The sequence below is a fragment of the Zeugodacus cucurbitae genome, chromosome 2 (genome assembly GCF_028554725.1).
Source record: "Zeugodacus cucurbitae isolate PBARC_wt_2022May chromosome 2, idZeuCucr1.2, whole genome shotgun sequence".
Classification (NCBI taxonomy): Eukaryota; Metazoa; Arthropoda; class Insecta; order Diptera; family Tephritidae; genus Zeugodacus; species Zeugodacus cucurbitae.
The window spans coordinates 10,809,392-10,881,480 of NC_071667.1; the positions used below are offsets into that span (position 1 = coordinate 10,809,392).

Consider the following 72,089-nt stretch of genomic DNA (forward strand, 5'->3'; position numbering starts at 1 on the left):
TTGGTAATAAAATTCAATGATTTGCAAGCGTTGCTCGTTAGTAAGTCTATTCATGATGAAATGTCAAAGCATACTGAGCATCTTTCTCTTTGACACCATGTCTGAAATCCCACGTGATCTGTCAAATACTAATGCATGAAAATCCTAACCTCAAAAAAATCACCCGTTATATAATTCTATATTTTATTAATTAATATTTTAACAGTTATTATATATTATTTAGTTTTTACACACTAAATACCTGCATAAGTTCTGTGTTCTTCTTCCATATTCATACCCGAAAGATTTGTTAAAATTGTATAAAAATAGGTGAGAATGAGAGTCTAGTCAACTGTTGATATTTTAAAGTACATTGACTATTTTTTTTCTCAAATTACTTAACTGTATACATTTACAAAGACTAAATGAACGCTGTTCGTAGTGCGGTAGGACCGACATTCTAGTACACCTCTGCAATTGTGCAGCAAATAACTCGCACTTACAACACAACACAAACTAATCAAATTAAATATTTAATAAGCTCGGTCAATAAATTCCGCTTTAAATACAAGAGCCAACGGGCAGAAAGCAATAGAATAGTTGTTGTTAAAATCAGCGTATCAATTCCAAATACGACACTAATTTTCGCACTGATAATAAGCTAAACACGGCACGATTGAGATGAACTGAGTCAAAAGCTGTTCAAATATCATTGAACCTGCTTACGTTTTAGCCACAACAATGTATATGATTAGCCTCAACAGTATAAAACAAAAAACATAAACAAACACATATGTACATACACAAAATGTATGCATTTTTATGTAACATGCAACGGCATACGACTCAACTATTAATAATGCAAACATATTTACTGAGGTGAAGAACTTGTACTTATTTTTATAAATGTACATATGTATATACATGATAACCTATTGATTTAAAAAGTACATTTAGGCAATTAAAATACATTGTACATTTGAAATTAACCCCTTATCGCACAACATTTAAAATATACATACACACACCTAAACATATAATTAGTTAGTTAGGAAGGATTCAAAAATTGTATATAAGAGGTGACAATGTGACAATTAAATCAGAATGAAATAATTCTCACTCGATGAAAGTTTATAGTTACCCCCCACCAGTGGTAAGGAATTATAAATACTCCATTGAGTTTAAACGAAAGCCGTTAGCTGCGCTAACTTTTATATGAAGAACATTATTCGAATAAATATATACCTAAATAAGATATTCGAGAGATTTACCGATATTTTCGGGCGTTCGATATCTGGGGCTTTGAAACGTTCTAATCCGATTTTGGCGATTATTAAAAGCGCAATGCCACACCCAATTTCCCAACAAAATTATATTCAAATATGTTCCTCCCTAGTGAGATCTTCGGTAACATATTTGGCTTTTATAACTTTATTTATGGCTTAGTTATAGCACTTTATAACTTTTCTGTTAACGCTATTTTGTGGGCGTGGGAATAATCTGATTTCGCCAATTTGCACTCAAGTTATCAGTTGCACAAACAGACAGACATTCGGATTTTGACTCGTCTCGTCATCATGATCATTTTGATATACATATTTAACCATATATATAATTCGTATAGTTTTAGGTGTTACAAACAATCGTTATGTGAAACTGTTATACTCTCAGTGCAACATGTTGCGAGAGTATCCCGTCAGTTCGGCACATCAGTGAAACACTAGTGAGTTCACTAGCTACTTGTTACCACCGGCTACCAGCCAGATTACAAGCAATAGTGTTCATTCATGAATTGGCGATAACCAATTAACACTAGTCACTAGTGATCTCACTACGTATACTTCACTAGCTACTTCTCAACATATTACTCACTATATTTTACTAGCTACTACACTACTTACAGTCTACTACTCTTTGCACCACCTATCAACTAGTATATGCCATTCAAAATAAAAAAAAAAAAACATTTTTTTAATTTAAATATCAAGAGACTTTACACACTTTACGATATTTCGGTAGTATTCTACTGAGAGTACATATTGAAAAAATATCGTGCAGTAGATCACACTCTCCTCTCTCTCAATACCGCTCATGTACTGCAGTTTCACTGCATTACCTTGGTGTTGTGAGTTCACTAGTGCAATTCACTAAATCATATCAGCCGTACTGGCGGGATTAGAAACAAATACGCACAAATATAGACACGTATTTACTCATGCGAAAATATAATGCCTAACAATTTTCCGATTCGGATTTCTTTTCGAATTCAAGCGCATAGTAATTAAAATTGCGAACAAAATGCATTTAAAGCTCATATAAAAGTTACTCTAGCCAACAGCTTTGAACTCAGTTCGACTCATATTAGTATATTATACTGAATCGTATTGTATTTAGTTTATCAGTACGAAAATGAGCGCCTTCATTGGATTAGACACGCTGATTCTAACGCTTATTATTTTGCTACTCTCTGCCAGTTGGCGTTTGTATCAAAAACGAAAATTCTATCGGAATGTGACATCGAAGCTGCCAACGCTTTACGGTATTCCTTTTATTGGACTAGCTTATAAATTTCTGGATGTGAAAAGTAAGTGTCAGAACAACGGTTTGTTGCTATAAAGGGGCTGAGAAACTAAAAATGGATTTATTTACTCTGTAACTACAGATGTCTTCCACAAAATTGGTGTAGGCTTTGATACTCTCAAAAAATCAACCGGTTGCGCGTGGGTTGGCACAACGCCGTATATCATGACCGTCGATCCTGAGGTCATCAAACATGTCTACTCATCGCCTGAATTCCTCGAGAAAGCCGAAGATGTGTATACACAATTTCAGAACGGTTTAATCAGTGGACTCATCGTTAGTCCAGGTGATGGTTCATAAACTTTATAAGTATACATTTTTCACAGTTTACATACATATTTCTTGCATGAGCAGGAAAGAAATGGAAAGCGGATCGCAAGGCTATAAGCCCCTTCCTAGCACATAAGAATTTAATTCAATTAATCCCATACTTTAATGAAAATGCTAATAATGTAAAGAATGAACTAGCAGGCCTGGCTGAACGAGGTGAACAGGATATTTTTACAATTATCAAAAAATGCGGTTTACAATTGAGCCTTTGTAAGTAATATACAGATAAAACAAAAAGAGAAATAGATACTTAGGATACAGAAATTTACTTACACCAAACCACACGTTTTCATGGATTTTCAGTAACTATTATGGGTATAGAAGTGGAGGAAGGCAGTGAAAAGTATAGCAACATTTTGAAGGCATTCAATGAGTAAGTATAACATTACCAACATATTTACTTATTATAAAAAAATTATATAAAGGTGAATTAATGAAAAATGTCATAATAATTAAGTTACACATTTAACTGTTCTAAAGCTATCTCGATCACATGACAGTGGACCTTTTGCTTGGTTGGGTGGGCCTACGTTTTCTAGCCCATACACCGCATTATAAAAGGGTTATAAAATACCTACATAACCTGGTACGATCAGTAAGTATAAAATATTTAACTTATAAGGTATGTATATCTCTAACTTTCTACATGTTAATTCTTGCAGCTGATTAAAAAAAGCCTTGCACGAAAAGTTGAGCCAGAGGACATGAACAATTTCGTAGAGGACAAACAAATGTTGATTGAATTAGCGCTGAAGGCTATGCGTCAAGGGGTATTTACTGAAAAGGATGTGGAAATCGAGTGTTTCACAATGATTGCTGCGGTAAAATTATTACATTTTTATTATACCATAAATTACCATTGTCGGTGTAACAAATGCTGGATATTATACATAGTACTTCCTCACTTATTATGACAACTTTCTGTATTTTTACTTTAAACCTTTTTTATAATTTTATCTCTGAATTACTGTTTTTAGTTTTACTAAAAACCTTGATGAAATAAAATCTATTGTCCTTTTTCCAGTCTTACGACACTTCCGTTACTGCAACATACACAGCCATAGTGGCGTTGGCAATGCATCCCGATATACAGGAACGTGTTTTCCAAGAGATTCGATCCGTATTTCCGGACGGAATTACATCCATAGAATATGACGATCTCAAGAAACTTCCCTATTTTGATATGTTTATAGCGGAAACATTGCGTTTAACACCGCCAGTACCCTATATCGGACGACAAGCTTCACAAGACACCGAACTTTGTCCAGGCGTAACAATACCCAAAGGTATGCAAGTGGTTCTATCAATTTACGAATTACACAGACGTAAGGAAATTTGGGGCCCGGACTCAACTCGCTTCAATCCGGATAACTTTTTGCCCGAAAACATTGCAAAGCGTCATCCGTATTCGTACATGCCCTTCTCGAAAGGCCCACGGAACTGTATAGGTAAAACCAGAAATTTCTTTACCCTTTTTGTATTTACTGTCTTTTAGTAACTAATTTTTTTGATAGGCTTTCGTTATGCGGAAATCTCATTACGTATTATATTGATACATGCGGTGCGCAGTTTAAAATTTTCTACCAATTTTAAATATGAAGATATCGTTTATATGCCAAACGTAACATTGGGTTATCATATCCAACCACGAGTAAGCATAGAGGTCAGATCAAACTAAATTACTTGTATTTATAATGTATAGGGGGAGGGGGGGAATAAATTGTTTATAAAAAGGAAATGTGACTTTTGTGGGAGTAGAATTCTCTGTAAGCTACATTATATGTATAAAAAACAAGTATGTGCTTAAGTACACAATAAATATTCTTGATGATTCTTAGTTCAGATACAAAAATTTAAAACCTTAAAAAGTATCTCAATTAAACGATATATATGAAAATAAGATGAACTCCTTGGTTAAGTTTTTAAAATTTATGTTTTTATATTAAAACGTGTTGGTTTGATATGGAACAGAAGAAAATTTAAAACATATGTATTCTTTAGTCATGCTCTGTTTTAAATAGTAATATGTATTTTTGAATGAGACAGAGCTTAAGCCTTCAGTAAGCTTTAGGTTTTATTCTTCTTCTTCTTAACTGGCGTAGAAACCGCTTACGAGGTTATAGCCGAGTCCACAACAGTGCGAACTGCATCGAAAACTTTCAGAGCTGGGGCACTTTCATCCATTCGAACAACATGACCCAGCCAGCGTAGCCGCTGTCTTTTTATTCGCTGGACTATGTCTATGTCGTCGAACAACACATACAGCTCATCATTCCATCTTCTGCGGTATTCGCCGTTGCCAATGTTTAAGGGACCGTAAATCTTCCGCAAAACCTTTCTCTCGAAAACTCCTAGTGCCGTCTCATCGGATGTTGACACCGTCCATGCTTCTGCACCATAAAGTAGGACGGGAATGATGAGGGACTTGTAAAGTTTAGTTTTTGTTCGTCGAGAGAGGACTTTACTTTTCAATTGCCTACTCAGTCCATAGTAGCACCTGTTGGCAAGAGTGATTCTGCGTTGGATTTCAAGGCTGACATTATTATCGGTGTTAATGTTGGTTCCTAGGTATACGAAATTATCTACAACTTCAAAGTTATGACTGTCAACAGTGACGTGGGAGCCAAGACGCGAATGCGCTGACTGTTTGTTTGATGACAGGAGATATTTCGTCTTGTCCTCGTTCACCTCCAGACCCATTCGCTTCGCCTCCTCATAGGTGCGGGAAAAGGCAGAACAAACGGCGCGGGTGTTGTTTCCAATGATATCGATATCATCGGCGTACGCCAGTAGCTGTACACTCATGTAGAAGATTGTACCTTCTCTATTTAGCTCTGCAGCTCTTACAATTTTCTCCAGCATCAAGTTAAAGAAGTCGCACGATAGCGAGTCACCTTGTCTGAAACCTCGTTTGGTATCGAACGGCTCGGAGAGGTCCTTCCCGATCCTGACGGAGCTTTTGGTGTTGCTCAACGTCAACTTACATAGCCGTATTAGTTTTGCGGGGATACCAAATTCAGACATCGAGGCATAAAGGCAGCTCCTTTTCGTGCTGTCGAAAGCAGCTTTAAAGTCGACAAATAGATGGTGTGTGTCGATCCTTTTTTCACGGGTCTTCTCCAAGATTTGGCGCATGGTGAATATTTGGTCAGTTGTTGATTTTCCAGGTCTAAAGCCACACTGATAAGGTCCAATCAGTTTGTTGACGGTGGGCTTTAGTCTTTCACACAGTACGCTCGATAGAACCTTATAACCGATGTTAAGGAGGCTTATCCCACGATAGTTGGCGCAGATTGTGGGGTCTCCCTTTTTGTGGATTGGGCAGAGTACACTGAGATTCCAATCGTCGGGCATGCTTTCTTCCGACCATATTTCGCAAAGAAGCTGATGCATGCACCTTATCAGCTCTTCGCCGCCGTATTTGAATAGCTCGGCCGGCAATCCATCGGCCCCCGCCGCCTTGTTGTTCTTCAAGCGGGTAATTGCTATTCTAATTTCTTCACGGTCGGGCAATGAAACATCTGTTCCATCGTCGTCGATTGGGGAATCGGGTTCGCCATCTCCTGGTGTTGTACTTTCACTGCCATTCAGCAGGCTGGAGAAGTGTTCCCTCCATAAACACAGTATATTCTGGTCATCAACCACTAGATCACCGCTGGGGGTCCTACAGGAGTGTGCTCCGGTCTTGAAACCTTCAGTTAGTCGCCGGATCTTTTCGTAAAATTTTCGAGCATTACCCCTGTCGGCCAGCTTGTCAAGCTCTTCATACTCACGCATTTCTGCCTCTTTCTTTCTTTTTCTGCAAATGCGTCTCGCTTCCCTCTTCAGCTCTCGGTATCTTTCCCATCCCGCTCGTGTTGCGGTCGATCGCAACATTGCGAGGTAGGCAGTCTGTTTTCTCTCCGCTGTGAGACGACAATCCTCATCATACCAGCTGTTTTTTTGGCTTTTCCGAAAGCCAATGGTTTCGGTTGCAGCTGTACGTAAGGAGTTTGATATGCCGTCCCACAGCTCCCTTATACCGAGATGCTGATGAGTGCTCTCAGAGAGCAGGAGTGCAAGTCGAGTAGAAAATCGTTCGGCTGTCGGTTGTGATTGCAGCTTCTCGATGTCGAACCTTCCTTGTGTTTGTTGACGTGTGCGCTTTTATACACAGAGGCGGGTGCGTATCTTAGCTGCTACAAGATAGTGGTCCGAGTCGATGTTGGGACCACGAAGCGTACGCACATCAAAAACACTGGAGACATGTCGTCCATCTATCACAACATGATCGATCTGGTTGCGATTGATTCGATCCGGGGACAGCCAAGTAGCTTGATGGATTTTCTTATGCTGGAATCTAGTACTACAGATGACCATATTTCGTGCCCCGGCGAAGTCGATCAGCCTCAGACCGTTTGGTGATGTTTCGTCATGGAGGCTGAATTTTAGGTTTTATTGCTTCGGTTCTAATGTCCGAATTTCGACATTATCGCATGTCTATGTCAATACTCATTATCTTAATTTGTGATTTGTCATTTCCAAATACGCAATCGCATACAAAATCAGTACCTCATGAACATCGAATGCATTTGTTATCGAGACAGATGATATTATCAATCGATGTCCAATTGATAGAAATAGGTGTATTTAAACAAAATGTAATGACACGTGTCGCCTTCCTTTCTTTGACGTGTGATTAGCTTTAAAAGCTGCAATTTGAAGATATTATGTGAATTTAGATGCCAAATTACATATATTAAATTGAGGCTGTGATGAGAGGATTTTAAAATCATCTTTTGTTCAAGAAATTGCTTGACAGTTAAGAAATCATTTGTTAAACAAGCATCGTAATTATGGTAACAAACGTAGTCGCTTAAAAATGCTTCCAATCGTTTAGGGTGCCTGCAGAGTGGACGCTCAAAGCCTAGCCGAGCGCAACACTGAATATTAGCAGAAAGCTTTCAGGCTTTCTGGATAGCTGGATATAGATCCGAATTGCAAAGCGCCTGAAAATAGTAGTAGAAAGTATTAGCCTCAGTGCGATACAATTTTCAGACTTATACTAATCATATAGTACCGACAGAGCATTTGAACCATCACCTGGACTAAAGATGATCCCATTTAATACACCGTTATGGAAGTGTGCATAAAATTCTTTGGATTTGTTCAAAATAAGGCACTCGTTTTCGTTTTGATAAGCTAAATACACTACGATTTAGGAGAATATATTATTATATTTGAGAAGAACTGAATTGGGTTGCTTTAACTTGTATATGCATTTTGTTCCCCAACAACATAGTTTAACATTAATTACTATGTGCTAAAATCAGTTTGGAAAACAATCAACCGCAAAAAAACGTGATCGGAAAAAATTGGTCGTTGAGTATTTATGAGTTTTTGTGCAATACTAATAGTGTATATTTTTATATACTCTAACGTCTAAGAAATTTAAATAGAAACCTATTGTTGTGACTGGAGATATACGAACATTAGTTCATATACAAATGTAGTACTTTTGCTAATAAGCCTTTGCCTTAAAAATTTTGAATATAATAGTTAAGAAAGTCCTAGGTAACAACAACATTTTACATTCCCACAACTTATTTACGAATAATCATATATATATAGTATATGAGGGCTGTGATAATTCCTGAGCCGCTTTGACTTATTTTCCCACCAAGCTATATCATTTCCAAAACTAAACACTCACTTAATATCTCAAGATATCTGACATATTAACCGATATGTACGGTATATATCCCACTGAATGTTTGTAAATTCCAATATTAGGAAAATGGGAGCTAAGGTAAGTAATGACCCGACTTTACCCAGTATTGGCATAAAAGCCTAAGAAATTTAATTGACTCTGACGCCCTCATGCTCGATACCTGCGGAATTGAGTTGACATTATATACATAGGTAAGCGATGTAACACCCCTAATGTAATGTTAGTGGGAGTTTAAAATTGTATTATATGGGAAGTAGGTGTGGTTGTGAACCAATTTCGCCTGTTTTCAAGATATAACATCTAGATTTTAAGGTAATATTATCTACGTTGAAATTGGTCGATAAGTTCTAAGGATATGGTTTTTGACCCAAAAGTGGGCGACGTCACGTCCTTTGTCCATTTTTTATACCAACCTACATAAGTGCAGCCCTTCTGTATGTTTTTTTTAATTTTATTCTTTTGACGTCTTTCGTTAGTGAGTTAAATCACTTAAAGTATTTTCAACATATCCCTTTTATGAAGCGTAGTCGTCTTTATTCTCAAATTGTCTACTAAAAGGGGAAACGTGTCCATTAATTTTTTATATAACTCTAAATCGAACTCATTTAGTTTTATGTGTTAAAATGTATGTGAACAAAACTATTATACTCTGTGCAACATGTTGCGACAGTATAAAAATTATGCACCTATATATATAAATATATTTTTTTAATTAACCTAAAATGCTCACGTATCTAATCGACCGTAAACGTAACTCCCAATTTTTTCCGATCACGCTTGCGGTTAATTGTTAAAAATTAAACCTTATAGTTCGAATACAAAATGCATATAAAAGTTAATGTAGCTAACAGCTTTTGACTCAGTTCATCTCAAAAAATATATTCCACTGAATCGTGTTGTGTTAAGCTTATCAGTACAAAAATGGGTGTATTAATTGGATTAGATATCCTGATATTGACGGCACTTATACTGTTGCTCACTGCCAGTTGTCGCTTGTATCAAAAGCGAAAATTATATCGGAATGTAACCTCGAAGCTGCCAACGCTTTACGGTATTCCTTTTATTGGGGTTACATATAAAATTCTTGATGTGAATAGTAAGTGCCGGAACAAGGGTTTGTTGCTATAACGGGGCTGCGAAACTAAAGAAAGATGTATTTGATTTACAATTACAGACTTTTACCAGAAGGTTAGTTTGGGCTTTGATAGTATCAAAAAATTAACTGGTTGCGTGTGGGTGGGTACAACGCCGTATATTTTTACCGTCGATCCTGAAGTAATCAAACATGTTGTTTCATCGCCAGAATTCCTCGACAAAGCCAAAGATTTGTATAAACACTTTCAAAACGGTATAATCAATGGACTCATCCTCAGTCCAGGTGTGAATCATAAACTCTATAGTTATACATTTTCCTGAAGTTTATATTTATATCTATTACATGAGCAGTAAAGAAATGGAAATCGGATCGCAAGGCTTTAAGACCCTTTCTCGCACATAAAAATTTAACTCAATTAATTTCATACTTCAATGACAACGCAAATAATGTGAATAATAAACTAGCAGGCCTGGCAGAACGTGGTGAACAGGATATTTTTACAATTATCAAAAAATGCGGTTTACAATTGAGCCTTTGTAAGTACTGTACATATAAGTTTTTAGTCTTCTTAAGTTTTATTGCATTTACTAATTTTAACATTTAATAAAATCAATAACTAAACCACTTATTATTCCTCAACCTCAAATCAAACGCAAATAGAGAACCTTGGACATTTCTAAATTTGCTGGATATCTTATTACGAGAGTTCCAAAGAAATAGTTGTCAATATATTAGTTCGACGAGTATTACAATTATTGATAGTACTAGATTTATCTAATCTTGCTTTCCAACAATGCCTCAGGTCAACCCCATTTCGGATTCGGTAAAACATTTCTATACTCTCGCAGCATGTTGCACAGAGTTTAATAGTTTTGTTCACTTAACGATTGTATGTAGGTCCTAAAACTAAACGAATTTTTTTATACTCTCGCAACAAAGTTGCTAAGAGAGTATTATAGTTTTGTTCAACGATTGTTTGTAACACCCAAAACTAAACGATTTAGATATAGGGTTATATATACCAAAGTGATCAGGGCGACGAGGCGAGTCAAAATCCAAATATCTGTCTGTCCGTCCGTCCGTCCATCTGTGCAAGCTGTAACTTGACTAAAAATTAATGATCTTCATGAAACTTGGCACACTTGTTTCTTGGCACTATAGAAAGGTTGCTTTCGAAAATGGGCAAAATCAAAGTAAAGCTATGGAAATAAAATTTGGTACAAAGGATCGCACCGTGAAGGGGCACATTTGGATGTAATTTTTTTGGGGAAGTAGGCTTGACCCCGTCCTCAAATAGGTTTTCTGTACATATCTCGCAAACCAATAAAGCTATAAAAACCAAACTTTCTGCAGTCGTTTTTTTTAGCCACTTCCACCTCCCATACAAAGGTTATGTTGAAAATTACTAAAAGTAACACGTTATAAACGCTAAATTTTACAGAATAGATACCAGAAAAAAGCTGCACTCAGATTTTTTTTTTTACAAAATGGAAAATGGGCGTGGCATCGCCCACTTATGGGTCAAAAACCATATCTCAGGAGCTACTCCATAGATTTCAATGAAATTCGGTATATAATATTTTCTTGACACCCTGATGACACGTGTGGAAAATGTATGAAATCGGTTTACAACTACGACAACTTCCCGAATAACTCCATTTTGAAACTCATCTCATTCCTTCACTTTATAATATATACATAAGAACCCAATGAAGATAGCGGAATAAAACTTTACACAAATACTATATATGATCTGACTATAACTTTTCAATATGGAGAACTCAGTGCCTAATGGTAATTTTTCACCGAAAATATCGGTAAATCTCTCAGATATCTTAATTTAATTCAGAGGAAATCTTTTTCTTCTAATAGTGTGTTTCTGTACCAGAAATAGTTAAAATCAGCTCATTACTTCCTCTAGCTCTCATATAGCTATTTATAGGATTTTCAAAAATACGATGGGTAATATATGAAATTTCTTAGCCAAATTAAATGAACATATAATCTTAGATATAATGTATGTTGGTGATGAAAATGAGTTTAATCGGTTCAGGCCGCCTGTATACCACATATGATGATTTTCATTTTTCTACTGGACTTTATACCGTATATATGTGTCAAATTGTGTGTTATCTTAATAAAAATATAGCAATAAATTGCGAGAGTATAAAATGTTTGGTTGCACCCGAACTTAGCCTTTCCTTAATTGTTATTATATAGGGTTATATATATACAAATGATCAGGATGACGAGTCGGGTTGAAATCCGGATGTCTGTCCGTCTGTTCCTTGGCACTGTGGACTGATTGCCAACCGTTATACAACAAATTTGCAAATTAGCGTAATCGCACCATTGGCACATCCACAAATTCGGTCCCCAAAGGGATGCCAGAAAAGAACTGCACTCAAACTTGTATAAAAAATTATAAATAGGTGTGGCTTCGCACTGCGCTGATCACTTTTGGACTTTCGTTAAGTCACAAAGCGTATAGCGAAATTGCGAAGCAGCTTGAGTTTTCCAAAAAAAAAGTCTTCCAAAAAGACCCAAAAAAGATTTCCACTCACATTTGACTAACAATTCGTTTGTATTTGAGGTGTACCATAATTTTCATAAAAATTGGCGCCCAATTTCGAATTTTTTACCGAAAATATCTGTAGATTTCTCGGAGAGAATTTCAGAGGGACTCGTTTTCTTCTATCAAAAATCAGGTCATAACTTCCCTATATCTATTATTAGTATAGTCTATGGGTAAATATGTAAGATATCTCAGCAAAATTAAGCGAGCGCATAGGGTTGGATATTTACTCCAGATGTCATATACCATATATAATGGGTTTCGTGATTCTAGTGGGTTTATATTCAATATGAGTGTCAAATTGTGAGTTATGTCTTAATGAAATTACATAAATAAATTGCGAGAGTATAAAATCCAGTTACACCCGAACTTAGCCCTTTCATAAATTTTCAGTAACTATTATGGGTATAAAGGTGGACGAAAGCAGTGAAAAATATTGTAACATGATGCAAACATTTAATGAGTAAGTATAATTTGTTCACCCTTTTGACTTAAATAAATAATGACTATAAAAGTTAATTAATTAATAAACAAATTCAATAATATTTAATTACACATTCAACTGTTCTAAAGCTATTTCGATCACATGGCAGTAGACATGTTTTTGGGTTTGTTGGGTCTACGTTGTCTATCCCGTACACCAAATTATAAAAGGGTCCTGAAATACCTTCAAAACCTGGTACGATCTGTAAGTGAAATTTATTCTCTATTTACTTTGTATTAACATTTAACATATAAGCTATGTATATATCTAACTCTATATATATGTAAATTCTTGCAGCTGATTAAAGAAAACCTTTCACAAAAACTTGAGTCAGAGGACGTAAACAATTTCCTAGACGACAAACAATGGATGATTGAGTTAGCGCTGAAGGCGGTGCGACGAGGAGTATTTAGTGAAAAGGATGTGGAAATCGAGTGTTTCACAATGATTGCTGCGGTAAAATAATTTACTTTTTCATTGTACCCTCACAACATGTTGCACAGAATTTTATTATAGTTTTGTTCATTCAACGGCAGTTTGTAACACCTAAATAGATAATAGAGCTGTATATATTAGGATTGATCAGGATGACGAGACAAAATGAGTTCCTGACGTCTGTGCGTTTGTCCATCCGAAAAAAAAATAAAGTGCTATAACTAAACACAATCTGAGTAACCGAACGTAGGATCATGTGCCATATATCACAAACTACTAAATCCATTTCAATCAAACTGGGTGGGTGCATTTATTTCGACCGTGAAAATGGGTAAAAGCGTCTTAGGTTGTATGGAAGACTGAGTAAAAGTATGTTAACTCGCTCCGAAAAATGGCAAAAGTTAAAATTTTATAGAACACATGGTCGGAAGCGCTGTACTTTCACTTTAAGACCTTTTTTTATACTCTCGCAACATGTTGCACAGAGTATTATAGTTTTGTTCACATAATTGTTGTTTGTGTCACCAAGAAATAAAAGAGTTAGATATGGGGTTATATATATATAAATGATCAGGATGACGAGTGGAGTTGAAATCCGGATGTCTGTCCGTCCGTCCGTGCAAGCGATAACTTGAGTAAAAATTGAGATATCGTAATGAAACTTGGAACACATGTTCCTTGGGACCGTGAGAGAGTTGCTTTCGCAAATGGTCAACTCGGTCCACAGCCACGCCCACAAAATGGCAAAAACCAAAAACAAATAAAGTGTCATAACTAAGCCATAAATAAAGTTATAACAGTAAAATTTGGAATAAAGGATCGCACTAGGAAGGGGCATATTTGGATGTAATTTTTTTGTGAAAGTGGGCGTGGCCCCGCCCCGCAAATCAGTTATTTGTATATATCTCGCAAACCATTGAAGCTATATAAACCAAACTTTCTGCAGTCGTTTTTCTTACGTACCCCACCACACACGATTAAAATAGTTGAAATCGGATAATAACCACGCCCACCTCCCATACAAAGGTTAGGTTGAAAATTACTAAAAGTGGGTTAACTCACTAACGAAAAACGTCAGAAACACTAAATTTCAAATAAGAAATGGCAGATGGAAGCTGCACTCAGATATTTTTACAAAATAAAAAATGGGCGTGGCATCGCCCACTTATGGGTCAAAAACCATATCTCAGGAACTACTCGACTGATTTCAATGAAACTTGGTTTGTAATAGTTTCGTTACCTCCCAATGATATATTGTGAAAATAGGCCAAATCTCTTCACAACCACGCCTACTTCCTATATACCAGAACTTTGAAGACGATCTGAATCGTTTACATTACAATATATAAAGTAAGCACTAGTGAAGATATCGGTGCAGAACTTTGCACAAATGCTACGTTTATGGTGTGGCAGCCCCATTCTAAAAATCTCCAAAATCAGACCATAGGTTTTTAAGGCCCCATATATCGAACGTGAGGACCTCGGTGCTTCTAACCTAATATTAGATTTTTCAACTTTCAATGGACTTTATACAATATATATGACGAATATGTGGGTCAAATTGTGTATTATATAATATTAATTAAGTTAAATAAATAAATTGCAAGAGTATAAAATGTTCGGTTACACCCGAACTTAGCCCTTCCTTACCTGTTATAATTGTATTCTTAAACTTAAAAGAATTAACCCTAAACTTTGAAAAAATAATATCTATTGTGCTTTTTCAAGTCTTACGATACTTCGGTTACAGCAGCATACACAGCCCTAGTGACGTTGGCAATGCATCCTGAGATGCAGGAACGTGTTTTTCAAGAGATTCAATCCGTATTTCCGGACGGGGTTACATCCGTAGAATATGACGATATGAAGAAACTTCCCTATTTAGATATGTTTATAGCGGAGGTAATGCGTTTGTCTCCGCCAATACCCTATATCGGACGTCAAGCTGCACAAGACACCGAACTTTGTCCAGGCGTAACAATACCCAAAGGTATGCAAGTGGCAATACCAATTTACGAATTACATAGACGTAAGGAAATTTGGGGTCCGAATGCAAATCGTTTCAATCCGGATAACTTTTTACCCGAGAACATTGCAAAGCGTCATCCATTTTCTTACATGCCCTTTTCGAAAGGCCCACGGAACTGTATAGGTAAAATATAAAGTATTTCAAAGCATCTGTAAATATTTATATACACATATTAACTTATTTATTCGACAGGCTTTCGTTATGCTGAAATCTCATTACGTATCATATTGATACATGCCGTGCGCAATTTAAAATTTTCCACCAATTTTAAATATGAAGACGTCGTTCATGTGCCAAACATAACATTGGGTTTTAGAAGGCAGCCGCGAGTGAGCATAAAGGTCAGGTCAAATTAAATTGCTTGAACAAAGTACAGGGAGAAAATAAATGGTATATTGATTCGATTTGTAAATATATAATTTCAAATATTTCAAATTAAAAAAAAAAATTACGAAAGAATTATTAAAAGGAGTACAAAAAATAATTTTAAACAAAATAAATTTAAAATTTAGCCATCATTGGTTGCATGTCCAATTTGCAGAACCATATGGGTTTTCACTCAATTAACCAGTTCTCCTCCACCGCGAATTTCTAATACTATAAAAGTAAGTTATGAATGTATGTGTATATATCGGTAAATAATTTATTGTTGCCATACGTTGCGCAAAGGAAGTAAAGAGTTACAAGACAAGTAAACAAATATTTCGCACAGCGGGTGTTATGTTAACCCGGTCAAAACAAATGAACTGCATGAAAGATGAGTGGCCTGTTCTACACTTAGTGGCCCCAGCTGAATTTGCACGCACTTTAACTTTTCTAAACACTTGCCACACTCAATGCATGGCAGAGAATGTACTCGTGGTTTAGCGGCTAACAATCTTTATATAACAAATTGCGTACCAGCATGCGGCTGGCGGCCGGCTTCAATGTGGCCGTGGTTGGGAAGAAATATTGCTGATTTAAATGCAAATCGATGAGTTACATAACATGCTTTGGCGGTGTGCGTTTGTGAGTGAGCTTCATTGAAAAATCACGGAGAAAATGTCGAGTGAACCAAGTCTGTATGAAAAAATTGGCTCATATAGAACAGAGTACTCCAAATTGGATCATATATGCTTCAAATAAAATTGCGAAGTCATAGAAAAGGATCTCATACTCTAACTCTACATCGGAGTAGTACCCGTGTCGGTACTTAGTTTTGTAACTTCTCTCATATCATTACTCCAGGGACTCCCTGCGAAAGATTACTTTTGAATTGTGATTAGATTCGTTAAAATGCTAACAATGATCTTATGTAGATACATAAATTGATCCATTGTCATATTACTGAAGATCATTTGCTCCGATATTATATAAATGAACCATTAGGTTCAATCAATTTTCTAGGTATGGATGTATGTATGTATTTGAAAACGCAAAAAAATTTATAATGACTCAATACCTAGGGTATACCTTTTCATCAAATTCTTTAATAATATGAAGTGCTATGCGACGGAAGTCAGTATAAATTTTCGAAATATTTTATTTTAAAAATTTTTCCAAATTTTCAGTTAACGGTTATTGCCTTTTATGTGCCTTTCAATTATTGCCACTCAATAGACACACGCGCTGAGAATGCTTATTTCCGGTCTTAAACCCATATCCATCATGCAAAGTAGTATTCCATACTGGCATACATACATACATATGTATATTCTCTTATTTCTTCATTTGGTTGCACATAACTCAATATTTTGTGAATGAAAAAAGACTATATTAGGCGCAAACAATGTGGTCTAAGCGAGATCGGACATTGATATGGCACCCAACCATCGCCATAGCCAAGACATAAAACAAGATAAATAAATGGCGAAAGCAAATGACGGCTGCGCACTCAATGGAACTGTTGGAGCTGTCAGTGATTATGTTGAACTGATTGATTTATTTTGTGCTCGCTCAAACTCAATCAAAAAGGGGAAAATATTTAAACAAAAAAGGTGAAATAATCAAGTTTGTAGTAATGTATATACATCTATATATCTATGGCTGCATCTATGTATTTCTCAATATATGTTTTCTTAATAAGCTTAAGTTCTTAAATACACCCTTTAGGCAAAAGCTTCAAGCTGACTTCAACGATTTTCACTGTCAGTATAATGCAATCGGAAATAGCTGGATACTTTGGTATTTACACTTTAACATAATGTTACAGTATTTCTATAATATTTATCTATACTCAACTATTAATAAAAATAGTTAATTATTGTAGTGGCAAAGTCTATAAGCTTTCTCTACTCTTAGCACTATTTCGAAATGCACTGAATCATCACTGGCTCGTGCTTTAATTCGCTTCTTTCTACGAAGATTTTTAAAAATTTAAGATATTCCTTATGCTCCAGTTTGAACTATAAAATCGTTCTTTGATTTCATCGAAGTCGGAATCTCTTACAGCGTCACTTAAAACAATGAACGAGAACAGTTTCGTGAAAAAGCAATGAAAAGGCAATTAATCTTTTTATTTACTCTTCGTATTACCTTATAATTTACTTGGACCTACGTTTTTTATAATGGATACAGTGTTTTTATACTCTCGCAACATGTTGCACAGAGTATTATAGTTTTGTTCACATAACGGTTGTTTGTATCACCCAGAAATAAAAGAGTTAGATATGGGGTTATATATATATAAATGATCAGGATGACGAGTGTAGTTGAAATCCGGATGTCTGCCCGAGCTAGCGATAACTTGAGTAAAAATTGAGATATCTTAATGAAACTTGGCACACATATTCTTTGGCACTCTGAGGGTCCTGCTTTCGAAGATGGGCAAAAACGACTTACACGCCCACAAAATGGCGAAAACCGAAAACACGTAAAGTGTCATAACTAAGCCATAAATAAAGTTATGAAAGTAAAATTTGGTACAAAGGATCGCATTCGGGAGGGGTACATTTGGATGTAAATTTTTTTAAGTGGGCGTGGCTCCGCCATCAAATCTGTTTTTTGTATATATCTTGCAAACCAATAAAGCTATATAAACTAAACTTTTTGCAGTCGGTTCTCTTACGTACCCCACCACACAACATAAGAATTGTTGAAATGGGATAATAACCACGCCCACCTCCCATACAAAGGTTTGGTTGAAAATTACAGTGCGTTAACTCACTAACGAAAAACATCAGAAATACTAAATTTTACAGAAGATATAGCAGAAATAAGCTGCACTCAGATTTTTTTACAAAATGGAAAATGGGCGTGGCATCGCCCATTTATGGGTCAAAAACCATATCTCGACCGATTTCAATGAAATTCGGCATATTATATTTTCTTGACACCCTGATGACTCGTGTGGAAAATGGATGAAATCGGTTCACAAACACGCCAACTTTCCATATAACTCCATTTTGAATTCCATCTGACTCGTTCACTTTAAAATATATACATAAGGAACCGATGAAGATAGCGGAATAAAACTTAACGCAAATACTGTACTGTGGCTTAACGTATGGAAAACATTTTCGAAATCGGACTATAACTTTTCAAGGCCCCGGATATCTACATGAAAACTCAGTGCCTAAGGGTAATATTTACCCGAAAATAACGGCAAATCTTTCAGATATTTTAATTTAATTTAGAGAAATTTTTTTTCCCAATTGCGTGTTTCTGTTCCAAAAATTATTAAAATCGGATCAGAACTTCCCCTAGCTCCCGCATACCTAATTATTGCGGGCTTTATTTCGCATATTTCAGTTAATATGTGAGAGATCTTAGCAAAATTAAGTGAGCATATAGTCTTGTATATAGAGTAGCTTGGTGGGGAAAATGAGTGAAATCTCTTTAGGAATTACATCAACCCTCATACACCATACATGATGATTTTCGTTATTCTATTGGACTTTATGCCGAATATATGGGTCAAATTGTGTGTTATCTTAATAAAATTGCATCAATAAATTGCGGGAGTATAAAATGTTCGGTCGCACCCGAACTTAGCCTTTCCTTACTTGTTATAATTATTATATATATATTTGTTAATCTTGGTTTCCTCACTTTTGTTGAACAAAATGCACTCCTGTCAATAAGTGAGTTGACTTGATTTGTTGACTTTCTATGGAGTCACGCGAGTGACAGTCGAATATAAAAAAATAAGCATGAAAGATGGATGTTGAAATACAGCACATCAACCGTATTACGATGTGAATATTTTTCGCTTTGTGGACAAAAAAATGAAGACACCAAGTAATATTCAGCTTTTGAATTTATATAAAAATGTTCAACGAGAGATATTTTAGTTTAAAACAATTGTTTATAAGTGTGTAAAAACTTATAACTTTTGAAATGTTTCTTTAAACCCGTGCGAAGCCGGAGCGGTCTGCTAGTATGGTATAAACTCCATTGAACTATTTTCACAACATATCATTGGCATGCAAGGAAAATATTAAAAACTTTCACAAATTTCACTGAAATTGGTCGAGTAGTTTCGGAGATATGGTTTTTGACCCATAAGTGGGCGGAGCCACGCCCTTTTTTGAATGTAGCCCTTCTGTACCTTCTTTATGATGAAATTTAAAGTTTCTGGTGTTTTGCCTTGCTGAATTAAAGCATTCTTAGTGGTTTTAAACATAACTTTTGCATGGGAGGGGGGCGTGGTTATTTTCCGATTTCCTCCATTTTTGGACTGTATAAGGTAGTACCTAAAAGAAACGACTGTGGCGAGTTTAGTTTATATAGCTTTAGTGGTTTACAAGATATGTACAAAAAACCTTTTTGGATGAGGAGCCACGCCCACTTCCCAAAACAAATTACATCCGGATATGCCCCTTCCTAGTGCGATCCTTTGTACGAAATTTGACTTTCATAACTTTATTTATGGCTTAGTTATGGCACTTTATGTATTTTCGGTTTTCGCCATTTTGTGGGCGTGGCAATTGGCCGATTTCGCCCATTTTCAATACCAACCTCCACAAAGTGCTAAGGAATATGTGTCCCAAGTTTCATTAATATTTCTCAATTTTTACTCAAGTTCTCGGATCAAGACGGACAGACATCCGGATTTCAACTAAACTCGTCATGCTGATCATTTATATATATATAACCCCATATCTAACTCTTTTCGCACACTCACACACTCTTTAGCAACTTTGTTGCGAGAGTATACTGAAATGAAAAGCATTATTAGGTTACCTAAAGGCTATATGTGGATGATGAAAAAACAATCGCGAGTTCCTAATTATTGAGAGAAGCTCAAAAGAGATCTAGTTTATGAATTCTTAACCTCAAAACACCAGCTTAATATAGTAATTAAGTCTCTATAGACTATTTTGTATCATTTACAATTGAAATATGCATGGAACTTCTCCAAGTACTATAAAAAAATTAAAATGGCGGAGAGAGAGTTTCAATATCGTTCCGATATTGTGTAGTCCTATCCTCAACCTACTACACAGTGGTCTCAAACTAGTTCGAAAGAGTTCCGGTTGATCTTTCCTCAACTTATGTCACTTACTTGCACTATGAGTTCCTATAAAATAATTTTTTGTGAAATCCTCTAGGCATTCATACCTAACCCATGAATGCGTTGCATTTAAAAATAGTGACCATACATTCCACAAATGTTTACCGACAATATTTACCATTCGATTACAATCGCAAGACAATCAAATACGCATCCCAACTAAGCATACATAATCGATGTTTTAATTCAACCTGTCGGCATATAAAACGGACTGATTAAGAGTAACGTTAGACTTTCAGACTCAGTTAGTCTACAACATTCGACCGCGCAGAATGCAACACTGCAAGTTTCTAATATGTCTCGCCACATTAGTGAACAACTATAGTCTCGTCATTGATTTTGTGGCATATAGGAATAGTGTGAAACCCTTGGATGGCATTATAATCTTTCAAGCAAATACATTCTCCAGCGACGGTGTAGAACGTGAACTGCAGCATCATTTCCGTATACCGCAGATTATTGTGAATAATGTGGAAACATTAAATGTACAGAATTTTATAAATATCAGAAGCATCGCTTTGGTGTTCATGGAAAGGCTCGACAAGCAGCGTACTTGGATGTTAGTCTCAAAGACTTTACGCAAGCGTCCCTTTATACCGATGATATTTGTAAGTCTAGCTGTGCCACCGATGAATGTACAGTTGAACTTCTTCAACTATTTTAGACAACAGAATATGCTCAACACGGTTGTGTTGTTTCGTGAGAATTACACAATGATGGTACGTACGTATCTACCTTACCCCAAAGTGCAGATAATCGCTGTGGAGCCAAGGAATTTTAGCGGTTTTGTCTGGTCAAAATATCGGAATCTGTTCGGTTATAATTTTCGTTTTAGTCTCTTCGAAGATCCGCCGATAGCTTACAAACAAGTGGTGAGTACATCCAATATATTCTTCAGCTGAGCACATACTGTGAGCGAACTGTAGCGTGGTGATTAGAGAGTAGAACGGAATATCGGAGATTACAAAAAATGGATGAGTCAAGTACATATGTATATTCAGTAAGCTACTGGAGCTTACTCAAACACAATTCGAATCAGAATTACTTTTGCAAGTTCGAATTTCCAATATGTTTTTGTACTGTCGCTGAAGCCAGAGATTCACAGACGCAGTGGCTTACGAAAAGCTCCTCGTCAATCTATGTTGTTCCTATGAAGAGCAGTTATTGGTGCCAGATTTGTCAAACTTCGCTTTGGATCAGGATTTTAGCTCTGGTATTATTGTCCCACACTTATTTGCGCTCGCTGTATCTTTTCTTTATTCTTTTTCGGTACACTCTCCAATATGTGCTTAGCTTTAGAGTACAGACATCGAAATAATTCAACTTTATTTTATTTCGCCCATAGACGAACAATCGCACAGAAATCGGTGGTCTTACAAGACAATTGCTATCCGTCTTTTTGAAACGTATTAATGGCACATCCACAATTTCAGTTTATCCGTTGAATGAGACGACGAAGCGAGCAATCGATATGACCGCCAATCTAGTCTTACGTGCCGATGTAATGCATGCTACCATGGAGGCTAGTTATCCGATGTTCCAAACAAAGACTTGCTTGTTGCTACCCATTGAGCATGACATACCGTTGAGTTGGTATCTCTTGTACGCTTTCGAAATTTCCACATGGCAAGCGGTGGGTTTTACCTTTCTTGTAATCGCTTTATTGAAAATCGTCATTAATTGCAATCACAGTAATAGGCGTGATCTCGTACTACACGGGTTGTCCGTGTTGCAACTGTTTCTTGCACAACCCATTCTTCTACCCGGTAATAGAAGTGTGACAAGAGGTCTATTTCTGTTTTATTTCGGAGTGCTTTTTGTTGTAATCGTGAGCGTTTATGTGGGTAGTTTGACCTCGCTGTTTAGTACACGAGTTCGCATGCCTGCGGTGCGCACCCCCGAAGATTTCCTGAAAACCGGTTTGAGGATAATGGCAACAGACTTCGATATAAAGCTTTATTTCGACGCTAAGCTTTTACCGTCTTCACTAGTACCGCGTATATATGATATTGGGAAGAGCATTGCAGCAATTGAACGCACGAATGGGAGTACCTCGTTTGCATATTTAATGGATACATACAAGTGGTTATGGTATAAGAAGCGACAAAAGCATTTAGGAAACCCGGTGTTTCGTATGGCCACGGAAGAATTGTGTACGCCCAGTTTGCTTCCAGTTTTCGCGCTGCAAAAGCAATCGCCTTTCAGAGAGATGATAAAATTACTTAGCCTTGAAGTGCAAGAATTAGGATTTGTCGATCATTGGCTGGCCCAGGTGCCGTCTGAGGGGAAACTTCAACCAAGCATCGAAACTGGCTTGACTGAAGTGCCTTTGAGTTTGGCACATTTTACATTCGCATTTCATGTCCTGGGCGTGGGTTGGATTATAGCGTTGGTAACTTTTGTGGGCGAGTTTATTATTTTGAGACGACAAAAGATCTCCGCTGCGAGAGTTATTATGCGACTCGAAAATGCTTTAGGTCGGAAGTAAACAAAAAGCGAAGCTAAAAAACCGTTTTAAAAACGAGAGAGGATATTTAAAGAAGAGAAATAAATAGATATTGAAAAGTGAACTACGAAAATTAGTTAAAGGAAAGGTATGAACATAAGATATTGGAGAGAAAAATTTAAATCAACGCACGGTATAAAATTGATGTTCAAAAATAATATTCTTTCTTAATTAAAAATCTTGATGTTGTAATAAGTAAAATTATCTAAGTGTATTTATGCATATATTGGTGTATGAAAGAATTATAAATAAAGTATTCGAATATTGTCTCGCATGAAAGTATTTGTAAAATTTCTGAAAATATCAAATTCCCATAATCAATTACCCAAGATATAAGATTATAAAAATATTTGGTAGACTTGTAAAACCTTTGCACTAAAGCAATACATGAAGATTCGACTTATACAAACCGATTCTATGTAATTCAAAAAAGAAATGGAAAAACAATTATTTTTACTCACTACTTCAATTGACAATATTTCGTATTCATTTTCGATCCTATTTGGGGAGCTACTAGATTCTGCTTTAGGTGTTATTTTTAGAACACCTATAATAGCATAACAGAAGAAACACTTTCGGGATTGTCCATTTTTTCACGCAACTGTAAATCCGTCATATTTATTGGTAGGTTTTTGATTTTTCTAAATTTTGTTCTGCTACTATCCTCTTCCATATAGTTCTCTCATTTTTAGATTTCTATGCGTCGCCTTCTAAAAAGTGAAATGAGCTCTAAAACAGCTGAAACTGTGAATAAAAGGGTAAGAACTCTTGGCTTAGATAGAAATCGGTGTACCCATAGCTAAAGCAGATAAATTTTTAGCACATATTGGCAAATATGTATGTCTGAAGAGACCAAGAACTTATGGACGGAGTATCACAAACGATATAAAACTGGAACGCTTGGATTAAGAACTCATCAGATCAGATAGGACACTTTTATACTCTCGCAACAAAGTTGCTACGAGAGTATAATAGTTTTGTTCACATAACGGTTGTTTGTAACACCTAAAACTAAACAAGTTAGATATAGAGTCATATATACCGAAGTGATCAGGGTGACGAGTAGATTTGAAATCCGGATGTCTGTCCGTCCGTCCGTCTGTCCGTCTGTCCGCCTGTGCAAGCTGTAACTTGGTAAAAATTTAGATATCTTAATGAAACTTGGAATACATATTCCTTGGGGCAGTGAGAGGGTTGCTTGGGCGAAATCGGACCAATGCCACACCCACCAAATGGCGAAAACCGAAAACACACAAAGTGTCATAACTACGCCATAAATAAAGTTATAAAAGTAAAATTTGGAATAAGGGATCGCACTAGGAAGGGGCATATTTGGGTGTAGGTTTTTTGGGGAAGTGGGCGTGGCTCCGCCCACAAATCGGTTATTTAAATATAACTCGCAAACCAATAATGCTATATAAACAAAACTTTCTGCAGTCGGTTCTCTTACGTACCCCACCACACACCACGAAATTTGTTGAAATCGTATTATAACCACGCCCACTTCCCATACAAAGGTTAGGTTGAAAATTACTAAAAATGGGTTAACTCACTAACGAAAAACGACAGAAACACAAAATTCCACAGAAATAATAGTAGAAGGAAGCTGTACTCAGATTTTTTTACAAAATGAAAAATGGGCGTGGCATCGCTCACTTATGGGTCAAAAACCATATCTCAGGAACTATTCCACAGATTTCAATGAAATTCGGTATATAACAGATTTCAATGAAATTCGGTATATAACAGATTTCAATGAAATTCGGTATATAACATTTTCTTTACACCCTGATAACACGGATAAAAAATGGGCGAAATCGGTTCACAACCACGACTACTTACCGTATAACTCAATTTTGAATTCCATCTGATTCCTTCACTTTATCATGTATACATAATGAACCAATGAAGATAGTGGAATAAAACTTTACACAAATAGTACATATCATCTCTGCCTTCACTTGTGAAAAAATTGTCGAGAACGGACTATACCTTTTCAAGGCCCCAGATATCGAACATGTGGAACTCAGCGCCTAAATGTAAATTTTAACCGAAAATTTGGGTAAATCTCTCAGATAATTTAATGTTATTCAGAGGAAATTGTTTTCTTCTAATAGTGTTCTGTTAAAAAAAAGTTATTAAAATTGGGTCAAAACATCTCCTAGCTCCCATCTGCCTAATTATAGGTTTTTCAAAAATACGGTGGGATTTATTCCGCATATATATATTGGATAATATGTGAGATATTTAGCAAAATTAAGTGAGCGTATAGTCTTGGATATAGTGTACCCTGCTCGTGAAAATGAAAGAATTACCTCAGCCCTCATATAGTATTCTTATATGACTATTTTCGTAATTCTATTAAACTTTAGGCCGAATTTATGGGTAAATTTTGTATGTTTGTAAGATTCTTCAATAAATTGCGAGAGTATAAAATGTTCGGTTGCTCCCGAACTTGGCCTTTCCTTACTTGTTAATTTTTTATTTTTAAGCAAAATGAGTCCATCTATTAAGCAACGCTATAAGTGATCTAATTCTATGTAGGGAATACATATTAAAATCTCAGTTACAGTTATAGTTTGAGAATATTGCTAATAAGTTTTTCAGTCAACCATTAATGAACACCCTTATATTCACAGTTTTTTTAATTTTCCTTAAATTATTTTATAATTTTATATAATTTTGTCATTATTTTTGTTCTCTTCGCATTTGTTGAATAAAATGTCCTGTTGCCAATAAGCAATTTCCAATTGTTGATTTGCTTTATTGATTTTCTATGGAGTCATGTGGGTACCAATGACATATCATAGCACCCAAAGATGTCGAAGTCACTATAAAAATTATCAAAATATAATCAATAATAAAAAAAATTCAATCATGATTGATGAATGTTGAAATACACAACATCAACGTATTACGGTTGGAATATGTGCAAAGACAAATTTGTACTCGTCAGAAGTAATTGACCAAAAGTACGTACCAACAACTCCAACAACCCGAACTACCATTAAAGAATAAAATTGGGTGAATAAGTGCCATTGCTATACCGGATACATTAGCTCATTCAACTAAGGCTAAGATAAACCTTCGTACAAATCCGTTAGGATAGGCGCGAAAACAGTTTCAGCTTCGACACTACGCTGCTGTTTCCAGACGATGCTAGTAGACTTATCGAAATATGTGCGGCCTTAGATCAATATAAATCGCGATCGTTTCATTAATGTAATCCCAAATAACTTTTGAATGGGATTCTTAACTTCACAAGCGGTTTCAAACAAACTAGTTCGAAAAACCCATTTACTTGCACTATATGCAGGTTCCTATAGAAGAGTTACAATCATCTAAATACTTATACTAAATTCACTTATATTTATAATTATGTGATCCATGAATATTTAATAGTATTATGAGTTGAAATTAACAGCTGTATATATTAAAATGGAATCTAGATGGAAATTTTCTGCTAATTCAAAATTATGGCCAAGGCAGACCAAACCGCTTCATTTAATATTAGCCCCAGTATTTCACTTAAAAATAACGACCATTCAATCAATAAATATTGACCAATATTATTTACGCTTTGAATTCAATAGCTCGACAAACAAATACGCTGTCCCGTTAAGCACATATAATTTGTCTTTTAATTCAACATGTCGCCATATAAAACGTGAACAGCACTTCGAATTTCGGAATCAGTTAGTCTACAACATTTGCACAGTCAAAATGCAACACAGCAAGTTTCTAATATGTCTCGCCACATTAGTGACCAACTATAGTCTCGTCATTGATTTTGTGGGTGGCATTATAATTTTTCAAGCAATTACATTCTCCAGCGATGGTATCGAGCGTGAACTTTTACCAACGATTATTGTTAACAAATATACAATATTATGTGAATAGCAAAGCATCGCTTTAGTTTTCATGGAAAAACTCGACCAGCCGCATACATGAAAGTTAGTCTCACAAGGTTTACGCAAACGTTCCTTTATACCGATGATTTTTGTTAGTCAAGCTGTGCCACCGATGAATGTACAGTTGAAATTCTTCAACTACTTTAGACAACTGAATATATACAACGCGGTTGTGTTGTTTCGAGAGCATGGGACAATGATGGTGCGAACATCTTAGCTTACCCTAAAATGCAGATAATTACTGTGGATCCAAGGAACTTTAGCGGTTTTGTCTGGTCAAAATGTCAGAATGTGTTCGGTTATAATTTTTATTTTAGTCTCTTTGATGATCCTCCGTTAGCTTACCGACTGGTGAGTACGTCCAAAATACATATATATAGATTTATAAGCTAAGCGTATATATACATAAATTCGAATTGTTTATATGTTGTTATGCTGTAAGATTGAAATCAGATATTGTTGGGGATCACCTCCACCTATCCACATAACAGTTTTCTAAATTTCGTGTATCCGTTAAAATTCTATTCGGTTTGTCACATGCCCCACTATGTGCTTAGCCTTAAAGTAAGGACAATGCAATATTAACATTCTCTTACTTTTCTTCGCTCATAGCCGAACAATTTCACTGAAATCGGCGATCTTTCCTGATTCCTTCACTTTATCCATATAAATATTATAAATGCGAAAGTAACTCTGTCCGTCTGTTACTCTTTCACGCCTAAACGGATTTTGATGAAATTTGGTATGGTGATGGATGATAACCTAGAAATGGTCATAGGCTATACATAATCACGCCATCGTTCTTAAGTGGTAAGCAGTAGGCAGATAACTAAATTGAGTTAGTGATTTTTAGTCGTTTTTGTTGGGACTTTTGCTTTTTCACGTCGAAAAGGCTGAACGGATTTTGATGAAATTTAGCAAGGTAATAGATGGTTACCTAAAAACGGATATAAGATCAAAACTATCACGTCATCGTACTTAGGGGGTAGGAAGTAGGCAGAAAACTGAATTGAGTTAGTGATTTTTTATGGTTTTTGCAGGGAGTTTTGCTCTATCATGCATAAACGGCTGAACGGATTTTGATGAAATTTAGTTAGGAGATAGATAGTACTTAGTTACATTTTTATTATTAGGTTAGATGTTGCTATTTTCTTAACCAATCATTCATATCTCTAGATTTACTGAGATACGTATTATTCTTTATTTTTGCAGTCGCTTTCATTTGTTAATTCTCAATTCATGTGCATGTTCATATGTATGTAGTATATTGTTTATGCTACATGGTATGGTATTGTTTTCAAGTGCGATTTTAGACAGACTTTGCCGGTTATCACTAAATGCACCCCTGCAGAAGAAATAAATGCGTATTTAAAAGCGTCAACGTTATGGGTGCACGTAAAAACGTTTAGTCTGTCTACAAATATGAGAGGCCAACTACACTGTGATGTACAATCTGGACAATATGCTGCTGCTCTTCTTAAAATTGGAGAAGATCGTATGGCAAAGGATGGCAATGGCATGATGAATTCTGCAATGTTGTGCATTATCCAGATGATCTAAGTAACTTCGTCTATAGCGAAATGCTAACTAATATGACGAATAGAGAATGGTTATGTGAAAAAGCAATTTTAGCGCCGACGAATGAAATAGTGGGACAGATAAACGAGCAAATTATGTCACGCGTGGGAGGTGATATTGTTGAGTTTTTCTCTGTAGACACTGTAATGGATACTGAACAAGTAACATCATACCCTGTAGAATTTCTTAATTCTTTAGAACTGTCGGAAGTACCTTCACACAAACTGAGGCTGAGGATGGCGTTCCTGTCCTTTTGATGCGAAATTTAGATGTCGCAAAACTGTGTATTGGCACACGTTGCAAGTAACACACCTCGGTCGCAATATTGTAAAAGAATGATTGCTTTTGGAATGATTGGACTGGAATGACAAAACGAGAGAATGTTTTAATCCCCCGTATACCCATAATTCTGACAGATTTGCCTTTCAAGTTTAAGAGATTACAGTTTCCGCTGAAAATCGCATTCGCTATGACGATAAATAAAGCTCAGGGGCAAACATTAAAAGTAGTAGGCATTAATTTAGAACAGAGTGGTTTTACTCACGGACAATTATACGTGGCTTGCTCACGTATTTCAAGTTCACAGAATCGGGGGTTGGCAGATAGTTAGTAGTATTTTAAACCGATTTATATTATTTACTTTTTATATTTATTAAGGAAACATTCGGAGCCATCCATTATGTACTTAGGTTGCTTTTGAAGAGATTTTGATGTGAAGTTGAGGACCGGAACACGATAGTTGGACATTGTTGCAAGGGGACTTACAGCCGGGAGAAAATGAAAAAACGTATGCGGACGAAGCCGCGGGTAAAAGCTAGTAATATATAAATAAGGAACCAATGAAGATAGCGGAATAAAACTTTACACAAATAGTGTATGTCATCCTTAACTTCACTTGTGAAAAAATTGTCGAAAACAGACTATAACTTTTCAAGGCCCCAGATATCGAACATGTTGAACTAAGCGCCTAAGGGTATATTTTAACCGAAATATGGGTAAATCTCTCAGATAATTTAATGTAATTCAGAGGAAATTGTTTTCTTCTTATAGTGTATCTCTGTTCCAAAAATTATTAAAATCGGATCATAACATCTCCTAGCTCCCACATACCTAATTATAGGATTTTCAAAAATATCATCTCCTATCTCCCGTATACCTAATTATAGGTTAAAAAAATACGGAAAAAACCGCATATATGTATTAGTTAATGTGTGAGATATCTTAGCAAAATTAAGTGAGCGTATAGCCTTGGATATAGTGTGAAAATTAATGAAATAGGTTCAGGAATTACCTCAGCCCTCATATACTATATATGACGATTTTCTATTATTCATTAAACTTTATGCCGAATTTATGGGTACATTTGTGTGTTATCTTAATAAAATTTCTGCAATAAATTGCGAGAATATAAAATGTTCGGTTGCACCCGAACTTAGCCTTTCCTTACTTGTTCGATATAATTATTATTGTAGTTTTGTTCACATAACGGTTGTTTGTAACACCCAAAACTAAACGAGTTAGATATAGGGTTATATATACCAAAGTGATCAGGGTGAAGAGTGGAGTTAAAATCCGAATGTCTGTCTGTACGTCCGTCCGTCCGTCCGTCTGTGCAAGCTGTAACTTGAGTAAAAATTAAGATATCTTGATGCAACTTGGCACACTTATTTCTTGGCACCATAGGAAGGTTGCTTTCGAAAATGAGCAAAATCGGTCCACTGTCACGCCCTCAAAATGGCGTAAACCGAAAACACATAAAGTGCCATAACTAAGCCATAAATAAAGCTATGGAAATAAAATGTAATTTTTTTTGGGGAGATGGGCGTGGCCCCGCCCCCAAATAGGTTTTTTGTACATATCTCGGAAACCAATAAAGCTATATAATATCTGCAGTCGTTTTTTTAGCCACTTCTTAATACAGTTCAAAAATGAAAGAAATCGGATAATAACCACGCCCACTTCCCATACAAAAGTTAGGTTGAAATTACTAAAAGTGGGTTAACTCACTAACGAAAAACGTCACAAACACTAAATTTCACATAAGAAATGGCAGATGGAAGCTGCACTCAGATTTTTTTTACAAAATGGAAAATGGGCGTGGCGTCGCCCATTATGGGTCAAAAACCATATCTCAGGAACTACTCGACCGATTTCCATGAAACTTGGTTTGTAATAGTTTCCTTACATCCCAATGGTATGTTGTGAAAATAGGCCAAATCGGTTCACAACCACGCCTACTTCCTATATACCAGAACTTTGAAGACGATCTGAATCGTTTACATTACAATATATAAAGTAAGCACTAGTGAAGATATCGGTGCAGAACTTTGCACAAATGCTACGTTTATGGTGTGGCAGTCCCATTCTAAAAATCGCCGAAATCGGACCATAGGTTTTTAAGGCCCCATATATCGAACACGAGGACCTCGGTGCTTCTAACCTAATTTGGTTTCCAACTTTCAATGGACTTTATACAATATATATGACGAATATGTGGGTCAAATTATGTATTATATAATATAGATAAAGTTAAATAATAAAAATGTTCGGTTACACCCGAACTTAGCCCTTCCTTACTTGTTTTATATTTCTTTCGAAAATCTCACTTTGACCCTTCATAACATCTGTCATATAGATATGCTTGACAAAAAAGTTTTATACACAATTGAATTAAGAGGAATATGTAGATTATATCCATGTTTTGTTTCTTAGTAGCCATATCCTTTAATTAATAATAACATTTTTAAAAAGTTCATTTTTCGAACTTCGAATCCAAATATTTCGATTTTAGAGGCTAACTTCGAAAACCTGAAAATACAAATTTTTTACTTATGCCTCCATCTCCTGGAAAAAAGTAGTTTGGTTCGTTCGATAGCCGGAAAATACACGATTTTGCCTTGCAGTGTTATTTAGAAAGATCTTTTACATGTATACGATTGCCGTAGGATTATACCCAGAGTGGAGAAAACATGAGTTTATCTAGTCAATGTCCCTGAAAGTATCTTTTTAACAACCTGTACCTATTAGCTTCTTGGCGGTTGTTGTTGCGCTTAGTAAAAGTATAACTAATATTAATTAATTAAAAATCTCAAATATGTTGCCGTTACACATGGGAACCGCGCATACTTAACACTTAATCCCAGCACAATAGTTGACACATCAACAATTCGCGCACCATCAATTTCTCCATTCAATGCGCGCCACACAGGTGGCGGCCACCCAACATGCGCATAATCTACTAATATCGCATATCAATTTCTTAATATTAATACCCATCAACCACTCAATATACAGCAACAATCGTTTCTTTATCGATCCACTAGTAATTTATATTGATTTATGTAAGAAGTTGCCACTGCACCGCAACAGCTGGAGTGCACTTAGCCGCACACACTTATGCAAAGAGCTTTGGTAAAAATCAATTTTCGGTTTGTCTCAAATGCAACACGACACACACATACCCAGATAAAATAACACATACACAGTAACTTAGCGTCAAAGCAACATTCTTGTGCTAATCAGCAGCGGAGTTTATATGACAGTTTTAATGTCGAAAAAAAAGTGGGAACATGCGCCACACACAACGTGCAACGGCACGGCAATGATGAAGATAACAAGCAAGGCGCGCAGCTTTGCGCAGGCAATGACACCTCGATGCTTCATAAATATCACACTTTCGTTATGTGGCATATTGATTATTTAATTTCATGTCTTTATAGCGGTATTCCAACGCCTTTTCATTGTTATCGCCGATTAAATAGCTCGCGGACCACCAACATCTAATCGCTGGAACAGTGTGTTTCGGGATGAGCGTTGCACTTAGGCTTGTTGTTGTTAACCCTTCGGTGTGCACAGCGCGCATGCGTGTGGTCAGCATTCGCTATTGTGTTGTTTGATTGTTAATTGAAATTTATCTAGTTTAGTGTGCCGCTGCAGTGTGTTGTTGTGACACACCTTTGTCTGCGAGCGTGTGTTCTGCGCAGCCGTTGCCGCTGCTCGTCCATCTACAGCGTTTTTATTAGCTTTGTTTACAATTTATGAAATAAAATGACAGTAAATCACTTCTTTATGCGCCTCTTTGTTTTGTATAATTTTTCATGTCTTTCTATTGGGGTTTTTCAATAAGATTTTTTTAAATGATATTGATTTATCATTTTAACACTAAATTCCGGTAGTTGAATTATTTTATAGCGAAATGATGTATTTGGTGTATGTTAATACTGGTCTATGTGTGTTTCAATAATTATTTTGGATTTGTCTTTTGCCATTGTATTATGCTAAGCCATATGGTGTATATGCTACGTGGGAGGGCTGCAGACATTTAGGAAATTTCCATTTATACAAAACTTAAACATTTTTATTAACGTTACAGAAATTAAGTATACATAAAGCTTAAACTAGTAGCTGACTCTAAAGTTTTTGATAAACCTATCAATCGATAAAAATAATCTCACATATAGAAGTTTGGGAACAAATTTCTTAAGTTCAAAAACGACCCGCGAATAATATTCGTGGGATCATGTGTGGACGAATTCAAAACATTTTCATATAAAGTGGTCAAATTTCCGCCCTCCCTTCCGCCTTTTTGTCTTTTCAATTTCGCGGCTACGTATAAAGCGCTACAGAGCTCGTATCTGGCAATACTATACATCTTTGAAAGGTCTTGACATAACCTACAAAAAGACGCTATGCACGCTTAGTTTGGATATTGCGTTCAACAGTTATAGACGTGAACAGTTATGGAGTTCACTAACGCCGAAATTCGCGCTATTTTAAAGTTTCCGCTAGAGAAACGTTCCGTGCGATTAATGGTGTTTTGGGGGATGGTACTCTAAAATGATTACCACCTGTTTCTGTCCGTGGAGAACGCCCTTCGTTGTGTAAAGTTCTTCGCAAGGAGGGGGGCTTCTCGAGGGGGGTATTATAAAGGTTCCATCTAGATGGAAATAGATTATCGAACGAAACGGCGCATATTTGAACTAAATCCGATCACTGTAACACTTTTTAAAAAGCGCATTGAATAAAGAGCAAAATGAAAAATTGAAAAGAAAGAAAGCAAAAAAGAAATTCGACAACCTAACAGAAAACAGATATAGAGATTATAGAAAACCATATATATATTTGGAGTAGAAACCGCGCTTTAAGCGATTATAGCCGAATCCACCAGAGCGCGCCACTCGTTCCTCCTTTTTGCTTTATGGCGCCGACTGGAAACACCAAGTGAAGCCAGGTCACTTTGCACTTGGTCTTTTCACAGGAGTGGAGGTCGCCCTCTTCCGCGCCGTCCTCCAGCGGGTACTGCATTGAAGACTTTCAGAGCTGGAGTGTTTTCATCCATTCGTACAACATGACCTAGCCAGCGTAGCCGCTGTTTTTTTTATTCGCTGAACTATGTCAATGTCGTCGTATAACTCGTATAGCTCATCGTTCCATCGTCTGCGGTATTCGCCGTTGCCAATGTTCAGAGGACAATAAATCTTACGCAAAACCTTTCTCTCGAAAACCCCAAGAGTCGTCTCATCGGATGTTGTCATCGTCCACGCTTCGGCGCCATACATCAGGACGGGATTTTTGTTCGTCGAGAGAGGAATTTACTTTGCAATTGCCTACTCTGTCCAAAGTAACACCTGTTGGCAAGAGTGATTCTGCGTTGGATTTCAAGGCTGACATTGTTGGTGTTGTTAACGCTGGTTCCAAGTAGACGAAACTATCTACTACTTCAAAGGTATGACTGTCAACAGTGACGTGGGAGCCAAGATGCGAGTGCGCTGACTGTTTGTTTGATGACAGGAGATATTTCGTCTTGTCCTCATTCACCACCAGACCCATACGCTTCGCTTCCTTATCCAGTCTGGAAAAAGCAGATTGGCGCGGTTGTTGTTTCCGATGATATTAATATCATCGGCATACGCTAGCAGCTGTACACTCTTGTAGAAGATTGTACCTTCTCTATTTAGTTCTGCAGCTCGTATTATTTTTTCCAGTAATAGATTGAAGAAGTCGCACGATAGTGAGTCACCCTGTCTGAAGCCTCGTTTGGTATCGAACGGCTCTCCTTCCCGATCCTGTCGGGGCTTTTTTACCTTATTTGGATGAAATATAAATTTAACCAAAAATTCTGAAGTTCTAATTTTATTCGAACGTAGTATTTCCATAATTAAACCAGCTATTAGTTATAATTCTCAATAAAATTGTTCATTATACTTAATAAAATTACCAATCCATATTTCGATGATATTACTCCAAGATATTCGCGATTATCTCGTGTACATATTGACTTTTCCTGGTAAATAATTTAATTGATCAATTATCCGAAGCAGCAATTTAACAACTAAAAAGTTGTAACATTAAAATTAACACGAATAAAACAAGATCTGCCGTTTGCATGCTGTTGGCCACAGATGGACTATTAAGTTAAGCTCATCCAGTTTACAAGCGCCAAACACTCCTCCTTAACCTTGCGTTAATACACTGGCCGTTGTCGTCTTTTTTGCTTACGGATTTTCGATTACATTTTATGTCCACACATCGAGCGTGAAGAAAGGTGCTGAAAGAGTGTGAAAATATTTGTATGGTTGCAGACTACCATGAGGCTGGCAACATGGATTAAATCTAAGAAAATGAATTATAACAACATGCTGATGTGCTACACACATACAAAAATGTATACGTACGACTATATTTAAGGCCGAGATTTGTGGGCATTTGAGGAGGAGCTTGTAATTTAATTAAAAAGTTTTATAGCGAGTCTATTTATAAGGAAAGCGGTGAGATAAATGTATGAGTTTAGTTAAAGAACACATACAAACGTGTAAAGGGTCCAATCAGAGTCAAATCCAAGTGTTTAAAGATCGAAATGTTTTAAAATCTCAATCTTCTCACACTTTAGCCATTATTAGCAACGATGATCTTTATATGGTTCAAATATCGATCTAAATACGTGATATGTCCGGAAATTCAATCCGGTCAAAGATTTTCAAACAAGAATCTTTTAATTTTTGTCAGTAATGTATTTCTCAGTTTTAAGCAGTGGCCCTCCATTCTCCAAATCTTTAACGAATCGAAAAGAGAAAGCTGCGTTTAGGATGGACAGCCATCGAAATTTTACTTAAAATTCTTATGAAATTAATTTTGAATAGTTTAACATCGAGTTATTTTATTATCATGATCAGTAAAAGCTCATTCAAAGTTAAATTAGAGCTTTCATAAATTGTTGCTAAGAGAACTTGCAATTAATGAAAGCTTTTATTTTAAAAAAGTAGTTGAGACGTTGAGTAGAAGTGCTTTAAGTTGCATCGTTTTATTTTTGAAAGTTTAAAGTTCAACGAACGATAATAGCACTCGTACTAGACTACTAGTGACCCGAAATCAATGTCACGCAACGACAAGTGGATATAAAACAAAAGTGAATGGCTGTTGGTGTGGAAATGAGGGGAGAAAAAGTGTAATAAATACGGGTTAATTTAATCAAATCATTACAGGCGCGACAGCGGTTGAAGTTGCAACAACATTAGATAGCGCAGACGAAGGGGAGACACAGTGAAAATGGGATGAGCAAGTACACGGGTACTATGATTTGTAACAGAAGCAAACGGCTACGGACTGCAACTGGTTCGACTGGCGTCTAAGTAAACGAAATGATAACCATGCGGCGGATGCATTAACAGATGCGCCAGCGCACGTGCTGCCGCAGATCAGATCAAGTGTATATTCAAATAGAGACTCGTGTGTATGTGTGCTGGTGCATGCAATTGCATAGTGGAAAACTGTAATTTCCTGATTATCACTTTAGGGATAATTTAGCCACTGGCGACAGCCACAAATTACAAACAATTCACAGCAATTGCACGTTGTTGTTGTTGTTGTTACTCACAACGCTGCGCAGCTGAATTGTTGCTGGTTGCTGTTGTCACAAGTGTCTGTATGGCGCGTGCTGACGGCGAATTTACATCGCGGGCAGGCGGCAATAGCTTGTTAAGTAAATGCATTTTTAAATTACAACAAAAAAAAAAAACAATAAATATATGAATAAATAATAAAAGCGGAACGCGTTTAAAACTTTTCAAATGGACAATATTTAATTTTTTATTCACAGACATCTCTGCTGGTGCATCCGCAACACGAGCAGATTTTGCGCTCCGCCACTGATTGCAAGCGACGATTGCGTACCGAAATGCCTGCAGGATGCAACGCTGCATGACCAGCTTATTTCTGCTGCACAGTGTCGCAGTGTAACACTCACACACTTACATACATATTTACATGTGGAATTCATTGTCTGCTTATAAGCGCCGATTTTCCGCATTCCTTTGGCATATGTATTCATGGCGTGAAAATATTTTAGAATTATGATTAGTGTCGGCGGATTGGAAAAGCGGCAGTTCAGCTGGTAATTGTAGCAACTATACATTAATTCTCGCTTCTCAACCAGTTCAATATGAAGTGCATATATTTGTAGTAAATATGTATGCTAAAGTGATCCGAACCCGAATGGGCTCCGATTATTGGCAAGGCGAATACTAATAAATTAGAAACATTTTCCGAAAAACCTCTCTACTGCTTGCTTTACACTCTCATTGGTTGAGTTGGAGGTACCACTCAAAATATATTAATTTAAATTCTTGGAATGGGAAATCCTGACATTACTTGTAAAAGTTTTAACAAACCTGACCTAACATGAATCCATAAAATGTTGATAAACCTAACCCCTTCGGACCCCTCAAAATGTAATCAAACCGCGGCCAAAACATAAACAATCAAATGTAAACAAATACCGTCAGAGGTCAATGACCTTTTAACAGGTGTTTGTTTATGTTTTGGCTGAGATCAATGACCTCTGACAGGGTTTTGTTTACATTTTGTAGAGGTCAATGACCTTGGGATAGGGTTTATTTGCATTTTGGGAGGTTATAGTGTGCTTACATTTACAATAGTAGTTTTTAGGTTTATTGCCACTTTGATTGGCCACGTCTAGTCAGGTTTCTTTTTATTATAAAGATTCACGTTAGGTTACATTTAGAGTAATCACTGGAGGTCAGGTATGTTTATATTTTGAAGGACATATGGGGTCAGATTTGTTTATAATTTGAAGGGTCAGGTGAGGTCAGATTAGGGTATATATTTTGGTTCATGTGAGGACAGGTTTGCTTTTCAAGTGAGCTTTTGGTTACGTTTTCAGGGGTCACATGAGATTAGCCTCTAAACGCCTGGCGGTTACTTCAGGAACCAACCGCTATTTTTGTAAATTGTTAATGTACAAACATTAATTTTTAAATATTACATCAAGTGACGTGTTGCTGTCATATATCCTTTAACTTTTAGTTCAATCGCCACTTGCGTGTGAGCTTTGTAGTCATTTACATTTTGACTTGAGCAAGAGTGCATCAAAAAAATATTTTTATGGAACAATTTGTACTTTAAAGTGACTAACAATGATGACAGCCTGTTGGTTTTAAGAGATCGAGACGATGGCCATTTTTTAATTTTTTTAATATATATCTCTAATGAGCACTTAGTGGTTCCTCATAGGACCTCCCAATAAAATACCCTATAAAATCACATAGTCACCACTAAATTTCTTAATAATATCTGAGATTTCAACTCTACTCATCATCCAGATCATTTTGAAACATATAACTCGATATCTGATTCATTTAGTTTTAGGTGTTACAAATAACCGTTATGTGAACAAAACTATTATACTTTGTGCAACATATTGCGAGAATATACAAGTTTCGGTTTTATTTCATAAACAAGTTTTTCCATAACAATTCCTTAATGTGCTTTAATCTCTTTAGTGCTCTTTCACAGAGAGTAAAATCCTTATCAAAAGATCGCGCCATCATCTTTATGCTCTTTATTCGAAGTTCGAAACGCAAATGCATTTTTCTTGTTGCACAGTGAAAAATCACCACTGGGGTTAGTCACAACATACATACTTACTGCACCGATGCACCGCAACTCTACTAGGGATAGGTATAAAAAACGAAAACAAGTTGTATACACTCTTCTCGTTATAGATATTTCCCCTTTACTTTCGGATGCAATAAGCAGGCATACATAAGTATGTACGTGAATATACGATCATTTTCGAATATGTGCCGCGGAGTGATTTCGAAGATGTTGCAACAAAATTATTTAATGTTTTTGGGCAATGTGTAGCTTACAGCTTAAGCTCCACCTCTTTATGTATATATGTATTTCTATATATTTGTATATTAGTATGGGAGGAGCAGTCAGGCATAATATGGGAATATGTACGCGTACACGTCTGTGTTTTAGGTAACTCCGTCAGTGCGTGCGGCGTGGATGATTCGATTTCCATTTCACTTTCATATGACAACTAACAAACCACTTTACTACTTTTGCTCTTTATACTCGTATTTGTAACAGCAATTAACTTTAAAACTATTTTCACAGGGAGTTTATATTTTTCACTGTAACAGTGATTAGATCAGTAGCAAAAAAAGTTAAGGTAGGTTTTGCTCAGAAAGAAATCGAAAATGAAAATATATAAATGCTGGCTTTTTAATATAAGGTATCACTTCTAAGTAGATTTAATTAGGCGATAATTAAAACAAATAAATGAAAAATAAAATTTGCATTAAAACATAAATTTTTATATAATATATATATTTTTATATAATATAGATATATACTCGTACACTGTTTTATTTGGTTATTAGGTCAACAACTTTGCTTCCGTCGTTTTCCAATAGATGTCTCTACGCAGTGGGACTTGGAAGTAGGAAAGAATTGGATACTTCCTACTGAAAAAATAAGTAGAGGTACTTTTGTACAATAATACTATCTAATTTCGTTTTTCTGATCAATGTCATTGGAGCGAAGGACCTCCACTTCGCTTACGAATTCATATGACGGAAAGTACTTTCCCCACACCTAATTTTGATTAATTCAGTAGGTAGTTACTGTAAACCTAATATTTCGTGTGCTTCGAAGTACTTTCCGCACACAAATATTTTATTAATTCGGTAACTACTTACTATAAACCCAGTATTTCGTATACTTCGAAGTACTTTCCTTCAAACTATTTTTTCTATTACATACTAGTAACTACTTACTATAAACCAACCAATAGCAGAAACAGTGGACACCATTAATTTTATTTAAATATTTTATTTTTTTGGATTTTAATATGGAGTTTGTTTTAAAATGACGATTTTTCGCCAGTTTTAAAGCTTGTCGCAAGTCTTTAACAAACTCGCCATGGGAATATCATTCTTTCATTGATGCCTCTGAAATCATAAAAAATTTTAGAAAATATGTATATATTTTTTCCTTTCTAAAATTATTTACCAAACAAGCAGTCGATTAACCCCTTTCATTCCTTTAAGGAGTATTTGGAATGAATGCCATCGTAGTTCAACTGAACAATAAGACTCCTTTCGAAAATACCCTCAATAGATTTAATAATTCCCGTTTTGCCTATTATATTTTTAATGATTTTTATCTATAGAAAAATAGGTATAATATTTAGTAGTCAAATAGTGAAACTTAAGGGATTATATAGACAACTTACATAGTCTGCACTGGAACCTGCAACTATATCTGCATTCAGTTTTTTTAATGCTTCCAAGTTGGACAACGGGAACACACTTCTCGTTCCATAGGAGCCCACATCTTTTTCAAATAGCTGCTTAAACATCGCCGCGTATCATCTGATATAATTATTAGTATGTACGATATTTACATGTATATAACATATTTAATAAAATTTAATGATTAATAAAATTTGATGTTAGTACTTACCTTGATAACTATATATGTATATATATCTCCACTTTTATTTCTATGCACTTTATATATATTGCTTAATTTATTTGCAACACCCACAAACAAAATTCTTCTTTAAAGTGACAAATAACTTCATGGACGAAAACGTTTACAAAAATGCCGTTACTTCTTGAAAAAAAAATCAACATATCAAATACAACAACAGAAATTTGTACAAGCCTACAATTTGCTGAAATCGTATTGTGGTTGGTAATGAGTTTTATTTTTGAAGTGAAATTTAAATAAAATTCAACATGAAGTGAAATTTAAATAAAATTCAACATGATCTGCTAGAATACAACAACAGAAATTTGTACAAGCATACAATTTGCTGAAATCGTAAGCGGCTTAGTAGCGAGGTTGAATTAAATTTATAAACCTTTTCTTCATTGGCATACCATCAATTTACGAAGTAATCACTTTCATCTTCCATAGCCACTAGTACTTTTTCCCAAGTTCCACTGGGTAGGGTCAAGCACTGGTCGATTAAATCGATTTTTTTTATATCGATCTTGGACATTGGTGTCAACATTAACTCTACAAAATATTTGTAGAGATCTCTTTGCATCCCATGCTTATTCTCAACTGAAAATGTCACTTTTTGAGCCGAATTCTCGACATTTGCGGGAAATTTTTTTTTGTTTTTTAATTCCAAGAAAAGTGCGGCTGAGGCACATCGACATTTGTTACCGTTTTTATACAAAAAAAACCTTAAATTTACAAAAAAACGGCGGAAACAAAGTTTTAGACCAATACTTTGCAAACATTTTTATGGACATACGATAAAAGATGTTTTCTGTACATTTGTTTGTTGTATTTTGCTATTGTTTGGCTCTTGACTTGTGTTAGCTGATTTGTGCAATCCATAGGTGTAATATTATATTTTTGGTTCGCCTCCGTACTATATAGAGACTATTTTTAAAATTCTGCCTCGATTGTAAAATTTTAAATTTTGTATTATGCTCTTGTCGAAAAGTTCGATTTATGGAAGGAAATTTGTATGAAAGCTGCTCTCTATTGCCACTTCAAGAGTTCGAGTTATGGAGAACTTCGAGTTATAGAAATTCGAGTTAGGGAAGGAAAATTGTATGACATTTGGCTTCTAAACGCTATTGCCACTCCAAAAGTTCGAGTTATGGAGATCTTCGAGTTATAGAAGTTCGAGTAATGGAAGTTCTACTGTATTATTTATTAGCAGACCGCTCCGACTTCGCTTAAGCAAACATTTCAAAAGTTATAAGTTTTTACACATTTATACACACTCTCTACTTTGCCGTTTTTTGCGTGGTTTCATATAAAAAAAGTAAAATGAGGAAAATTCAAATAAGAAATTATATTCTATTTGTAATGAGCTAAAACTTATTACGACCTTTAGTCTTTGATGTTCGTGGTCTTTCTCTCTGATTATGAATGCGTTTGGAACGCTCTGAGTTCGACATCCTAATGCGAGCTTGTATATTTCTAATATCTTGTTCTTCAAGCAGCTGCATACGCTCCGTACTCGACTCTCAAGCGAGTAATTGGGAGGTTTCGAAATTTACTCGACTTTCTAGCACGCGATTGCGATGCGAATATAATAACTTGCAAGATGATTTTCAGTTTCAGAGTAAGAGTCTCCATCACTGAGTCGAGAGTCTAGCAATAAATATAGCCAATGTTACTCGGGGTGAATGTAGCTTTCCAATGGTGAAAGAATTTTTGAAATCGACACAGTCGTTTTTGAGTTTATTCGTTACAAACATACATGCAAATCATTCCTGTTTATAATAACAATAGTATCGATGTAATCTTTAAAACAACCAAATAGATATAATGTTTACAGTAAGATTTGAACCAAAACTTTCTTTTAATTTACTATATACATATACAGGGAATAAGTAGTAGCAATTACGTATAATTTTAAGAGTCTGTATAGAGTTTTTTTTAACACTATGTTTAGTCTAGATGCGAACCAAAGAAATACATTATAGACGCACACCAAACAGGAGTCGAATCTCTGTAAAATCTTTTTGATCATTATTACCTCCTAAATTCACTTAAAAATACACATTCTTTGTTAATTCGCAGTAGATATAGTTTTAATCTTTTAACTCATCATATCATCATACTATAATATCATATTTTTAAACATTTAAAGAAGATTACCTCCTAAATTCACTTAAAAATACACATTCTTTGTTAATTCGCAGTAGATATAGTTTTAATCTTTTAACTCATCATATCATCATACTATAATATCATATTTTTAAACATTTAAAGAAGTAATCTTCAATGATCTTCCCCTCTGGTATAACTTCACACTATGAAAGTTTAATAGATTGCTAGTAATTAAATAACAATTTAAAATTTTGTTTCACTTGTCCACATAAATTAAGTGCACGTCTTTGCAAATAAATGATTGGGGCGCAAGTAGCGATATTTCACAGCTGACAAACAACAACATTTCACTTTGCTGGTGGTTTTGCGTGCTGCTATGCAACGGCGTGGCGTGGAGTTCACGCTGATGACTGGAATGATGGGATTGCATGCAAGATTGTGTGTGGCGTGTGTCACACATTAACATTGCAGTCACATTTAATTAAGTTGTAAATGTCAACGATGTGGCGCTCGAGCCACCCAGTCGATTTTATGAAATGTGAAAAAAGGGGTGGCAGCATACACATACAAGTGCGTGCAACAATGCTGTGTATATTCTGTGCTCCACCCCAACAACAATATCACTCAAGCATATCGGCGACATTTGTTCTGCTGATCGTCAAGTGGCAATCCACCCGCTTTGCCTACTTGCCACAAATGCGTACCGGTAATGAATTTAAGCAACAACCAGAGGTGCCACAAGTGAAAGGATGCTTGGCACATTTTTATTTCGTTTTAAAATTTATTTATATTTACCATAACGGGAATGTTGTTGTGGCAAGTGGCAGCTACATTGAGTAACGGCCTATATTTAATACTTGCTGGCGCCTAGTAAATCGTCATAATTGTCACGTTAAATGCTGAATATTTATGCGATAAATATATGTATGTGTGCATTTTGATTAAACCAACTGAGCTGTTGTTGTGTGTGTGTGCAGTTACTGTTTATTGACATGTTAGACCATTTCCCTACATTCGCCTTGCTGTCAACAGGATCTGGTTGTAGCTTCTGTCACCCAAACTGGCGCCATACATAAAATCATACTTGCCACAACATGCCACAAATGTCCGTTAGAGTGCCACAGTTGCTAGCAGCGTCTCAATTCATTAGCTTTCAGTAAAATCTAACTAAAAATATCGCTATTGCTTCTTTAAGCCTCGCTAGGACTCACATAAGCTGCACTTGTTTTGTCTTATGCAAATCTTCGCTGTCTCTTCACCCTGCCTCGCGTCATTTGCCTTCAAGCGCGCTCATTGCGTGTCAAATGTACATCAGCTGCGTATGTTTTGGTTGTCGCGCTCAGCTGGTTTTAATTTTAATATGATTTAAGACTTGTTACAGTTGTCCATTGGAAAACTCTTTGATTTTCGAATGCCGCTGCTTACACCATTCAAACCCGTGTTTGTCTCCTCAACGAATGTTGTTTACTTTGCATTTACGGCAAAAGATATTGTAAACTCATCGTCGTCGACGGAGATTCTTCTGCATAGACAAGCTAAGGGATCTCACTTTCGTGTTAGACAGTTGCCCTCAGTTGTAATTATATTATATACATATGTATGTATAGATATTTTTTCTTGTACGGCATGATTTTAGTATAAACTTGTATTCACTTTTACCAGACGCTTTTGATTGAGTGGTGACTACAGTTGCTAAAAATTTACATAGTACGAGTATACCAGTTTTAATGACGACTCCAGGTTAGGTTAGGCAAATGCAGAGAATCTCACTGAGACAGATTCGACTGTTCATCGTGACACCAGGAAAAACTCTTAACGGATCACTAAGTCCCTTGAGAATAAGTATATATTTTTGTTTTACAAATGCCAGGCAGATCATATGGTGGTTTAGTGCTTAAAATGTAAAAAAAAACGGAAAGGCTAAGTTCGGGCGCAACCGAACATTTTATACTCTCGCAATTTATTGAAGAAATTTGATTAAGATAATACACAATAATAGAAAATAGTCATATATTGTATATGAGGCCTGAGCTAATTCCTGAACCGATTTCATTCATTTTCACCTGCAAGGTACACTATATCCAAGACTATACACTCACTTAATTTTGCTTAGATATCTCACATATTAACCAATACATATATGCGGAATAAAGCCCACCGTGTTTTTGAAAAACCTATAATTAGGTATATGGGAGCTAGGAGATCTTATGACGCGATTTTAATAATTTTTGGTACCGAGATACACTATTAGAAGAAAATAATTTCCTCTGAATTACATTAAATTATCTGAGAGATTTACCCATATTTTCGGTTAAAATGTACCCTTAGGCCCAAAGCTTAACATGTTCGATATCTGGGGCCTTGAAAAGTTATAATCCGTTTCCGACAATTTTTTCACAAGTGAAACCAGGGATTATATGCACTATTTGTAAAGTTTTATACGGCTATCTTCATAGGTTCCTTATGTATACATTATAAAGTGAAGGAATCAGATGGAATTCAAAATTGAGTTATAAGGAAAGTAGTCCTGGTTGTGAACCGATTTCGCCCATTTTCTATGTCAAGAAAATATTATATACCGAATTTCATTGAAATTGGTCGAGTAGGTCCTGAGATATGGTTTTTGAGCCATAAGTGAGCGATGCCACGCCCATTTTCCGTTTTGTAAAAAATCTGATCGCAGCTTTCATCTGCCATTTCTTATGTGAAATTTAGTGTTTCTGACGTTTTTCGTCAGTGTCTTAACCCACTTTTAGTAATTTTCAACATAATCTTTGTATGGGAGGTGGGCGTGGTTATTATCCGATTTCTTTCATTTTTGGACTGTATTAAGAAGAGGCTAGAAGAAACGACTGCAGAAAGTTTGGTTTATATAGCTTTATTGGTTTGCGAGATATATACAAAAAACCTATTTGAGGGCGGGGCCATGCCCACTTCTCCAAAAAAATTACATCCAACTATGCTTCTGCATAGTGCGATCCTTTGTACTAAATGTTATTTCCATAGCTTTATTTATGGCTTAGTTATGGCACTTTATGTGTTTTCGGTTTTCGCCATTTTGTGGGCGTGGTAGTTGTCCGATTTTCCCAATATCTCAATTTTTACTCAAGTTATCCGTTGCATGGACGGACAGACGGACGGACGGAGGTTCGCAGTTTTACGACATTGAAAGGACCTAAAGATTCTAGACCTAGACTTATATCTAATTCTATATTATTCTGAAGTGGTTTGACTACATCTACCAGATTGCAACAAAGCTAACATTTGAGATATTTCTTAGTTCTGAACCTCTCGGTGTTTTTCTGAGATACGTTCACTTATGTTTCGGAGTCACTTAAAGCGTATGGGATGAATCTTTTGGGAAGTAGCAAACACCACACATACCATTTAAAGAGAATAATATTCGTCGAAATGTGTCTCAAAAATAGTTATGTTATAATTTTGTATTCGATGTGCCTCTCTCAATGGATTTCAGAAAGAGAATATTGCTTTATAAAGGCTTCATGTATGTGGGTTTGTATATAAATCGAATAGTATTTGTATATTGGGTACATAATTTTCACATTGTCCAATATATTTTATTTTCATAAAATAAAATTGAGTCATTAAAATTGGTTTATGAACACTTAGCCCATTTAATCTCGATTGAAAGCTATGCAAATTAATAATGTTAATAATTTTATTATGCCACATCACATTGCCAGTCATAATCATATATCGCAACTTTGAGCGCAAGCAACCTGCACTTCAACCGTGCGCCATAAGAGAAGCGGCACTCATGCACATGTTGCATAAACAACGACATTGCGACAGCAACAACCTACGACTACATCGAGTCAAGAGTGCGCGCACGGCAATAACGGTCATATTAGGCCAAAAGCCGGCTCACAGATGTCCAGTAAATTCGTCACTTCAACTTGCCGAACACTCACCCGCTACGACGGCGACATGTAACATTAAACATGTTGCAGCTACAAAGTAACATATAACATGCAGCGAAATTGTTGCAAGTTACCTTGAAACTACCACAAAAGTGGCCACAGTCACCCCGCAAACACTCCAAAGAGTACTTACATACTACGAAAATAGAAAAAAAGGTAATAAGAAATGTTTATTCAGTCAAAAATTGTGCTTGTTGCATAAACCATTTGCGCTAGTTTTGCATGCAACACAAATACATACACACTCTTGGTGTACCTGCATGTTGCGCATGCTCCATCACTTTACCGCACCGTTGCAGCGTTCAATGCACCGACTCCATGCAACCGACTCTGTGCTCCATTCTTGACTTAACATGTTTGATTAATGATTTGGGTGTTCCGCGATAGCACACAAATTACCATTCTGTTGCGACAGGCGCATGTCAGTTAGCTTTGAGTGGTCAAATATTTTGATGCCCGGATTGATGTTGTTGTATGGCCGCGCGACCAACACAACAACTACTACTACTCAGCGTCTAGCATTGCAACAACGCTTTGCTGCCAACGCTATGCTATTCATAGTTGCCGACAATCTTCCCGCCTGCTGATCCAACGACGTTCGCGTTCATTCGCTGGGCGGCTTTGGCAGCTGGCAGTTGGCAGCGCACTTTGATGGAGCTAAGTGGACGCTTGGCGGTGCCGATGCTGTTTGTTGCACTTTAATAAAAGTCAAAACTCTGTAATTTGTTTGTGTAGAATTGTAGAGTGGTCGGTATTCAATTTTGCATTTGTTGCTGTGTTATGGCAAAGATGGTGATGATGCACGAAATTTATCGTGCAATGTGTGCATTAATAAAATAAGTTCGACATTTTATTGATAAATTTATTGTTGCAGAAGCCGTTAGTTGGGGCGCTGGCAGCAGAGCAATTGTTGTTGCAACGTCAAATAGTGAATGGAATGGTTGCAAATATGTAGGCATGTGCATCTCAATACATAGGTAGGTGTGTGTGAGTTGCTGTGTGAATGATCGAGTGAGGTGCTACGAGTTTCATAGTAGAGACACACTAAAATGGATCGTTTGAATTTCGAAGGATACTTGCAACAAATTTAATGGATTGATATATTTCCGTTATATACCCGTTTAACAACGTTGGACATATGCAACCTGTTGTACCAAGCATCACAGTTTTATGTAACTAACGGTTCTTACATAAAAACATTAGCCTCACACTTTTAATCTATACATTTCATCTTTACGTTTGACAATATTTTTTCAGACGATTCAGGTTCAGCACAGATATATGTATAATCACAATTCACTAATACTTTCTATAGGGATTTTAACTTGGTACGATTCAATAGGCAGCCATATGGTTACGCGAAAAGCATTGGACGGACACGAAATGTCATAGTTGTCATGAATTATATGAGGTAAAAAATTATCCACACTTGTTTTCAACTATCCAGCTTCCGTTAGAATTCGCTATAAACCATATTGGTCGCCTCAGCAGATTTATGATAGGCTCAATATGATGCATCTATACATGAGGATTTCTTGGTCCATACCTAGGAGTTTTGGGCGACAACTGTACTTCTACTGTCTAGTGGGATCCCTGTGATCTCTTCCAAATCTAACCTGAGCTTATAATCCATTTATAGTAAGTGTTCATTCTACCTATTGCTTCTGTAGGTGACAGAGTGAGTTCTGAATGCTAAGGTTAAGATGAACTATCATTGACTTATATACACAGCCTCAAGATTCAGTATGCTATAATTATTATTTTCTTATACGAAAAGTTGTTATCATGTTTATGAAAGCGAATAATACAATCTGTAGCAAATTCCTTAACTCCGCGACTTGAGCGCTGATAGGTATGTATGTGATTGGCGTTCAACCGTTTAGCCGGTTATAGCCGAATCGATAAGAGCGCGCCACCTTCCTTCGCAGTTCGGCGCAAGTTGGAGATTCCAAGTTTAACCAGGTCGCTCTCCACCTGGTCCCTCCAACGGAGTGGAGGCCTTCCTCTTCCTCGGCTTCCTCCGACGGGTACTGCATCGAACACTTTCATAGCCGGAGTGTTTTCGTCCATTCGGACAACATGACCTAGCCAGCGTAGCCGCTATCTTTTTATTCGCTGAACTATGTCAATGTCGTCGTATAACTCGTACAGCTCATCGTTCCATCGTCTGCGGTATTCGCCGTTGCCAATGTTCTGAGGACCATAAATCTTGCGCAAAATTTTCCTCTCGAACACTCCTAGTGACGTATCATCTGATGTTGACATCGTCCAAGCTTCTGCACCATAAAGCAGGACGGGAATGATAAGCGACTTGTAGAGATTGATATTGGTTCGTCGAGAGAGAACTTTACTGTTCAATTGCCTACTCAGTCCAAAGTAGCACCTGTTGGCAAGAGTGATTCTGCGCTGGATTTCGAGGTTGCCATTGTTGGTGTTGTCGATACTGGTTCCCAGGTATACGAAATTATCTACAACTTCGAAGTTATGACTGTCAACAGTGATGTGGGAGCCAAGACGCGAGTGCGTCGACTGTTTGTTTAATGACAGGAGATATTTCGTCTTGTCCTCATGGATGGGATCATATGTTGAAGTTCACGTAAGTGAGGAAAGTTTTTGATTGTCATTCACTTGGTAGTGGCCAGAAACGATTCTTCTCCACATGATTCAAGCAGCTCACGACTTCCGGTTTTAGACCAAGTATCCTCTGGATAGCTAACAAACATCCGTTTGAAGGCGAGCTAAAGTGAGAAGGCGAACCCGCTTCTGCGGTTGTGCGTAGGGCTCGGGACCCACCACATAAAAACGAAGTACCAATGAAAAGTCGAAAAAGAAAGCCTCGGATGAGACACACCCCTTTTGATGACGACCCCTGCAAACGTTTTAAGGATAATGATTTAAGGGCATGTACCTGAGCTCTGCTATAGCTGCAATATAATCATAATAACGTTAAATCATTGCATTTATCGGCGTGAAAATCTCATTGAAAACAATATTAAAGCATATATTCTAGCTCAAAAAAATATATTACCTACATATCTCGCCTTTTAATGAAGTTAAACCAACTTCTCGAGCATAAGTTACAGCATATGTATGAATTAGTAGCTGAAACCCCCAATTTAGAATACTCAAATGAGATACTTTTTTTTTCAAACCAATTCTTTTATACCTATCTGAAAATTAGTAACAATAAATAAATATGTAAATTAGTAATAAATTACTTACCCACTAATTATGCAATTATGAGATTTATGCAATAAGCAGATTACGATTTTTCACTCAAATATTGGTAGTTTATTAAAAAAGTACAAATGAATAAATGTAGTGTGGTTTAAATAGCAAACACTACCTATAAGTGCAACTGGTAGCAGAAATACACTTTGGATATTAAAATATACAGCAATTTTAGCGATAACATCACTGGGCCGCGGAACCTCTACTGAATAAACTACATATTGCATTGTATTGTATTATTATCGATGTATTTGTACTTAGCCATGTGTTACAGGGTGTTTCGTAAATTTTGTTGAAATATAAATAACAGGAAATCATTAACAACAAAGCTCGTAAAGTGTCTATCTGAATATATGACAAGTACGTTGTAGAAATGGCTTCTTTAAGCTTTCACTAGAAATTATAAAAATTTGTTTATCAATTTATATCTACGAATACAAAAATGGATCGGTCTAAATTCTCCTTTTGAAGGTTCGTCGAAATTTAACAAGTATGTCATAACCCAGAAGTATCAAAGCTTTCAAAATAACAGTAAAAGCTTTCAAAATAAAAGTGAAAGCTTTCAAAGTAAAAGTGAAAGCTTTCAAAAATAAAACTTTCGACCGTTGCACGAAACAAAGTAATCTATATTTGATTTTTTTTTGTTATTTATAAAATCACCTTGGTTATGTAATGACAATTACCCTATTCATACACCCTATATAGGTTCATTTTCATTCACACTTGTTTTGGACAGTGTCTTAGATTTTTGTTAGACCATTCATATGTGATTTCGCTGAGCATTTAGCTTTGAGGTTGCATGAATAGACGTACGCCAAGCAGATATCTTTGTTACAAATCTGCTAGACAGCTCAAAGCCCCTATGCGCCGGTGTGGTAGTGACTTTTCGGCTACTCAAGCGCATAGCGTGATGCTGTTATGCTCTGTTGTCGGTTCCTGCAGCAGACCATTGGCACTATTTAAAATGAGTCCGTGCTGTATTGGCACGCGCACTACTTCGGTTAACTTCTATGCTCACTTATATTTGTGCAGCTATTTGCTTGTCTGTTTTTCAAGCTGCCAAATAAATGCAAATTTGTACGGTATATATTTATTTTTCAGCATTTTCTTGCTTTGCTCACTGGAACTATCGTGATTTGTTTTTCTTATTCACCATTGGTTGTATATTGGTAGATCTGGTCTACCCGCGGTTGATTGTATATTTGGTCTTTGATGTGTGCGAAACCTAACCTAAAATTAGATTGTTCATTGATAAAAAGCGCTTGCTCAAATAAGACAGATTGAAACAAGAAAACATACACACATATGTACATACCGTTATGTGTATCAAACGGTTAATAGATGTTTAGAGGAGTTCAGGAGGTGTTCCGATTACATTTACGTATGCTGCAATTAGTTAACACAGATGTGCTGGGTGCTGCGCTGTAGATATCAAACAGAATGCTACGCTACTAGGGTTGGATACAGGTCTAATATATCTGGATTGAGTTACTGAGCGTTAGAAAATTAAAAGAATACTCGTAACGTATCTTAAATATTTAAAAATTAGATCATGCTCAGCCTTAACCCTGTTTTATCTTGTGTACCTCGTTTTTAGACCTTATCTGAAGGGTTCTGAGAGATTTTAGACTTCAAACCACAGTTAAGTTAAGTTCCTTCAACGAATTTCGTTTAGACCCCAACATAATGTGTATTTCATGGAACCGGATTTTCTTAGAGACATGGGTTTTGACACCATTATATGTCTAAGAAGAGGGTTTTCTGCATTTCCTTTTTTTCATCGTTTTTTTTTATAAATCTTCTGACACAAAACAAATTTTGGATAAGTGAGTTCCCGAAGATATTACCTACCCTATCTTGCATCAAATTCAGCACTACTTCCTCCAATGAACATATGTATGTAGTACGTGTGCGTGGAAACACGAATCTGGCTTTACCGCTAAAATGCGCTCGTACCGGGATATAGGCCAAGACATTGCCGCAAACAAAACAAACCATACTTATGTATGCAGATATATGCGAACATGAATGCTTAAGTACATACAATTAGTTACAAACGCTCTGAAGCACATGCATTTACACCCAAACGCACACATGTGCAGATGCACGCTTCGGCGCATGCGCCGCCGTTTCCTCCTACTCCGATGTAAGCCTCTTACGTGCGCTCGCGCTGTGTTATGGCTCTTATCTAATTTATTGGTGTTTGCATTAGGCAAAAGCGCATATTAGCTGCGTTCTAATGTTTTCCTCAATTCCATACTGACATGTTCTAACTTTTAAGTGCAACACGCTTAGCCTTGCAAGCATATACATAAATAGTGGCCGCTATTCCTTTGGCATATGCCACATATGCACACTCAAGTGTGTCTGGTGTCTGCAGAGTGCTGTAGTGGCATGCGTTTAGCTGCTCCATTGCTCCATAAGGAAGAGCGTTATTAGAGTCTGACGGTAATGGACGTATAAAAAAGGTCATGTGTCTTGCCACATTATGATGGCCGTGCAACATGACTGGCAATGTAAAAGCGGGCGTAGTGAGTTAATCACATCATGTTAAGCATCACCTTTGTGTACTCGTATTGTTGTGTAGAAGCATATTTTAGTGCGGTGTACATATATGTATATGTACAATACGAGGTGCAATATTTAGTGCTTTAATAGTTATATTTAAAAAAATGTCTATAGAGAAATTGTTGATATAGTTTAAAGATATGAAAATATGATATATTTTACATAGATATATAAAATATCTCTCAAACGACTAACCTTGAGTTAGTGCTCTTAGGGGATTAATATCCATATATGACCCTAAAGTCTGCTGTTCATGTTGAAAAGCACAGAAAAACATATGGTCTAAACTGATATTAGAGTACGGCTCGATGAACGATTTTTCATCTTAATTCTCTCCCAATACCTTCTATAGCCTCTAAACCTAGGTCCATTCCAATTATGCAGAATCGGCTATAGAGGATCGATGATCTCTGATGGTCGTCCTACCGTAATCGGGTATTCAATGTTGAGCCTACCTCTGATGGAGAAGCCTTTAAAAATCTTTTGGAGAAGCAAGTAATCTTTAGGAGGATGGAGTCATATGTAGAAGTTCACGTAAGTGAGGAAAGTTTCTGACTGCCATTCACTTGGGAGTGGCCAGGAACGATTCTTTTACATGTGGCTCAAGCAGCTCACAACTTCCGGTCTTAGACCAAGTATCCTCTGGGTAGCCAACAGACATCCGTCTGGAAGCGAGCTAAAGTGAGAAGGCGAATCCCGCTTATGCGGTTGTGCGTAGGGCTTGGGACCCACCACATAAAAACGAATAACCAGTGAATAAGAAACACAGGCCTCGGATGAGAAACCCCCCTTTTGATGACGACCACGGCAAACGTATAAAGGACTATGATTTAAGGGCATGCACCTGGAATGTCCGGACCCTTAATTGGGAAGGTGCCTCTGCCCAGCTGGTTGATGTCCTCGTAAGAGTAAAGGCTGACATCACCGCAATCCAAGAAATGCGATGGACGGGACAAGGACGGAAGAAGGTGGGTCCTTGTGACATCTACTACAGCGGCCATATAAAGGAGCGCAAATTCGGTGTGGGATTCGTGGTGGGAGAGAGACTCCGTCGTCGAGTCCTGGCATTCACTCCGGTGGATGAACGTCTAGCCACAATCCGCATCAAAGCGAGGTTCTTCAACATATCGCTGATTTGCGCCCACGCCCCGACGGAAGAGAAGGACGATGTGACCAAAGATACCTTCTATGAGCGCCTAGAACGTACCTATGAGCGCTGCCCCCGCCACGATGTCAAAATCGTGCTTGGCGATTTCAACGCTAGGGTGGGTAAAGAAGGTGTCTTTGGCACAACAGTCGGAAAATTCAGCCTCCATGACGAAACATCACCAAACGGTCTGAGGCTGATCGACTTCGCCGGGGCCCGAAATATGGTCATCTGTAGCACTAGATTCCAGCATAAGAAAATCCATCAAGCTACTTGGCTGTCCCCGGATCGAATCGCTCGCAACCAGATCGATCATGTTGTGATAGATGGACGACATGTCTCCAGTGTTTTTGATGTGCGTACGCTTCGTGGTCCCAACATCGACTCGGACCACTATCTTGTAGCAGCTAAGATACGCACCCGCCTCTGTGTAGAAAAGCGCACACGTCAACAAACACAAGGAAGGTTCGACATCGAGAAGCTGCAATCACAACCGACAGCCGAACGATTTTCTACTCGACTTGCACTCCTGCTCTCTGAGAGCACTCATCAGCATCTCGGTATAAGGGAGCTGTGAGACGGCATATCAAACTCCTTACGTACAGCTGCAACCGAAACCATTGGCTTTCGGAAAAGCCAAAAAAACAGCTGGTATGATGAGGATTGTCGTCTCGCAGTGGAGAGAAAACAGACTGCCTACCTCGCAATGTTGCGATCGACCGCAACACGAGCGGGATGGGAAAGATACCGAGAGCTGAAGAGGGAAGCGAGACGCATTTGCAGAAAAAGAAAGAAAGAGGCAGAAATGCGTGAGTACGAAGAGCTTGACAAGCTGGCCGACAGGGGTAATGCTCGAAAATTTTACGAAAAGATCCGGCGACTAACTGAAGGTTTCAAGACCGGAGCACACTCCTGTAGGACCCCCAGCGGTGATCTAGTGGTTGATGACCAGAGTATACTGTGTTTGTGGAGGGAACACTTCTCCAGCCTGCTGAATGGCAGTGAAAGTACAACACCAGGAGATGGCGAACCCGATTCCCCAATCGACGACGATGGAGCAGATGTTCCATTGCCCGACCGTGAAGAAATTAGAATAGCAATTACCCGCTTGAAGAACAACAAGGCGGCGGGGGCCGATGGATTGCCGGCCGAGCTATTCAAATACGGCGGCGAAGAGCTGATAAGGTGCATGCATCAGCTTCTTTGCGAAATATGGTCGGAAGAAAGCATGCCCGACGATTGGAATCTCAGTGTACTCTGCCCAATCCACAAAAAGGGAGACCCCACAATCTGCGCCAACTATCGTGGGATAAGCCTCCTTAACATCGCTTATAAGGTTCTATCGAGCGTACTGTGTGAAAGACTAAAGCCCACCGTCAACAAACTGATTGGACCTTATCAGTGTGGCTTTAGACCTGGAAAATCAACAACTGACCAGATATTCACCATGCGCCAAATCTTGGAGAAGACCCGTGAAAAAAGGATCGACACACACCATCTATTTGTCGACTTTAAAGCTGCTTTCGACAGCACGAAAAGGAGCTGCCTTTATGCCGCGATGTCTGAATTTGGTATCCCCGCAAAACTAATACGGCTGTGTAAATTGACGTTGAGCAACACCAAAAGCTCCGTCAGGATCGGGAAGGACCTCTCCGAGCCGTTCGATACCAAACGAGGTTTCAGACAAGGTGACTCACTATCGTGCGACTTCTTCAATCTATTGCTGGAAAAAATAATACGAGCTGCAGAACTAAATAGAGAGGGTACAATCTTCTACAAGAGTGTACAGCTCCTGGCGTACGCCGATGATATTGATATCATCGGAAACAACACCCGCGCCGTTAGTTCTGCTTTTTCCCGCCTGGATAAGGAAGCGAAGCGAATGGGTCTGGTGGTGAACGAGGACAAGACGAAATATCTCCTGTCATCAAACAAACAGTCAGCGCATTCGCGTCTTGGCTCCCACGTCACTGTTGACAGTCATAACTTTGAAGTTGTAGATAATTTCGTATACCTAGGAACCAACATTAACACCGATAATAATGTCAGCCTTGAAATTCAACGCAGAATCACTCTTGCCAACAGGTGCTACTATGGACTGAGTAGGCAATTGAAAAGTAAAGTCCTCTCTCGACGAACAAAAACTAAACTCTACAAGTCCCTCATCATTCCCGTCCTACTTTATGGTGCAGAAGCGTGGACGGTGTCAACATCCGATGAGACGGCACTAGGAGTTTTCGAGAGAAAGGTTTTGCGGAAGATTTACGGTCCCTTAAACATTGGCAACGGCGAATACCGCAGAAGATGGAATGATGAGCTGTATGTGTTGTTCGACGACATAGACATAGTCCAGCGAATAAAAAGACAGCGGCTACGCTGGCTGGGTCATGTTGTTCGAATGGATGAAAGTGCCCCAGCTCTGAAAGTTTTCGATGCAGTACCCGCTGGTGGAAGCCGAGGAAGAGGGAGACCTCCACTCCGGTGGAAGGACCAGGTGGAGAAGGACCTGTCTTCACTTGGTATTACCAATTGGCGCCAAACCGCCAAAAGCAGAGATGCGTGGCGCACTGTTGTGGACTCGGCTATAACCGCGTAAGCGGTTTCTACGCCAGTTAAGAAGAAGAAGAAGTAATCTTTATTGACCTAACACAAATTTGTGCCGATATCACAGAGATGGGTCCAACTGACATTCTTATTCTTATTGACTGGCGCCATTCGTTTGTTCTTTTGGCGGATTGGCGCCAATTGGTTATACCAAACGAAGCCAGTTCCTTCTCCACTTGGTCCTTCCAACTGAGTGGAGGTCTCCCTCTTCCTCGACTTCCACTAGCGCGTACTGCATCGAACACTTTCAGAGCTGGAGCATTTTCGTCGTATAAATCGTGCAGCTCATCGTTCTATCGTCTGCGGTATTCACCGTTGCCAAGGTTTAAGGGACCATAAATCTTCCGCAAAACCTTTTTCTCGAAAACTACCAGTGTCGCCTCATCGGATGTTGAAATCGTCCACGCTTCTCCGCCATAAAGTAGGACGGGAATAATGAGGGACTTGTAGAGTTTGGTTTTTGTTCATCGAAAGAGGACTTTACTTTTCAATTGCCTACTTAGTCCATAGTAGCACTTGTTGGCAAGAGTGATTCTGCGTTGGATTTCAACGCTGACATTATTATTGTTGTTGATGCTGGTGCCTAGATATACGAAATTATCTACAACTTTGAAGTTATGACTGTCAACAGTCACGTTGGAACCAAGACGCGAATGCGTTGACTGTTTGTTTGATGACAGAAGATATTTCGTCTTGTTCTCGTTCACCACCAGACCCATACGCTTTGCTTCCTTATCCAGGCGAAAAAAAAGAACTAACGGCGCGGGTGTTGTTTTCAATGATATCGATATCATCGGCGGCAGCTGTACACTCTTATAGACGATTGTACCTTCTCTATTTAGCTCTGCAGCTCGTATTATTTTCTTCAGACTTCAGACTTTAAAAAATAAATGTTAAAAAATAGCTACACTTTATTTTAATTATTCTAGTATGGTTCTATGTCAACGAAAATGGTTCGCTCATAGAAGATATCCGATATATATTTTTACGCAAGTTAGCCGCCGCACAAAACTAACCTCATAATTTTAAAAACTTATATATTGATACATTCGTATACATGTATGTATCTATAACGATGGCTACCATCACTACTCTATAGCATTACAAAAGCTCTACTCAACATTTTGCGCGAATATAAAAATAGCTGCAGTGACATTATTGCGCTTTAAAATTCTCAAATATTTCCAAAATCAAATTTAATCTCCGATTAACGAGTGTTATAGACTTAGACGTCAACGTGGTTGGTCGCCAGCGGCATTTTTGTTGCACATATGCAATGAAAGCGAAACGACGGCAACAGCAATGTCGGCTTTGATAGCGACTGGGTGTTAAAAAAGTCAACACATAAAGGCGCATTCATAAATTTCTACTTTGGACGCGGCTTGACAATTGTCAATGTTGCAACACGCAAGCGCAGAAATAAAGGCACAGAATCAAAATCACACACACACGCACACATGACGATATAAGCGCAGCAAGGAGGAGGAGAGTTCTGAATGCTGTGCAGTGTTTTGCTACAAAAATAGACATTTCATTGTCACCGCCATTCCAACGTAGCAGCGACACAGGTTGGGTAAGTCTGGCAGGATTTACAATATGCAATGCACATACCTAAGGAAGTTGGTCCAACGTGAGTCCCTTTTGGCTGCGGCTGTCAGAAATTTCCATTATTCTTGTTGCTTTTGTTGCCTGATCTGGTTTGGTTGGCAATTTTTATTATGCTTCAACTTGGCGATAAGCAAAAACAACTAAATAATCATGCAATACATACATACATACAAACACACCATGTCAGAGCTATCGCCTTGTCGGCCAGATGTCTGTCTGCCAGCCTTGCCGTCCGTCCGTGTTTTACATACAAAGCGTGTATGTAAATATGCCTCATATTGCGGGCACTTTTGCCCTTTTCCATGTTCGCAACATGTAGCTTTCCTGGTTTACAAGATGTTTCCTGTCTCTGCGGCGGCGTCGATCTCACATAGTCAATATCCGTTCCGCCAAATGACAAGCCTTACACTCCTCGCACTTCAGCACCGTGAAAGCGCTATTGTGTGGCACGCATGCATTGCATTTGTTTAAGTATGTATGTGTTGTGAAATGTTGCGAGCGCCAGCCTTGGCGAGAGCCGGCCACACGATAGATGTCCGATTCGAGATCCCAGTTGCCAGATGGCAGACATACAACGGCGCAAGTCATTAATTTAGACATTCTGAAATCGATTATATTAGAATGTCATAGGCGCATGTTGTACATGTTGGATTCGTCCATTTAGCTGAAATCTCTGACCATCATTGTGTATGCGCATGCGCTTGCGCTCATTCCACCGCTTGTAGTTTGCGACCGCAGGCCCACCATTGCGCGCATCAAATTTACTGTCCATTCTCCGATAAATAACAATTTGCACACCAAACAAGCCCAACCATATAAATTTTTCTATAAATTTGCCTATTTGCCCATTAACCAGTTGCCGCAGAGGCAAGTCGCGGCGCCGTAAAGCCACCACCGCCGTAGTGTTGTGGTGCCGTAAGGCACACTGCCTGTTGCCGGCTGACACTTTTATTGGCCAATGGCTTATTTGGCATTTAATTCCGCTTAAATCTGCTGATTAGTGGCTCGTTTGCAAATCAGTGCGAAATAAATTTTACACTTTGCTCACTCGCAACCCGGAATCCAATTGCGTTTGCCTCGTTCATTGCCGTGGAATTTATTCGTTGGTAATTGTGAATTTGTTAAAATTACACCGCAAGAGCCAACAACAAATCTGCCTAGCCACCAAAATAACGAGTGTGAATTACAAGCAGCCAACTTCACGTATATAGTACATATATATTTAAGCTCATACTTAGGTGTCGTTAACGATTTTATGATCCCTCAAACTTATAAAATTTTATTGTAGCCTAATTGGTGTTGAATGGTGGCAAGGAGACTGAGTGCTCGCGTATGCACAAAGCCAACCAACTAATGTGTGGAAATTATTACCGTTATACTTATGTATTTACTGCAACAGTCGAACAGCCGAAACAAGTGCGAAAGATATTTCAGACACCACATTATGGTTTTGTGGACTACAGTTTAAGAAGTTTATTTCGAAAATCGTATTTGAAAGTAGTTTAAATGGTTTGTTATGCAAAAACAGCTTAGTTATTAAGCCTCAGCATATTTTTTTAGCACTATAAGGATTCTCAAAGCTTAGTTTTAATAAAAAGAAACTTTCATTTAATTTTTTTTCGGAAAAATTTATATTCGAATTTAAAATAGCTTCTCAGCAAGCATCAGCAGTTACCATATTGAAAACGATAGTGCTAAGTGGTTTCGTTCCGGAAGAGACGTCTCATTTTAAATAATATTTTGTAAATAAAAAATGCAATATTTAGTTCAAACTTTTTACTGTCCTAAAAATACACATCCAATGAAGGATTACTGAAAATTTTAAAAGAAAATATTAAAAACTCTGCAGTTGTAAGCCCTAGAAAACAGTTTAGTCCATGTTGACAGCATAACTCATAGCAGGATCATCTTAAGTGAAAACAAAAAATACAGCTTGGTTAAAACATTAAAATAGAACTTGGGCGAAGAAAAAATTTATTTTGATGTTTTTACGAAAAAAGATTTGAGTGATACTAAAACATACCCTGAAGCATATAATTTCTTCAGACTGTATCTCCGAAATTATTGATCTGTAAGACAATAAATAAAAATCGTTTTTTTTTTTATGAAATCATGTAAACCCTTAAAGATTTTGATTTTGTTCAAAAACAAGATCGTGGAATGATGATTTTAATTCTTCTGAGGCACGATGTTGTTGTTGTATCATAATAACATATGCGTGAACAATATTAGGTTTGATAGCATCTAGATTTCATGAATTCACTGACTTAAAATTATTTATATATTTTTATATTTTAAAACTATTTTACAATTACTTACGGTTATAAAGCGTTTTTGAGTATCTATAGTATTCCATAATCGCAAAATGTCATTTGATTATTTCTGCAGCACTCTTGTTGTCAATATTTGGCATTGACTCTCAGCAGGTTGTTTCATTTCAGAGTGTTATCAATAAATTTAAATTGACACTTCACACACGATATGTCATATGATATTCTGCATTCTGCTGCATACTGTAGGTGCGAAATGCCACAGCTTAAGGCGTGTCGAACAGGCACAGATGACAGGCAACGCAACACTTGTGCCGTCCCCGCATATCAACCTTCTTCCAGCGAGGAGAAAAAGTAAGATTGGTGTGGCGCAGAATATGATTTCATTTTAACATACAGGTTCATGTAATCTTTTAAGGAGGACAACTGCGACAACATGCACCATTAAACAGGTCCCTTTTACCGCCGGCGAGATACAATTTTAGCGTAAAACTGCGATAAGACAAAAGCAGCAACAACACAATCAATTCAAACTAAAGCAAAAACAAAACAGAAGAAAAACTGGAAAAAGCAGCAAACGCTGGTAGGATAAAGAACGGAGCGTATATATGTACGTATGTATATTTACATATATTAAATTTGTTGGGAAGTTTTTTTTTAAGTATGTAATTGCTAACAAACAGTGTGCAACACCATTAAGACTCACTACGCAGACGCCAACAGCGTCAGGCCACTTTTATCAATTGTAAAAAAATGTGAAAAAATCAAATCTCTACAGGTTCATACTAAAATAAAACAGAAATAAAAGAATTGCCATGCTGATAAAGTTCACATTAAAACTCTCATTTTACAAAATGTAAACATGTTAAGTTAATAAATATAAATAATCGCACTTATTACCACGCCACAGCAGGCCAAACGCTCGCGCCACGGCACCGAAGACGTGCAGACACTCTAGACGACGCGCACTCTTAGTCATTTGTGCACTTGGTCACATGGAGGTGCCGCTTGCGGTCAGTTCACCAGTCCAACAGTCCTCCAATGGTACCTTATCAGTGCGTGCATTTCGCAAAGGTGTTGCCAGCTGATTGGTATTGCTGTAATTTTCGGGCCTGCCTTTGACGTTCGTTAATAAAAAGCCGTTAAAGTAGCAGCAGTCACGATCTGGCGAATCCTCTTAATCAAGTGCCGGCAAACACATTTGTTGCATTGTCATAATCGGCATGTGGCAGGCAAGTTGTGGTTGCAAGGCTGTGTTGTTATTGGCTCAATCGAGACGTGGAAAATATCATATGTAAATAAATATATATTATATATACATTTGGATTTGAATATATTACACTTGAGCCACTGCTATCGGTATGATGTGCAATTTTGAGACTTAATTATGTTATAAATTAATTTCTTCTTCGCTTATTTAATCGGCGCTTTCTATTTGAAGCGATACACTCGTTGATTTAATAATTTTAATTACCAGCTATTGTGTATATTGATAGGCTTCCTACTAGTTTTAGCTGAAACCTACTGGTGATGATATTATGACAGACTGATTTATTAATCAGGGTTGCCGCATCAGGGTTGCACTTTCTAATGGCAACGTGTGACGGCGAGAGACAGATTTTGACGTTTTCATTTTTCTTAAACTTTGTAGGTTTGACAGCTTTTTGACAATTGAGTTGTGTTAAATTGTTAAGTGAAATCTCTTTGTTAGACGCCTAAAGACGATATATGCTGGTTACAGTATGGAACGTGCTCTTGTATATGTTGAATGCCAGAGCACTTAACGCTTGATAAAGGTTCTTGGTAAAGGTAAAGGTTCTTGGTACTTGTTCGGTTATAAAGTTTTCTGGATGAGTAGTACCAGATCTCTGTTAAAACAATAATTTCTACAGTAAAAATTTTACAGCCTCGAGATAGCAGAAAAGTTGGCTTGAACTCAAAATATCTTCATCGAGAAAGAACGATCAATAGCCGTGCTAGATCTAACAGTATCCAGCCCAGAGTCACGATTTAATCGAACTGCAGAAATATCTCTTTATTATCGGAAAGTCACTATTAAAAGTGCAGGAAGAAATTAGGCCTGATGGACTGGAGTCAGAACTGATTCACTGAAGAAATCGTTTTTTTATTTTTGAAATGTCCTCGAAAACATATGAAAATAGAAAAGACTACTGGACCCAAAAACAAAACAGACCTCTTATCAGGGCTGTTTTAACTGAGCGTAGTCAATGTTTAGGTTATATAGAATATATATACATATATATTGAAAGAGGAAGAACCACAAAACAGCCGAAGTCTTCGAGAAGTACTTTACGTTCGCATTAAGCTAATTCCAAAAGCTCAGACATCCTCCAATTGAGCCATTTTCTTTCGATTCTCTTTGAGGCGGCAAGGAATTGTCTCCGTAATGAAACACATAAATATATATTTAAAGTGGAAAAAATGAAACAAATTACCAGCTGACAGTCGGCATAGCCAGATAAGCTAATCATTCATTGCGGCAAATAGACGGCAGACGCCGCCAAGATGCCACACATTTACCCATACAATGAGGTTACCATAAAATGGCATTTACAGAAAACATGGCCATTCACTTTGCATGCAATACATTTTTACTGACATACTTATCGCACCAGTAACAGCAAAAAACCAAAACAACAACAACAAAAATTTAAATATGCAACAGCAACAATTGTGGCAGGAGCTGCAGCAGCAGCCACAAGTCGCATGCCAGCAATAACGAAAACAATAAATATATTTGCGATATGACCACATAAAAAGAAATAACAACAACAACAACTTGTTGTAGTTGAGCGAAGAAAATAATTAAATTGAAAAATGCTGCGAAAAGGAAAGGCAAAGCGAACAGAAAGAAATGCAACGTTGGCAGTTGAGGCGGCGGCATTTCAGGTGATTTAAGCAAATGAAGTGAGTTAAAACTGTTACGGAAAGATTTGCTGGGACAACGCCAATGCGGCGCATGCGCACGTTCATTTGTGGCTGCCAAGCATAAGCTGGCTACAGCTCTTCCTTATGGCGCGCATCAGCAATTGGCTTGGCGGCACTAAAGCAGTGACCAGTTGTTGGGCGCTATTCGACTGCCAACCTGACTGCTCCGCCGTCTGGCTGCCTGCTCGCCAGCTTTCAAAGCAAATATGAATGATTTATTGAATTTAAATCACTTGTATTGGCATGAGTCCTGCTGTGAGTTTGTGACATTTTCGTAAACGAAAAATGTCAGTTAAGATTTTTTATTAGCGCTGCCGCAGTGCTGCGCAATAGTGGAACGTAGCGATTGCAGCGGTGTAGTGGAAACTCAGTGCGCACCTCGGATATAGATACTTCCGAAATGTGTTAGCTGTTGTATGTCTATGGTAGTACATAAAACTAATACATTCATAGTTCATTTGCAACGTTTAACGATTAGTCGTCAAAAGTTTAGTTTGGTTGAAGCGCCAAGCCAAAGCTACCGAGCGAACTCATCTGAACAAAGGAGATGCAGCATGTAAAATTTATCGGTACCATGGTGACTCCACATAAATTTGAAATGATGACCAGCATTTGTTAAGAAATGAAAAAGCAGCTCTCTAGTTTTAGAGTTTACTACTAAACAATCGTATTTATTTACACAAAGTTAAGGATCGATTGGGAATAAATGTTTATAAGTCTTTAATCAAAAGCTACTCAAAAACTACATTCCTTAGAAAACCCGATGAGACTGCTTTTTCTGTCGTAGCTTGTGAAATTCCATATATTGGTGAATTTGGAATGAAGGTTGCTTTCCTTATATTGCGCACAGTACGCGTATTTTGAGACCGTTATAAAGTGACCTTTCTCTCAATTAATATTCTATCCGAATATCTCAATGACAGCGCTTCGATATGCATTTCTTGTAACCTCAAACCTGAAGACTTAGTGTCTCATTTCAATGCCTCATTTTCCCTTAATATTGCGATTATATGGACGGACAGTCTGAAGTCTGGTTTTCGATTAGATCCTCAGGATAGAAATATATCAGTGATATATTAAGGTGAAAAAATATAAAATTTGATGTATTTTTTTCCAAAATAATACTCAAGAACCCTTAATCGAATCGCTCTTAACAGTTAGATCTACGTAATCGTAACCGACAAGGGTCAATGCCTAGTAACATTCTTCAAAATTATTTGGAGGCCGTTTTCTGTTACTGTAACAATAACAACTCAATTCCGTTTACTCTACCCTCTTCTACTGTATACTTATTCCATATCCATATATGGTTAGTTTCGTCCGTCTTGAGAATACTTTACAACTCAGTAGTTTACTAAACTCAATATTAGAGTGTCTAAAATTAGTTCTAAATTGGATGTTATTTTAAAAATTTTAATGGTGTTTTCATATAGTTGAAATGATAAACAATATGGAAGTTATGGTTGTATGTATGTGATTGAGCTGCAGTGTTTTCGTCTATTCGAATGCAGTCCTGAATGCATTCGGACAACATGACCTAGGCAGCGTAGCCGCTGTCTTTTTATTCGCTGAACTATGTCAATGTCGTCGTATAACTCGTACAGCTCATGGTTCCATCGTCTGCGGTATTCGCCGTTGCCAATGTTCTAAGGACCATAAATCTTGCGCAAAATTTTACTCTCGATAATTCCTAGTGTCGTCTCATCTGCTCATCTGATGTAGACATCATCCAAGCTTCTACATCATAAAGCAGGACGGGAATGATAAGCGACTTGTAGAGTTTGATTTTGGTTCATCGTGAGAGGACTTTACTTTTCAATTGCCTAAATTGCCTACTCAGTCCAAAGTAGCACCTGTTGGCAAGAGTGATTCTGCGCTGGATTTCGAGGCTGACATTGTTGATGTTGTTGATACTGGTTCCCAGGTATACGAAATTATCTACGACCTCGAAGTTATGACTGTCAACAGTGACGTGGTAGCAAAGACGCGAATGCGCCGACTGTTTGCTTGATGACAGGAGATAGTTCGTCTTGTCCTCATTCACCTCCAGACCCATTCGTTTCGCTTCCTTATCCAGGCGGGAAAAAGCAGAACTAACGGCGCGGTTGTTGCTTCCGATGATATCAATATCATTGGCGTACGGCATCAGCTGTACACTCTTATAGAAGATTGTACCTTCTCTATTTAACTCTGCAGCTCTTATTATTTTTTCCAGCATCAAGTTAAAGAAGTCGCACGATAGTGAGTCACCTTATCTGAAACCTCGTTTGGCATCGAACGGCTCGGAGAGGTCCTTCCCAATCATGACGGAGCTTTTGGTGTTGCTCAACGTCAACTTACACATCCGTATTAGTTTTGCGGGGATACCAAATCCAGACAACGCGGCATAGAGGCAGCTACTTTTCGTGCTGTCGAAAGCACCTTTAAAATCGAAAAAAAAGGTGGTGTGTGTCGACCCTCTTTTCACATGTTGGTTATGGTTACCCAACATAAAATAAAAGTCAAGAGAAAAATTTCAACGCCGGTAAGTTCACCGAGAGGCGATGATTCACACACCTAGCAGATTCTTAAACTATATTAATGGTGTTAGTTGAGATTATTGGTGACTTTTAATTAATGGAGAGATAACTTTAAAAAACGGTATCAATTTTTATAAATTTAATTAATAAATAAATACACTATCGATTAAAAAAGTATAATACCGTATACAGTGGAACTTCCATAACTCGAACTATTGAATTGGCAATAACATTTAGAAATCAAATTTCATACAAATTTCCTTCCATAAATCGAACTTTTTGGTCAGGGCATAATATAGAAATTTAAAAGAGTTCCTATATCATATGGAGGCGAACAAAAATATATTATTACACTTATGGAATGCATAAATCATGTAACAAAGGCATGGAATACGGACACAGACGTCAAGAGCCAAACAATAGCAAACTGCAACAAACACATTTACAGAATATATGTTTTAATGTATGTATATAAAACTGTATGCGAAGTTAATAAATAAAATTTTATATAAATCTATATTTTACACCTTTTTAAAAATGTTTATGTTTTAATGAAAATTCTATGACTCGTAGTTTTTTGTTGATTATGGTGATTCGAGTTAGAGAATTTCCACTGAATGTATAAACTATAATTTAAAACTTAATCATTTAGTTATAAATGAGTGTAATTAAGACTTATGCTAATTAATCACGACTTCTTGAGTATATATAGCCAAACATACAACATTTTCTTATTAGAAAAATGAAAAAATAAGCAACGAAAAATTGTTCGATTGAAACAAAGTAGATCACGATCTATCCATTTAATCAGTTTTATTTTTTTAATGTCGTGTAGAAAGCTTGTATCTCTTAAACCAAAACTATTTAGGGCCATTCAAACGCACAATTAAAGCGTTAAAAGGCCTTTGCGTGTCTACAAATTGTCAAAAAGAAGTATCGCTTAATAAAGTTATTAAATTGTAAATGAGACAGCAGACAAAAGATTTCGGTATTTCAATTTACCGAACAGTTAAAAAGTCGTAAATTTTATGCAGCGACTCGACCAACAAATATTTTGGGTATTTACGTGTATGTCTACATATTATACACCAACAAATCGCAGCCAAACAAGACAAGACTAACTTTATTTATTGCCCCGATGACCTCACAACCACTTGAGGGAGTTGTTGTTTGGAGAATTTTTGATGACTTGATTAGCCGCACAGCGTACGCCACTGACTGCTTCTCTATTTTTTACGACGCTCATCATTTGTTACTCGGGCTTAAGCGACATGTCTTTGATATATGAATTCGATCATAAACTTTTTATTTCCCTCAAAACATCATTTAAAAGTTATTTTTTCTTTTAATTGTTTTTTTTTTCTTGCTTTGTTTGTTTTAAGGAACACCGAATCGTGTCAAGTGTTTGCTTTCTATTTTCCAGACAAAACATTTATTGTTTTCCACTAAAATAGTAAATTAACTTGTTTTCCCTCGCATCTCATTATTACCGTAGACGTGTAAGCATTTGGTTATTTGTACTAGTAAACAGCACTTGTGGCCGATTTTTATGTGCATCAATAAGAGATTTATTAGAAAATATTTGTGTCTTCGTTTTGGATAGTTAATTATAGATACTCGTACTTGTATGGTAACACAATTTGTGCTCTTTAGGATATATAAAATATGTTTAAAATATATACTATAAAATAAGCATGATAAAAGAATTAACTAAGTAAGAAAGCCTCTTGCCTTATCTCAGAACGGAACGAAGTCAGACCGCGGTTAAAAACTAAATAGGGGTAATTACTATCAAATTTATTTAGCTTTTTATTGGGAATATCGTGAAAGATATATGGGAAATAGGGTCAGTTCTATTGTCAATAAAACCGTATTCTATACATAATCCGAGGGTCTGTTTGGTCTTTCATTGGGGAGGATTTTTTTATGTGGTAGGTCCCAAACCCTTCGCACGACCGCAGAAGCGTGCTTCGCCTTCTCACCTTAGCTCGCCTCCAAACGGATGTCTGTTGGCTACCCAGGGGATACTTGGTATAAAACCGGAAGTCGTGAGCTGCTTGAGTCATGTGCAAAATAATCGTTCCTGGTCACTCCCAGATGAATGGCAATCAGAAACTTCCCTCACTTGCGTGAACTTGATCCCCCATGCACAGCTGCTGGCGTACGCCGATGATATTAATAACATCGGAAGCAACAACCGTTCCGTTTGATCTATTTTTTCCAGAATGGATAAGGAAGCGAAGTGTATGAGTCTGGTGGTGAAGGAGGACAAGACGAAATATTTCCTGTCGTCAAACAAACAGTCAGCGCACTTGCGTCTTGGCTCCTACGTCACTGTTGACAATCCACCAGTAGGCACCAGTATCAACAACACCAACAATGTCAACCTCGAAATCCAGCGCAGAATCACTCTTGCCAACAGGTGCTACTTTGGAGTGAGTATGTAATTGAAAAGTAAAGTCTTCTCTAGACAAACCAAAATCAAACTCTACAAGTCGCTTATTATTACCGTCCTGCTTTATAGTGCAGAAGCATATCAACATCAGATGAGACGACACTAGGAGTTTTCGAGAGAAAGGTTTTTCGCAAGATTTAGGATGCTCAGAACATTGGCAACGGTGAATAACGCAGACGATAGAATGATGAGCAGTACGATTTATACGACGACATTGACATAGTTCACCGAATAGAAAGACAGCGGCTACGCTTCATAGGTCACGTTGTATGAATGGATGAAAACACTCCAGCTCTGAGAGTGTTTGATGCAGTACCCGCTGCAGGAAGCCGCGGAAAAGGACGACCTCCACTTCGTTGGAAAGACCAAGTAGAAAGTGGCGTGGCTTCACTTGGTGTTTCCAGTTGGAGCCAAAAAGCAAATAGGAGGAATGAGTGGCGCTCTCTGGTGGATTCAGAGCGCCACTCATTCCTCCTATTTATATATATATAAATATAATCTTTTTTTGACCCTTTGGGCTATAAAGAAGAAACCACCATACGGATCACCTTGAGTATTCATTCTCTACAAGTTTTTTTATAGTAAACATTCCGTATCATTCATTGTTTATATTTTTTTGCTTTTCAAAGCAAATAGAAACCCCTCACATACATATATGAACACTCCATGCACTTCAATAACAATTTGCAGCCATTTGTGCAAAACCCAACTGGGTGCTACAGTCATCAGTAGGCCAGCTACGCTGTGCAAATCCTTTGGGCCATTCAGCTGTGACAGCTCGAATCACATAAGTCAAAAGCTTCAATTATTTTATGACTGCAGGCAAAGTTAACAAATGAACAATAAATGTGTGTATGAAGTGATGGCGGCGGCGGCGGCCAATTGTTTTACATCTAAGAGGCGTGATGGCCACAAACATGCAACAAGCGCAAATGGGTAACCAGTTGAACACCTTCAGCGCATCTGAAAATGATAGTAATTTTCTGTTTAATGCCAACGCGACGCTTTCCCATCGTAAATCACGGGAAAATTTATAGCAACATTTAAAGACAATGTTTCCAAACAACACACACACACACACTTACAATACACATTTATGTAGGTATGACTCTTTGCAGCTGCTGCAGCACAACTCCCCCACTGATAGGTTATTACCATGTCAAATATGGCGACACACTCAAAGCTAGTACTAAACCGACTTTATAGTACACAAGTTACTGCCTTTTATTGCTGCCACACCAGGTGTTTCTGTGCAACATATTGTGATCGATCACCGCATTAATGCGCGCCAACTACAATGGTGGCAAAATCAGGGCAGCAGTGTTGCAAGTCGTGAGGATTTGCATTGTTGCATGCAACAAAATGTGTGTGGCATAGGGACAATTGTTTTTAAGCAGCAGCGCAAATAGGCGAAGTGTGGCATAAATCGTCGGCAAGACAAACGCTTTGCAACACAACACTTGACATACAAACACACACCCATACACAGTTAGTGGCGAGACCACATCAAAAGCAAAATGGCAATCAATTTAAAAATCAATTTTGATCAATTCGCAACGACTCACTAAAAAACATTTAACGTCGTTCATATGCCGCCGTCCACAGGGCGCTGCCGTCGGCGGGCTAGCCAGCGTTGAGGCAAGTGTAGCATGTGACAGCATAACTCAACTATTACTACGAATTTGGTGTAAGCGATGTGATTAGAACATATACATACATACAATGCATGCATGAGTTTTTGGTATATATAATTTTAATATCTGTTTCGTCCGACAAACAGGGTTTATTAATGTGAGTTCACAATCGACACGTTTTGCCATTAAGACTGATTTGACCTTAATTTCTGTTGAATAGTGTGATTTTAATAGCCAAATGCTGAACATTTCATGCGCTCACATATATTCAAACTAACTATTTTATTAATAACAATAATTATGGCAAATTTTCTAAACTCAGCGATCACGATTTTGCCATAAAACATTTAGTCATCTAATCGAAAAGTTTAAAAAGGTATTTTGAATTGCCTCTTACACATTGGAGCGCATTAAAATCATAATTATTTGTAGAGCTGTTGCCTTATTCCATTATAGCTGGGTTATACAAATTTATATTTGCTCTAAAGAGTATACAACTTTTACCTTAAATAGCTAATAAGTTCAACAGTTCAAATCAGTGCCAAAGAAATTTAAACGAATGTTAGCAACAAATGTTTAAAGGTTAAAAATGTGACGCAACATTTGGTTTCAATCGACCGTTAATAAAGATTTCAATGAAAAAACCCAAGAATTCAGCTATAAATTATTGAAAAAAAGGCAAATAAGTTTATTAGAGAATGCCATAGTCCAGATCCCATATTCGGTATACTGAGAATTCCAGTTCTTAATTATTAAAGATAATACTAATGAAGTTAATCATCATATATTGTAGTGTAAGGAGTTTTTCATTTACCTAACTCTGAGAACATGTTCCAAGCGAAGTGCTAATGAAAGACGATGACAAGTACTATAGAGAAAGCATTTATCAAGTTAGACAAATATAGTTGAGATCACTAGCGTTAATCTCAATATTCGTAAAGAAGTGAAAGTTATTATTAAGCTCGGTAGCAGAATACTTCTAAGTTTTTTCTTGTCTAGCTACAGCGCTTTGAAATACAAAAAGGGAGTTGGGTACTACGACATGACCAGACATATTAATTTATCTGAGGCGCAAACCATACAGTGCTCGAATCAGAAGAAAACGTATAGCTAATAAGCTGATAGAACATAAAATAAAGGAAGCGGGCGTGACTGTAGTCTGACGCCATCCATTTTCAAGTTTTAATATAATGATACCGGGGCCTCATGTGCATTATCTGGGAACAAGGTATTTTTTTTTTTTTCACTTTCGTATGGGATTACCCGGTTTCAGCGTTCATCAACCATTACATATTCCGAAATGTACGTAAATTTATATATTCATATATATCCGAAATCATAGTCCACCATATAAGAAATTGTCAACTCTACAGAATTAACTTGCTATCCACATAAAATCTGCACTGTCCAACTTGCGGTACAACCTAATTAAGAGCACGGATTGCGATAATTTTAATGAAATTCATTAATTGTAGTTAATTGAAATCAATTGCGAGCGAAATGAGCGCCAACAAAACTTAAGCAGCAGAGTATTAAGTGACGTGAATAACTGCAAAACCACTCTTTAGCGGTTTTAATTAAATGAGGGTGGCCAAGCGCTTGTTAATTGAGCTCATTACAAACACTTTGCAAAGCGAAAGCAGCGACGGAAACGGGTGAAAAAAATCTATAACAGACATGCAACATTGTAGATGAAGCAAGTTAGCAAGAACATATATATTTATACGCCACTGGCCGCGAAAGGCTACTTTAGATTTTATACATACATACTAGAGACTTTAGTTGCAAGTTACATTTCTATAAATACGTACATATAAGTATACAGTTATTTTTTTTACTTGATTTCTTTCAATTAACACTTTGAAATCAATCGAGCGGAAGGAAGGTCCTTGCAAAGAATGCATTTTCATGTTTGTCGATCATAAATTAAGCCGCACTCAGAGCGTTGGTTGTGGCGCGTCTTAGCACTTCACCAATGTGGCTGTTGCACGAGTCGAAGAATGTGATCAGCTGCAGTTGTTGTTGTTACGGAAAAAGTGCACAGTGACGATCGGCGTTCGGCGCATGTGAGTAAGTGGTGTGTAATAAGTAGCAGCCAATATACATACTTACATTTATGTTGCACGCATTTAAAACACTTTTTCTGTTGCAAGTAATTTATCATTTGGGATAATTTATTGCGACTAGTTCGGTGCCGGTACTGCTGCCGCGGCTGCTATATTGGTTGCAATGCCATCAGAGGCAGCGCGCCGGTGCAACAACTGCAACAACTCTGCAAGTGTATTTGTTTCATTATCCGCTCTGGTTTGTTTTCCGTTTTGTTTATTTGGTTTTGATGAAAAATTGCTACCATCTACGCAAAATGTTATCAGCGCCATAATTAAATAACGCCGGGAGGTAGAGCCGCACAAACAAATGAACTGCCCAAGTGTCAACCGCATGCTTAGCTTGGCAATTCATAAGTGAATTATATCTGTAAAAGAGAATTATGGAACGGGTTTCATTTTCATTTGCCACAAAAGTGGTTTTGATCGGCTGCACAGCGTATGCGCTTACAAAATATTGT

The 72,089-nt window shown here is 37.3% G+C and overlaps 3 protein-coding genes and 1 long non-coding RNA gene across 7 annotated transcripts; all 4 read left to right on the plus strand.

Annotated features, from left to right (window-relative positions):
• The first annotated feature begins 1,014 nt into the window (after nucleotides 1–1,014).
• Nucleotides 1,015–4,874, plus strand: LOC105212323 (probable cytochrome P450 313a4). 3 transcript variants are annotated; one of them, XM_054227121.1, is made up of 9 exons: nucleotides 1,015–1,132; nucleotides 2,374–2,563; nucleotides 2,642–2,845; nucleotides 2,914–3,099; nucleotides 3,193–3,262; nucleotides 3,370–3,484; nucleotides 3,552–3,710; nucleotides 3,914–4,337; nucleotides 4,385–4,874. In XM_054227121.1, exons 1-9 carry the CDS (start codon nucleotides 1,103–1,105, stop codon nucleotides 4,480–4,482), a joined length of 1,476 nt encoding a protein of 491 aa, XP_054083096.1. In that variant the 5' UTR covers nucleotides 1,015–1,102; the 3' UTR covers nucleotides 4,483–4,874. The 3 variants fall into 3 exon arrangements, with proteins under 3 accessions (XP_054083096.1, XP_011182520.1, XP_028896034.1); XM_011184218.3 differs by having other exon boundaries at nucleotides 4,404–4,874; XM_029040201.2 differs by having other exon boundaries at nucleotides 1,081–1,132; nucleotides 2,454–2,563; nucleotides 4,404–4,874.
• Nucleotides 4,875–9,447: 4,573 nt separating this feature from the next.
• On the plus strand, nucleotides 9,448–15,761 carry LOC128919719 (probable cytochrome P450 313a4). Of its 2 annotated transcripts, none has more exons than XM_054227133.1 (8): nucleotides 9,448–9,695; nucleotides 9,774–9,977; nucleotides 10,046–10,231; nucleotides 12,664–12,733; nucleotides 12,844–12,949; nucleotides 13,052–13,210; nucleotides 14,918–15,341; nucleotides 15,411–15,761. In XM_054227133.1, the coding sequence occupies exons 1-8, from the start codon at nucleotides 9,521–9,523 to the stop codon at nucleotides 15,572–15,574; spliced, it is 1,488 nt and encodes a 495-aa protein (XP_054083108.1). In that variant the 5' UTR covers nucleotides 9,448–9,520; the 3' UTR covers nucleotides 15,575–15,761. The 2 variants fall into 2 exon arrangements, with proteins under 2 accessions (XP_054083108.1, XP_028896032.1); XM_029040199.2 differs by having other exon boundaries at nucleotides 9,449–9,695; nucleotides 12,844–12,958.
• Nucleotides 15,762–21,759: 5,998 nt separating this feature from the next.
• On the plus strand, nucleotides 21,760–22,545 carry LOC105212334 (uncharacterized). The gene is made up of 2 exons (XM_054225244.1): nucleotides 21,760–22,345; nucleotides 22,405–22,545. The coding sequence occupies exons 1-2, from the start codon at nucleotides 22,184–22,186 to the stop codon at nucleotides 22,405–22,407; spliced, it is 165 nt and encodes a 54-aa protein (XP_054081219.1). The 5' UTR covers nucleotides 21,760–22,183; the 3' UTR covers nucleotides 22,408–22,545.
• A 1,194-nt stretch (nucleotides 22,546–23,739) lies between these two features.
• Nucleotides 23,740–26,046, plus strand: LOC128924158 (uncharacterized). The gene is made up of 3 exons (XR_008472851.1): nucleotides 23,740–23,842; nucleotides 23,911–23,976; nucleotides 24,039–26,046. It is a non-coding gene; the product is annotated as an uncharacterized LOC128924158 (long non-coding RNA).
• The last annotated feature ends 46,043 nt before the right edge of the window (nucleotides 26,047–72,089 follow it).

What these genes read in the sequence shown, in the direction of transcription:
- LOC105212323 (XM_011184218.3), top strand. Translation starts at nt 1,103, where the DNA reads ATGAAAGTTTATAGTTACCCCCCACCAGTG. An exon ending in GTTTCACAATGATTGCTGCG is followed by an intron (nt 3,711 to 3,913) that starts GTAAAATTATTA and finishes TCCTTTTTCCAG; the next exon opens with TCTTACGACACTTCCGTTAC. An exon ending in AGGCCCACGGAACTGTATAG is followed by an intron (nt 4,338 to 4,403) that starts GTAAAACCAGAA and finishes TTTTTTTGATAG; the next exon opens with GCTTTCGTTATGCGGAAATC.
- LOC128919719 (XM_029040199.2), top strand. Translation starts at nt 9,521, where the DNA reads ATGGGTGTATTAATTGGATTAGATATCCTGATATTGACGGCACTTATA. An exon ending in TAAAATTCTTGATGTGAATA is followed by an intron (nt 9,696 to 9,773) that starts GTAAGTGCCGGA and finishes TTACAATTACAG; the next exon opens with ACTTTTACCAGAAGGTTAGT. An exon ending in TTCAAAACCTGGTACGATCT is followed by an intron (nt 12,959 to 13,051) that starts GTAAGTGAAATT and finishes AAATTCTTGCAG; the next exon opens with CTGATTAAAGAAAACCTTTC.
- LOC105212334 (XM_054225244.1), top strand. Translation starts at nt 22,184, where the DNA reads ATGACCGCCAATCTAGTCTTACGTGCCGATGTAATGCATGCTACCATG.